General features: G+C 47.7%; 1 protein-coding gene across 2 annotated transcripts; it reads left to right on the forward strand.

The window, feature by feature from the left end:
* Window positions 1-14,857: 14,857 nt before the first annotated feature.
* On the forward strand, window positions 14,858-47,273 carry ARMC1 (armadillo repeat containing 1). 2 transcript variants are annotated; one of them, XM_068133961.2, is made up of 7 exons: window positions 14,858-14,944; window positions 24,964-25,157; window positions 25,326-25,417; window positions 38,704-38,866; window positions 40,916-41,032; window positions 42,316-42,390; window positions 45,150-47,273. In XM_068133961.2, the coding sequence occupies exons 2-7, from the start codon at window positions 24,990-24,992 to the stop codon at window positions 45,342-45,344; spliced, it is 810 nt and encodes a 269-aa protein (XP_067990062.1). In that variant the 5' UTR covers window positions 14,858-14,944; window positions 24,964-24,989; the 3' UTR covers window positions 45,345-47,273. The 2 variants fall into 2 exon arrangements, with proteins under 2 accessions (XP_067990062.1, XP_067990061.1); XM_068133960.2 differs by lacking the exon at window positions 14,858-14,944 and having other exon boundaries at window positions 23,498-25,157.
* Window positions 47,274-72,089: the final 24,816 nt, after the last annotated feature.

Raw genomic sequence — 72,089 nt, forward strand, 5'->3', positions numbered from 1 at the left:
CCATAACATTTTGAAATATCGTGCTGTATATAGTTTTTGTCCTCATCTCTCAATGGTGAAGAATCACTTTAAAATTTTCGTATCTCACCAAAATCGAAACATTTCATCTTTGTCACACAAACAACGTGTCATCCAATCAAGATGAAATTTATTGAGCATCATCTATAGATAAATTGGTGGAGGAAAAAAAAAAGATGACATCATCAGTCACGTGGTTCGGCTGCCATATTTGTTTTAACACAAAAGCCTTAAAAACCACTGAAAACACATCGTGGTGATCAAAGCATACAAAGAGATGTTTGCTTTGATTGCCTTTTTATGGGACTAATAAACGGTATTCTTGTGTTGTAGGATTGGTATGAGAAATAGTTCAATAAAGCCTCAATTATTGCCAGAAGTCTGAGTTTGATTCCACAACAATGATGTAAAGGTTAACTGATTTTTTTGGGATCAAGAGGTCAAAGTCCATAATAGGTCTATAACTTGAGAACAGCTGAAGTAATCTAATTCAAACTGGGTACAGGTATGTGTAATGATGTAAAGATTAACTGATTCGATTTTGGGGTCCAGAGGTCAAAGTATGTAATAGGTCTATAACTTGAAAACGGCTAAAGGGATGCAATTCAAACATGGTACAGAAAGAGTTGTGGCCAAAAATATTGGCACCCTTGTACTTTCGTTATGCAGGATTTAGGATTTATCCAGGATTGAAATTAGGATTTCATTAGTCAAGGCTTTCATTTGTTTGAAGTTCCCTGAAAGTCTCAGACAAAATCTGTTCTTACTGATTACTGTGTACAAGTTGATGAATGGAAACATTGGTGTCCCAGCTAGTCACTTGTCCCAACAAGCAATAAATCCTGATACAAGAGGTCATCAATCCAAACTGCAAAAGAGGAGTTCCAGATTAGAAGGAACAATTTTTTTTAGTCAGAATGTTGTCAATGACTGGAATAAACTCGCCCAAGAAGTAGTTGAGGCCGTAAACATCACTGCATTTAAAAACAAGTTGGATAATGTCTAGTCTCAATTTAGATCCCAGACCACTAGTCCTCAGCACATGCGCAGTTAAAAATTACACAGTCGTACAGACCGGGATATTAAAGCCAAGGCTCTACAACCTCTTTGGGAAAGCAAAATGGCTGGCTGCAACAAAGATATGCCAAACAATGACAATCAGTCACAGAAAATGACTAGAGGGACACAGACCACTCGTAGGCTAAGGCGTAAGCCTGTGCGGCCACACCGAGCAGCAGGAATGTGTTCTGAAAAGGATATTGACCACACCATCTTCAGGGAGGAAGGGGATCCCTGCCTCATGATAGGACAGAGCTCTACACCAAAGCTAGAAGCTAAAGAGGTGTCGCCTGCTCCACAACCAACAACTACTATGTTCCAGACAAATCGAAGAAGATTAAATGAACAGAGCTGGAGCTTAGAGGAGAAGGAAACCATCCTGCAGTGCAAAGCGTACTCTACGCATGAAGCATTAACGGTAAAGGAGAAAGATTCATGAACCAGTTGAAACTAACAAAGCTGATAGTCAAGGCCGAAATAGTTGGATTAGTGAAAAAAGCTTGAGGAAGGAAGCTATGAGAATGAAGTTTCACAATCTGGTTCAGAAATAATTATCCTTGACTGAAAAATGAAGTGGAGATTTTGAGTTCTGGGAGAACTTCCTCCCACCTTCCAAAAAAAACCCTGCAAATGGACATAACCAACGGGATATTACAGGATACCACCTACTTCCCCATAAACTGATATGTGATAATCTCGTTTTGGGTGCAGAGAAAGAGGTTTGATGACAAAATGGACACATTACACTTCACACACAATGAGAACAGATTCGGTATGCATGCTCAATGGAAACAAAATGTCTTCTAATTACCCTCACCAGAGGAGAGGATATTGCATTTGGTTTCGTTTGTTTGTCTGTCTGTTTGTTTGTCCGCACAAGACGTGAGTATGCTTTTCTCTGCAACCGTCGGCCCGATTGCCAAGACCATTGGAGCACCTTCTCCTGTATAATTATTTAATGATATTGTTGCGGTTTTGAGAACCCACACTTGTAAATAAATATAACATCATTAAAGGTTAAAGGTAGCACCCCATAGGTAGGCCACAAGCAACACGTAGGTCACCATAGGACGTCAGTTATTTCATAGTCTGTGTTAGATAAGGCCATTTTCCAATAGTAGCATCTGCGTTGCGTCAATCAAATAAGAGTAGGCCCTTCCGTCCATTTTGGCAGCCTCCCCTCCAAGCGACGCCATTAAGCGCTAGCCATCGTCCTCGCCCTTTAGGGACAACAGCGTTTGCAACCTCGCTGGGCTTCCGCCCAAACCAGCCCAGAAACCCACAAGGTAAGGCCCGAGAAGAGGGCAGAGCACCAGGGAGGAGGTGTGGCCACGTCACCCCACCGTCAGGGCGGGGCCGGTAAGCGATAACCAGCCAACCAGGGCTGGAGTGGGATCGCCTGACAGGCGTGGCTTTGGGCTCCGAGAGCGTTCGCTGGCTTGGCTTATAAAAGCGCGCACACAAATCCCTCGTAAGGACTGCTGCGATTTTAAGGGCTTGGAAGGACTGATGGGAAGAATTATGAAGCAGCGCTCATAAAAGAGGTCTGAGCGGGGAGAGAGAGGCGCTTGACCTGGGACGTGCGCTTTACGAAGGAACTGAAGCCAAGCATTGGTATTTCAAAGAGACGCGCTGTGGCAACCCGCTGTACTAAGGGCGAGCGCGCGGCACGCATTGCCACGAACTGCAGCGTGCAGGACGCTGGGGAGGGGGCGCTTGGGGCGAGTAGTGCGCAGATTACGTACGCCAGTATACCAGCCTTCCCCCGTCATTATAATTGTCCGCTCGCGTTACACCACGTGAAGAGCTGCCTGCCGGGTTTCGTCTGCTGGCCCGGAGCCGGAATGGAGCCTGGACCCCATCGCCGGACCTTCCACCCTACCATCTGCAATCCCCGTGTGAGTGTCTGTATGTGAGACGGGTCCGTTTGTCTGGGGAGTAGAATAAGACTGTCTAAGGCTGCCCTGTGTACTTTTCCTTCCTCTTTCTTTCTTGTACATCCTTTCTTTTCCTCTTCTCCTTTGTACATTTGTAATAAATTGCCCTGTTCTTTCTGGTTTCTCCTTAATCCGGTCATCCTAGTCTTTTCTCCATTGGGTAAACGTGGCATGATCGGAACCGCTATAATCGGGTCTAGTCACTTGTTAACAACTCGGATCGCGGATCGCTATCCGCTCGGCCTTTCCATCAATATCAGTGATTCGAGCGGGAGTTATTCCCTCGTTTCCGGTCAGCGTTAGTACTTAGGTAGTAGCGAATCCCTAGGCCTAACAAACCCGACCTAACACTGCCCGGGAAGGACGTTATAACCCCCAGGGTCGCGTTGGCCAGATAAAAACACAAGGGGATTAACCCCCCTCTTGACAAGGGGAGAGCCGACGTTTCTGAGATCCGTAACAATATTCATGACGTAATAGATCACGTGGTACGGGCGCCATCTTTGAAAAACCGAAAAATGTTGCAACTCTACATCTCCGAAACCGCTCCATGGAAAAACTTTAAGCATGGCTCATGGTCAAGTGCTCCGTATGGTGAACAGCATATATACATGATATTTTCGGTGCTTTCATTATGTCATAATTACACAAGTAGAATGCTTGATCTGATCAGTTTGAAATTTCTTGAGCGTGATTGACACAAAAATTGTATGGGAGAATTAAATTCATGACATCATCGGTCACGTGGTTCAGCAGCCATATTGGATTGAACACATATCTATGTCGTCAACAAATCACACAAACACAGCAGCGAATAAACACCACACAAAATACACCACATAAGCACGTCTTGGCGAGGGTCTGCAATCTCCGATTGCTCTTTCTTGTTGCAAGTTGTTGCGCCTCTCTCTATTTTATATATTACTAGCCAAAAGCACCCGGCATTGCCCTGGTTCTTTTTGAATGAATTTACTACTATAATTCAGCTTTTATTCGCGGCCGTAGAAGATCAACTACGATAATTCAGCTCAGCTTTTAATTGTGAAATGGGCCCAGCCCGGCCGAGGCGGCCTCGACCGGCCTCCCCACCTAGCCTATAACCTTCCCGGGGCCCGTCCCGACATTTTTAGTTCTTTTTGAATGGATTTACTGCTATAATTCAGCTTTTACTCACGGCCGTAGAAGATTGACTACTATAATTCAGCTCAGCTTTTAATTGCGAAATGGGCCCAGCCCGGCCGGGGCGGCCTCGACCGGCCCCGCCACCGAGCCTATAACCTTCCCAGGGCCCGTCCCGACATTTTTTGTGTTAGAGGTTTCCTCCTATCTTTCACCGTTCAGGAGATTAGCGCGTGCAGACAAACAAACACACAAAAACTTTCTTTTATATACAGGGTGATTCACATATGACGTACTATTTTGTTTTTGAATAACTCTGTGTTGCGTGAACCGATTTACTTGTAATTTGCAGCACTTATAGACAAATGTTCCCCATTTATTATGTGAAAAATTCATTTAAAAATAATTGATACAAATTTAGTTATTGGTCTCGATATGGCGGCCGTCAACTAACAACTAACAACTAACAACTAACAACTAACAACTCAAATTTTTGCACTGGAAGCTAAGCTAAAACATAGGGGCAATACCCCTGGCACTCACCTGGTAGAATAAACAGTATACTGCACTGACTAAAGGTATTTTAAACCAATTTTAGTGGTTGCTAAAAGACAGGGCAGCATGAAGAATCATACCAACATAATCACAAGACTTTAAACAAACAAACAAAAAAAATACCTATTTTGGGGGGCACCTCCCCCTCCCCACCCACCAACCCGTGTACCTCCTCAGCCCACAATATTTCCAATGCCTTGAAAAAACATTGGTACATCACGGATGATGAAGGTTGTGGTGAAGTGTCATCGAAATTGTGTGTGTAGGTTCTGAGAAAAAAGCAAATATCTATTCTGGGGGTCAACCCCCCCCCCCCACTCCATAGACCACCTTAGACCCAGATTTTTAAAATGCCAGGAACAAACTTTGGTACATCATGGTTGGTGAAGGTTATGGTGATTTTCTGGATTTGTGGTGAAATACCGATTTTGTGGGGCAACCCCACAGTAGACCCTCAAAGGGGCAGATTTATTTAATGCCGTGAACAAACTTTGGTACATCACGGGTGGGGAAGGTTTTGGTAAAGTTTCATCGAAATAGTGTGTGTAGTTTCAGAGGAAAAAGCGAATTCCTATTTCGGAGGGGGGGTGGGGGGGGGGTCAAACCTGGACCCACTTTGACCCCAGGTAAATGCCCTTAGACCCAGACTGTTTTTAATGCTGTGAACAAACTTTAGTCACAACACAACAAATATCATTTGTGCTAAATTTGGTCGCAATCCCATCAGCCGTTTCGGAGAAGAGGTTTCAAGTGTTTACGGACGGACGGACGGACTGACGGATGACGCCGGACAGCCGGACGGATGACGGATGACGCCGGACAGCCGGACGGATGACGGATGACGCCGGACAGCCGGACGGATGACGTGCCATCGCATAAGTTCCCCTGAACTTCGTTCCAGGTGAGCTTACAACAGCTGCAGTAAAGCAAAGAGTGGAACAGCCTAATGCATCAAATATTGTTCCCTCATTGGTCAATAAATAACACTGGTCAACAAAGTTTTAAAAGTTTTATGGTTCTCGTATATTTTGAGGTGATTCTAACCAACATGAACCTGTAGATTTCGATTATGATATCCAATTTTCACGAGCACATCCAGTTTTTGAGAACCAGTATACCATAGGAATACCACTTCATTTGAAATTCACAAACCTCTTGTTGACCCTGAGAAGGTATTCTTACCACCACTTCATTTGAAACTTGGTTTGATGAAGAACTTTGTGAAGGCCATGGATCAAGATGGTGCTGGCTTCCACTACTTGCTAATGAAGTTCCAAGGCATTGTATCTGAGGCCAAAGTAAAAGCGGGTGTTTTCAATGGTCCTCAAATTCGTCTTGTACTCACTAATCAGGACTTTGTAACGAGACTATCTGAGCTGGAAAGCGTTGCTTGGGATAGCTTTGTGGCTCTTGCTAACAATTACCTTTGAAATTTTCGAGCACCAAATTATGAAGAGCTTGTGGACAAGATGTTGAAGAGTTACCAGGTGCTCGGTGCTCGAATGTCACTCAAGATACAATTCTTCCATTCTCATCTGGACTTCTTTCCACAAAATCTTGGCGATGTCAGTGATGAACATGGACAAAGGTTTCACCAGGAAATTGCCATCATGGAGACTCGATATCAAGGCCGATTCAATCCAAACATGATGGGCGACTACTGTTGGATTTACAGCATGAAAGTGATTGCTCTGACAAACGCAAAAGTAAAGTTCAGAAGCACTTTTAATGTGATGTAAATAAAAACTTTAAGTTCATATTATTTTTGGAGATTTACATTTTTTAATGTGATGTAAATAAAAACTTTAAGTTCATATTATTTTTGGAGATTTACATTTTTTAATGTGATGTAAATAAAAACTTTAAGTTCATATTATTTTTTGTGATATTTTATAAGGTTCATATTATTTTTGGAGATTTACATTTTTTAATGTGATGTAAATAAAAACTTAAAGTTCATATTATTTTTTGTGACATTAAATAGACTTATTGAGACTTAATCAAGAAATTCGCATGCTCTGAAGATTTTTTCCACACTTATGATGTATTACGTCAAGGTTACGTGATGGCGAAATTTAAAGGTCAGATTCGGATTCGTGGGCACCAAATTAGTTAGAAACAGCTGAAAATAAGTCAGAACCAATTTGGCTGTTGACCGGTGTAATTCACGAATGTACAACGTGACATGACTGCGCTGTAACAACCACTAATCATCGTCCCTTCACTGAGCTAAATTACACGGAATGTTTTCTTCTCCAGACAAGAAATCGAAGTACTCCAAATCAAAAAATCTAAAATCGATCAGAATATCAATGTTCATACATCCTTAATAAAGGACACAATAATATTTAGTCATATCAAAATGCGAAAGCTATTACATGGGACACAGTTTTTGGTCAGTAATTGTTCGAGTTCTGATGCACTCGAGCCCGATAGTCGCTCAACATTGGCCGCAAATACTGTGTCGTCTTCTAATGGTATTCATTCAAGTTTTGTATATAAATAGAACGGTCTAATTTTATGTGCAAGTTTCGAAATTTTAATATTTGAATAATTTTCTGGATAAAATGAGCTCGCTTACTGATTCGCCGCCGATCTCCGCTTCTGGTCGCCATCTTGAACATTTTTGAAAACGGAGTCACGTGATAGTAGTGGAGTCACCAGGGTACTCCACGATCTAAAAAATAACGTCACCCGTTGATATGACGTCAGACGCACATCAGAAATGTAGTTTTACGGCGTAGCCCATAGGGCAAAACCGTCGAGAACAGTGTTTGTCCGTCTGTATGTATGTATGTCCCCTCCAACGCATAACAAATGGTATTATAATTATATGTTTTAAAAACCATAACAAATGGTATTATAATTCTAATAGCTTGAAAGGATTCCACGAAAAGTACGCAAAACTACATTCCTTAGTAAAACAAGCATTCTGATTATTGCGCTGCAATACATGTCCCCTACCATCAGTCTGTCGTCCGGAAAACTGTTGGGGAAATTACCAAAGTTCAAAGTGCCATAACTTTGTCAAAAATGATCGAAACGTCGTGAAGTTCGAACGTGATCTGGAACTTATCATGAGGAAACCATGTACCAAGTTTGAAATCATTAGCATTAAGAGTTTAGAAAAAAAGTTCAGAAACTGTTCTTTGCGTGACGGACTGACAGACTGACGGACTGACAGACGGACAGACGGCTTGCAAATCTATAGTCCCCTCTGGTGTACACCGGTAGGGGACTAACAAACATTCTGAGTATTGCGCTGCAATACATGTCCCCTACCGTCAGTCTGTCATCCGGAAAACTGTTGGGGAAATTACCAAAGTTCAAAGTGCCATAACTTTGTCAAAAATGATCGAAACGTCGTGTACCAAAAAGTTCGAACTTGATCTGTAACTTATCATGAGGAAACCATGTACCAAGTTTGAAATCATTAGCATTAAGAGTTTAGAAAGAAAAGTCCGGAAAACTGTTCTTTGCGTGACGGACTGACAGACGGACAGACTGACAGAAGGAGGGACGGAGTGCAAACCTATAGTCCCCTCCGGTGTACACTGGTAGGGGACTAATAATAGGACCGGGGTAGGCATGGCTATGACTGTCAATCAGCTTGATGGGGGTGGAGCCGCTAGACACATTTGCCTCAGTGTCGGCGTTATGCGTGATAATATTATGTGGGCTCAAATAATATCAGCAGAAATATCATGCCTTGGGAAATGCCTTGTTTTTCAGTGTTACATTTAGGAAAATAAAATAATAGCTACACACCGCACACAGGACACGTGATCACGAACCCTCCAGTCATGGGCCAAGGCAAAAGCGAACCACGTGATCTATAACCATCTTGAGTCACGGTTTCTCGTCGGCAGATTCGCCGGCGTCGGACCCACCCACTGATACAAAACGAAAGTTGGAGTATGTTTTCATACTCTCATCGTAGTTTATAGAGGACACTTACAGTTCGAGTGTATAATAAGTTTTATTGACACTTCAAGTAAGCAAAACAGTAAAAACCATGAATGTGTCTTTCACGTCCGGCCGTGCATAAATACATCTTGAGAGGCTCCACCCTTCCCCTCTGTCCCCACCCTATTGGTTAGAGGGAAACCACACCAGTTATTTTGGGCATTTCTAAGTGTAGGTCATTGTGCGGCCTAAGGCTGGATGAAGACATTACTCTTTGAGAAACGAGCAATAAGACAGAGCTGCAAGATACAGTCAGGGTTACGTAAGACAATATAGGAACACATGTGCAGTGTTTGACATTGCTGACTAAGATATCTTGGCACTTTTACTCCAAGATTGGGTATCCTCTGAGTACCATATACCATTGTGTTATTCCACATTGTAAATAATTACAGAAACAAGTGAATAAAAAAAAATTATGCTAAATCAAAAGGCAATGTAGGGATGATGACAAACTACAGTCTAAAAAAGTGTAAGGTATCTCGACAAACTACGATCAATTGTCATACACGTTTATTCACTCTGCCGATACAGGTCCGATTCACCTCAGCGCCATCTGAGCTGGGGCGTAGGGATACAATGCGGTCACGGTGTAGGGATACAACGGTGAATATTTGCACTTCATACATGACATCCTCCCCTATAAGTCCAAAATTACCAAGAGCAATACGTGCTAGATTTCAAGAATTGACATTTCAAAAGCAACATTTCCAAAACATGTGAAAATATGTGTGCAAACTATTATGAGAATAATGAAAATACGTGAAAATAGAACATGTGTCACCGTGAAAATAGAACATGTGTCACCGTGAAAAAAAAACATCTTCAAAGATTCAACCGGTCGGGTGCTTTTCTCTCACGTATTGAGCGTCGCGGTGTACCAGTGGATACAGAGTCCGAGGTGATTCCTTTGGGTCGCGGTGTACCAGTGGATACAGAGTCCGAGGTGATTCCTTTGGTCTCCACGAAGGGTGTAGCGTTCGCAGAGGTTTTCGGGGCATCCGAGCCGGCTGGAGCGGCCACGACGATCTCCGGCAGTGGTGGGTCAAACTGTTGTCCTGACTGTGACGATGCTGCAGGCTCTATCGACTCACAGTGACGGTAGGTTATATGGTCCTGATGTCGACGAATTTCGCGGCCGTCCTGCAGGCGAATCACGCAGGACAGTGGACCTGGCTTCTCGATGATGTCCCCCGGTAGCCACGTTGCACCTGCACCAAAATTTCGGGCAAACACTGGATCTCCAATGTTGATACATCGACTGTTGGACGTCTTATCGTGCACCAACTTTTGATTAAGCTGGCTCTGATAAACGTTTGATGATATGTCTGGATTGAGATTGTCAAGTGTCGATCTCAAGTGTCGTTTCATCAATAACTCAGACGGAGCTGCACCGGTTGTTGATTGTGGCGTGATGCGGTATTTGAACAGGAGACGAGACAGCTTTGTTTCCAGGGTTCCCTCCTGAAATTTCTGCAATCCGGATTTGATGATTCCCACGGATCGTTCGGCCAAGCCATTTGAAGCCTGGTGCTGTGGGCTGACAAACTTATGTTTGATGCCATTCCGACGTGTGAACTCGGCAAACTCGGAACTGGAAAAACACGAACCGTTATCACTCATGATCATCCTGGGCAGACCATGAGTGGCGAAACAGCATCTGAGTCTTTCGATGACAATGGCTGGCGTAGTACCACGCGTCACATAGGCATCAATCCATTTTGTGTGCACGTCCGTAATTATTAGAATCATGCTGCCGTTAATAGGCCCGGCATAATCGAGATGTAGGCGATGCCACGGTTCGCTGGGCCATTCCCAGGGATGCAGTGGCGCTTTCGCAGGTGTATTCCGGGTGCTCTGGCAGGGGTAACAATGTCGAACATGATGTTCGATATCAGCATCAAGATTCGGCCACCACACATAGTTTCTGGCGAGTGACTTCATCTTCACAATCCCGGGGTGAGTCATGGATTTCATCCATGACCCTGGAACGCAGATTTTTCGGGATCACGACACGACATCCCCAGAGTAGGCAATCATTTTCCACGCTGAGTTCGTTTTTATGTGCTTTAAAAGCCGCAAAATCTGGGTCACCCTCAGGTAGCAAATGCCATCCAAGCTGTACAGCCTGGACAATTCTGGACAGAATGGGGTCTCGTCGAGTATGAGTGCGGATCTGGCCGGAATCGACAGCACAATCTTCCAGATGATCCATCAGTGCGATAATGGATCCTGGTGTAGGCGAATCATCAATGGATTCTGGAAGCGGTAACCGACTCATGGCATCTGCATTTGTGATAGACGAACCAGGCTTATAACATATGGTGTAGTCATAAGCAGCGAGAAACAGGGACCAGCGGATGATCCTGGGCGGTAGTGTGTCAGATGTCGCCTTAGTTTGACCAAACAGACTGATCAGCGGCTTGTGATCAGTGTGAATCGTGAAATGATGTTCAAGAAGGTACTGGCGAAATTTGCTGACGCCGAAAACGATTCCCAATCCTTCCTTGTCAAGTTGGGAATAGTTCTTCTCTGCCGGGGACAACGTTCTGGATGCAAATGCAACCGGTCTTTCCGTACCATCAGGCATCACGTGTGATAATACACTCCCCACTCCATACCGACAGGCATCGCATGTCAGCACAAGATCCTTCTCTGGATCAAAATGAACGAGAACATTGGACGATTTGAGCAGATCCTTAGAGGTCTGGAATGCTGATTGTTCAGTAGACCCCCAGCTCCAGGAGACTCCTTTCCTCAAAAGCCGATAAAGGGGGCCCAAAACGTCGGTCACATTCGGAATGTAACGACCATAGAACTGAAGCAAACCGAGGTATGACTTCAATTCGGTCACATCTCGTGGAGCAGGAGCATCATTGATAGCTCGGACTTTCTCATCTGTCGGGTGTAGACCCTCGGCATCAATCGTATGACCCAGGTACGTGACTGATGGCACCATAAACTTGCACTTGTCTCGACGCAAACGTAGGCCGGAGTCCGAAATCTTCTTCAGAACTCTATCCAGGTTTTGTAGATGTTCCGCATCTGTACGACCAGTAACCAGAATATCATCCTGGTAACAAACGACGTTGCTTTCGGCGGCAAACAAACTGTACATGACACGCTGATAAATTCCAGGTGCAGATTTCACTCCAAAACTGAGTCGGTGGTACCTATACAACACACGATGCGTGTTGATGGTAAGATACTGTTTCAAATTCTCGTCCAAGCGGAGCTGTAGATAGGCGGATTTGAGATCGAGTTTCGTAAAAGTCTTGCCTCCCGTGAGACGAGCATAGAGGTCTTCGATCCTCGGGATTGGATATTTATCCAATGAAGAACACTTGTTCACGGTCATTTTATAATCTCCACATATGCGGATGGACTGGTCCGATTTTATGACCGGAACGATGGGCGCCGCCCATTCGGCATACTGGATTTGCTCGATGATCCCCAGATTTTCAAGATGATCCAATTCCTTGTCAATCCGCTCCCGCAGGGCGAAAGGGACTGGGCGAGCTCTGCAAAATATAGGATTGGCATCCCGGTCAACCCTGAGTTTAGCCGTATGTCCTTTCAAGGTTCCAAGCTCATCCTTGAAGACATCCGGGTACGTATCCAGCACATTTTTTAGTGTGTATGCTGCGGTAGGAGAAACGTTGGCTGCCCGGAGTTGATGAATGCTTTTCCACTTCAGTCGAATTATGCTCAACCAGTTCCTGCCGAGTAAGGAAGGGCCCTTTCCAGGAATGACGATCAGGGGTAGGTGAAACTCACGGTTATCGTAGCCCACCGTTACGTCACATGTACCGCAGGGAACAATCTTCTCACCTGTATAGGTGGAGAGACCATAGGTAGTAGGTTTCAGATGGGGTCGGTCAGCATCACTCCACAGGTTTGTGAAAACAGCATGGCTGATGAGCGAGGCAGCCGCACCAGTGTCGACCTCCATTTGCAATGGTCGATTGTTGACGACAACAGTGGCAAGAAGAGGGTCCCGCCTATGGTGAGAATCAATATGAAGCAGGTCATACGATTCTGAGTTGTCGGAAACAGAGCTCACCTGGTGAAGCTCAGGTTCCTCCGAACCGATAAACTGATGAATCTTGTCAGCAGCTTTTCCTTTTCCCGATTTGCAAGTGATGCAAGCTGGAGCAATATGGCCAGTTTTCGAACAGAAATGGCAGGTGGCATCTTTGAACCGACAAGTCTCCGGAGGGTGCTTTCCGTTGCACCGAAAACATTTGTTGTGGGTTTGAGACTGCACTGGCTTCTGACGAGGAGCCTTGTTCCAACGTTTTGGCTGAACATGATTCAACCGATTCACAGCAGGGCTGGTACCAGATGAGCGAGTGGCACCGATGCTTGTAGCATTGCGTTCAGCACTTTCCATGGAAATGGCGGTGTCTCTGGCATTTTGGAACGTCAGTCTTCTCTCAGCAAGCAGGTGTCTATGAGTGCGGTCATCGGACATGCCAACCACCAGCAAATCACGGAGCATGTCATCAATCGTGTCCCCAAACTCACACAGATGTGACAGTTTTTTGAGGTGTGCAATGAAGTCTGCGATCAACTGACCTTGCTGCTGTCTGCACATGTAAAAATTAAACCGACTCAGGATGACTGAAGGAGATGGATTACAATGTTCCTTCAAAGCGGCCTTGAGCTCTGCATACGTGAGCTCCTCGATTGTCCGAGGCCGAATCAGGTTTTTAACGAGTGTGAACGCCTCACCTCCGCAAACGGACAGGAAGACGGCCTTCATCCGGGCTTCGGTCGCGATGCCGTTCGCCTCGAAGTAAAAAGACAACCGCTCAGAATACGTGTCAAAATCCCCCTCATGAGGGTCGAATTCATCGATATGGCCGAAACAAGTCATGGTCTAGATGTTTATCCTCGTCGCCATGTAAGGTATCTCGACAAACTACGATCAATTGTCGTACACGTTTATTCACTCTGCCGATACAGGCCCGATTCACCTCAGCGCCATCCGAGCTGGGGCGTAGGGATACAACGGTGAATATTTGCACTTCATACATGCTTCATACATGCTTCATTCATACATTTGCACTTCACTTCATACACTTCATACACCAAGCCCTGGTGTTGGGCTAGCGGCTAGGGTGCCGGCTTAGGATCCTAGGATCCCGGGTTCGAATCTCGGTCGATCGCCGAATTAATGCCAGGGGGGTTGACTCAGCCTGTCATCCTTCCGAGGTCGGCTAATTGAGTACCAGTTCACTGGTAATTCCCTGCTTGTCGTTGAAGGCGGCAAAAAGGGTTGGCGTCAGGAAGGGCATCCGGCCGTAAAACATTGCTTCAAAAAGGGGACCAAAAAACAACAACTACCACGGTCCCTGAAAAGGCCAACCCCCGCTTTGCAGGGAAAAATGGCCTCTAAACGGTGGTTTTTATACATGACAAAAAGGTCCTACACAAGATAGGGATCATGTTGGTTTAGAGAGTAGTTAACAGTATTGCCATCACATAACAATCCCTACATCACTGCCTCCTTTAAACTTCATCAGTTATTGCTTCAAGCTTCTACAAACACTCCTCTGGTTACATCAGTACTTCATTACTCTTGTAGTGCAGCCACTGAGACTACGAATTAGCAGCCCAAGTACAATGTTATAATATCAGTACATGATCATCAACTTCTTACAAACTGCATGAACATCTCTAATAACAGCATTGTACAATTATCTGCATTTGTTATTGGTTACTCCAAGTTGATAAAAAAAAGAAAAGTAGGAAAGACAACTGAAGCTGCAAGAAGTCCCTGAAATTATATAGGAGCTTCTTATACTTATGCAGAAATGAAATATAGGAGCTTCTCATACTCCTAATACTACCCGAGAGCAACCTGGTATTCGTCCCACATGAGACATGACACCTACTTCCCAGTTCCCGCCTTCATCCGTAACCCCGCCTTCCGCACGTGCTCGCAAAACCCATTCGATTGGTCAACGGGCGGTCAAACCTCAACCAATCACTGCGCGGAAAAAGAAAACATCGAACAAACCATTTGATAAATTATATTTAATTACACGATGCATTAACATCAACATATTTATAACGACGTAACCCGATAAGAAAGTATTTAAATATTACTTTCAGTTAAGAAAACAGGTTGATTTGATCTTTAGACGTGAGGCGATTTTTTTTTTTTTGCGAGGAGCGGAAATGACGTTACTTTCCGGGGTTCATCCGAGTGGGAGCTGTGAGGTCGTGGCCGTGCCGTGGCATTGCCATCATGATTCTCCGAGTGGACCTTGGATCGCTCTGAGGTCGGATCTCAGTCTTGGATTAATGGATTAATCTTTGTTTAATGTGGAGGTTAAACTCGGTCGGAGCGCCATCAATGCTCAGGGTCACGCTATCCGAGGCTGAGGCCTGTTGTTCTTTACTTCTTACCGTTAATATTAATAAACCGCATATAATTATATTGGCTTACAGGCCGGGGTTAAGTACAATACTGTACTGTACTGTACCATATTTTACACAGCTTGCTTCTTGTGCAAAGTGAATGAATGTGAAATGTCTCTATAGAGGGCATAAACACCACAGGTTAGAGTGAACTGTCATGTGTCAAGTGGTGGTGACGTGACGCTGGAGGTTGTTGTGAGCTGATAACATTAACAGGGCTTCACATGTTGAGAACGAGTTTGGTGTGATGTCTGTGTCCTTTCTTATACGTCAAGGTATTCAAAATGCATATTTACCTGCGCCGCCGAAGGTGGATGGAGGTTATGTTTTCACCCCTGTCTTTCTGTTTGTTTGTTTGTTTGTGAACACGATATCTCAAAAAGTTCTGGACAGATTTGGACGAAATTTGGTGGAAAGGTTGAGTGTGTGACGAGGACGAAATGATTAGATTTTGGTGAATATTCGGATTCAGATACTAGAATGTTAAAAGTGATTATTCACCATTGAGTGATAGGGCCAAAAATACATGAAGCACGATATCTTGAAAAGTTCTGGACGGATTTGGACGAAATTTGGTGGAAAGGTTGAGTATGTGACGAGGACGAAATGATGAGATTTTGGTGAATATTCGGATTCAGATACTAGAATGTTAAGTGATTCTTCACCATTGAGTGATAGGGCCAAAAATACATGAAGCACGATATCTCAAAAAGTTCTGGACGGATTTGGACGAAATTTGGTGGAAAGGTTGAGTGTGTGACGAGGACGAAATGTTTAGATTTTGGTGAATATTCGGATTCAGATACTAGAATGTTAAAAGTGATTATTCACCATTGAGTGATAGGGCCAAAAATACATGAAGCACGATATCTTAAAAAGTTCTGGACAGATTTGGACGAAATTTGGTGGAGATGTTGAGTGTGTGACGAGGGAAAATTGATTCAATTTTGGTGAATATTCCAATACGGATTTGGATACGATGGTTTTTAAAAAGTGATTCTTCACCATTGATCGGGCCAAAAGGATATATCGCAGGATATCTCAAAAAGTTGTGGATGACTTATGACAAGACTTGGTGAATGAGTTGGTTAGAGGTGAGAAGAACAAGCCGATTCCATTTTGGTTTCAGGCTGAATCCAGATCTGACCTATCGGTGGGAAACAAAAGGTAAACTGTTCAGCCTGGCGGAGGTATGCGCTCTACCGAGTACCATTCTAGTCAGCTTGTGCTTTGCCTTATTGGGCTGGCAGGATGGCCTCGCGGTACACGCACTCACCTTTAAGCTATCTAGCCTGGGTTCGGACACCGACCCAGCTATAAACTGTTTCACAGGCAGGGTGGATTCATCAATGTGTGTGTCTGTCCCTCGGATGGACGTTGAGCCGGGCGTCCCATCTGCCAGCATTAGTTGGTGGACGTTAAAGATTCCACTGTGTTTTTCGTGAAGAATAGGTGAGTAATCACCAGTAATCTGAACAAGTTCCAAATTCCTGCCCTAACCTCGCATTACCCTTGTCCCAAGGGAACGAAGTGCAAGAGGGTCAACCACCAAGTGGGTCGCTATGCCCCTCAGTTGGGTATGCGAATTGGTAGTAGTACTAGTGGTAGATTGCCTTATTAAAAAAAAAAAAACTGATGAAAGAATTCAAACTTCAAAGTTCAGAATGGGGAGAAAAAAAATAATCAGATGATGAGCTTTTGAGGTTATTGTTATATTCAAAATCGAGGCTCATGGAAAAGCGAGGTGAAAGAGGGTGACAACTAACAAGACTGGAGTTCCACATTTGGATACAAGCAAGGGATATAATGAACAGGAAAAGAGGAGCGAGATAGATGGGAGGAAATGCATGAACCTGCAAGAGGGTTGTGTAAGGAGGATTAATGGGGTGACAAAATACAACGGATAAGGGTGGTGGATGACATGAGATGGTGGTGTACCACCGGCTTGAAATTCTGGAGGGAGGAGTTGGGATTGCACCGTATCAGGAAGTTTATCCTACAAACTGGAGAAAATAGGAATAAAGGGTGTGTGTGGAAAGCTTGGATTTTGGGAGTTGAACCTGGAAGGGGTTACTGGAAGAATGCACGTGTCGAGGAGGATCTGAGGACAGAGAGAGAGCCAAACTGGAGGAGAGGGGGTCTCATGTCTATTCCGCTCACAAGGTTCAGACATACATGGCGGCGGCCATCTTGGATTTTGACGTGGCGACCCAATTTTCAATAGCGTTCTTCCTTGTGCCCAGATACACCCAAACACCAGATTAGAAGTTGGTACTTTGCTTATTTTTCAAGATATTCATCTCACAAGGTTCAGACATACATGGCGGCGGCCATCTTGGAATTTGACGTGGCGACCCAATTTCAAACAGCCTTCTTGCTTGTGCCTAGATGCACCCACACACCAGATTAGAAGTTGGTACTTCGCTTATTTTTCAAGATATTCATCTCACAAGGTTCAGACATACATGGCATCAGACATACATGGCGGCGGCCATCTTGGATTTTGACATGGGTTGCACCCACACACCAAATTCGAATGCGGTCCTTCGCTTACGCCCGCACGCACGCACGGACGGACGGACGGACACACGGACGGAGGGGAAAACCATAGTCCCCCTTTCGCTCCGCGGTGCGACGGGGGACAAAAAAAAAACAGGGATGTTTTAATCTGCTCTATCTGTCTGTTTCTCACGCTATCTCCTCCTAAACGCTTGGGCAGAAATTCACCAAACTTTGTAGTTATGATCACCACTTGGCAAGAAGGTGCGAGAGCAGTATCATTTTTGGCCCCGCCTGCCCTTTGGGTGGGGTCAAAAGGTCAAATACAAAAAAAAATGCAATTACGGGTACATTGTAAACATTTTTTTAAATTAAACTTTGTATGGGCAATCCACAATAGGGGACGCATGAAATATGTAATGATTTTTTTGGGGATTTGACCCCTGATTGGACCCCTTGTGGTAGGGTTTTGGGGTCACAGGTCAAAACAGAATTTGTTTTCACCTCAAAATTTGATATTTGGTCATTCCTGGTGGATCTTTATGCCATCTTTCAACTTTGCTTTAGGTGGGAAGCGTGCCATTGACATCACTTAGTTATTGTTTGTGAATAATGTGTTCACATTTCAGAAAAGCTGGACGACCTGGTTAAGCTTGAACTATAAGGGTAAAGACGCAAACGGAGATGATTGGGGGTGGGGGACTAAGGTTTACTACATGGTACTCTGTTCACTGTATTTATTGTAGTCTGTCGCATGTTTCCTTCCTTTGTCATCATCCTATGATGTAAATAGCTATCAGTATAAATATATCAATCTGGTGAAAGAGTTAATGGTTTGGGAGGATGGAGCCTCTTGGTGTAAAAGTGATATGTGAGGTTGAACTGTGAATTGATTAAATTGATGACTGGTGTGTGGAATGAGATTTGACATTGCCCTGCAGCTGTTCCTGTAACTGTAAAGGGTATAGTAGTACAGGTTGTTGATATCTTTGTGCCAAAGCTCTGGGAATTGAGTAGTTTCGTTCTGTAGTGTAGGTGCTTGATGGCCAATATGTGACTTTCGAAATGACGTAGGAAAGCTATACGAGGCCTTTTGCGCTTGTGCTGTGTGTGTGTTTACAATGACTCAGATTGCTCCGGCTCACTTTTAACTTGCCGTTGCTAGCACAAAATCTGTAATTCAAATCATCTTTCAAACATAATTGTCAGCATTTAGACAAAAGAGTTGAAATTTATTGATGGTTAAACATAATTGTTTTGTTGCTGAATGCAAATCGGACTCATAAATATCGAAAAAATGAGAAATATCCCTGGATGAGAGGTGTCGGGCGTGTACCATTTCCTGTCAGTACATTTTTGCATCGGCAGTGGGTATAACACACACACACTCACACACACACTCACACACTGGGTGGCAGCGTTGGCGATCGCCGTGGAGTGTGTGCCCGTGAGGGATCGCAGAGCAAACATGGGTTTGTGGCCTATGCATTGCGGCCTATAAAATCAGCCTTGGCTTGCGGCTTATGAGCAATGTTGCAAGGCGGACCATGTTATCGGCATGACTGCTGGGACCTCAGGCGGTTTTGGAGCCTATGCCTCAGCAGAAAACATCGAGGGAAAAGCAGACATCGAGAGAAACACTAATGTGGTCCGTTGCCGATTGATTTGATGCTGCGAGGCGGGCTGAACTGCCTGCACGTTAGCCGAGACCATGTGCGATTCTGAAACCTCTTCCCTGAAGGCAGGCATCTAAAGGAGAAGGACAAATGAGGTACACTGCCATGTGGATCATGACGGACTGGACTCGTGTGTGGGCTACATGGCAGACCCCAGAGGGAAGGGGTCTTCGGTAGAGCGGGGGAGGGTGTTGGTGTTGAGGATGGGAGGACAGCAACTAGAATGCCCGTGAAGCGCTGCTAACACCGGACCCGATAGATCGACATGGTGCTTTGTGAACAAACTTGGCTCTGATGAACCGCATGAAACTCTGGACGCCAGAAGTGAAGGTTTGAAGTGGGGCGGGAGGTGCTGTGAATGAAGATGGAAACGTGAATGCCTGCGAAGCGCTGCTAACACCGGGTGTGATAGATTTAGATGGCACTTTGTGAAGAGACGTGGCTCCGATGAACCAATTGAAACTCAGCATGCCAGAAGCAAAGGTTTGAAGGGGGGTGGGAGTGGTGTGGCTGTGGTTAAGGCCCCCACTGGGAATGTGGAGACTGGGAATGACACGTAATTTGCACGCCTCTGTGGTGGGCCGGTCGAGGTGGTGCTGTGAGTTTGACTTTGGTGAAACGTTGATTGAGGGGCTGAGAAAATCCACGGTATCGATCCTGACGGCAGACATCAGTCCTGGCAATGAAGGTTGGGAGTAAAGCGAGTGGAGGGCGATTTTGTGCGACTCATGCATGGTCCAGACCTTTGTGCGAGCTGCACGGTGGATCCCAGGGTGAAGGGGCCTTCATTAGAATGGGAGGAGCTGGTGAAGACTGGTCTCAGGGAAACGACGGAACATCTTGTGTTGATAAAAAGAAAATTATTGCAACAAAAGAGTCACAGGCCTTCTATAAGGGAAACCCTATGTCTCTGCGGTCACTCCGAACAACAGGAAAGTGCACTGTAAAACATGATGACTGCACCTTCTCAAGTGAGGAAAATCATCACCTTGCGAAGAGACATGATTCTGCACCAAAGCAATAAGTTGTAAAGGTACTAACTGTCTCTCCACCATCAAAAACAATACTTCAGAGAAGAAAACTACAAACAGAAAACTGGAGTGCTGAGGAGGAGATAATCCTCCAATGCAAAATGTATTCCATACATGAGGCATGGGAGAGGAAAGGTAGGGGTGAACAGTTCAGGGACCAACTGAAAAAAACTAAATTGGCCACTGGGGCATAGAGAGTCCCCGTGGATAAATTTGAGAAGGTAAGGTCTTCTCAACAATTAAAAGGTACAGCTAGGGCAAGGCAACAAGTGGCAAGAGAGATCAGAGTGAGGGGAGCTTAGTGCTCGCTTGAAGGTGAAGACAAGGATGGCAGGGATTTGGCCGAGATGGGACGAGAGGAGGTTTTAGCTGTGCAACGAGATGGGGGATATGGATACCCCGACATAGACCTGGTCCAAAGGCGGTGAGGAAAGGGTGTGACAAAAGGAAAGGAAAGAATGACTGTGTCCCCCTGAAAGAGGGGCAAGACCAGTTGAGAGACAAGGACCAGATGACTCGGACACAGACTTAGGGGAAAAGAGTGGAAAAGGTGGACAGTGATGTGCAGAAAGACAAGGGGGAGCAGCAGAATGAGGGTGAAGATTATGAAGAGCAGCATAGACTGGAAGAAGACTTGGCCAACAAAATAGAAGAGATCAAATTGCTAAAACTCAAAGACCAACACTTTATCGCATAGAAAACGATAAACGGACAAAGGCCTTAGTGAGACGAACGAACCATTCAATTAGAAAAATCATTTCAAAGTTATGCACTTTGAAGGAAATCAATGCAGTGTGTTTTGCAGCGGCACTATTCATTCAAGAAAAAGTAACGGGCAAACAACACCAGAAGAAAAAAATATACAGTCACTACAGATAGTAACCAAATTCCACCATCGGAGACAAAGATTAGAGATGCAAACAGAACAACTGCTGAAGGAAGTAGGACAAATACAACAGTTCAGGAAAGGAAACAGACACCCAAAACCAAAAAAGAGAATACAAAGAATAAAAAACATCCAAAATCTAAGACAAAGATTGTGTTTGTTTGGTTTGTAAAGACTCAAGTGTTTGGGTGCTAAAAACAAACTCAAAATAGAAATGATAGCAAGGACGATAAAAAAAAAACAATGAAGAAGGAAACAACAGGAGAAAACAAAACCACATGTTTGAGAATAACACGAAGAGATTCCACTGTGAATTGGGGGAAAGAAAAGCAGAATGTGTCTGGTTCTCCCACTCTGAATCATCTCACTGAAAAAGAGAAGCCAGAAAAATTCTGGAAAGGAATTTTTGAAGATTGAAAAGAACATAACAAGGAAGCAGAATTGATCCCAAACTTGGAAAAGAAGAAGCAACATCTCGAGGATATGCCCCTATTGATTAATTATATTGATGAAGAGAAAATTAGAAAACAAGTTTTTAAAATGCCAAACTTCAAAAGCCCAGGCCCAGATGTAATTCAAAATTTCTGGCTAAAACAACTTGATGCTCTCCCCAATCACTATGGCAGGACATTTAGCAACCTGATCCAAGAGGAAAAGACAGCGGATGAGTGGCTCATAGAAGGGAACACCTTTCTCATCCCAAAATCAGAGGAAACCCAATATCCCCACAATTACCGGCCGATAACATATCTACCAACAACATACAAACTGCTGCCAGGAATAATTCCAGAAATGATGTACCATCACCTAATAGAGCAAGGAGTTTTAGAGGCAGAACAAAAGGAATGTAAGAGAGGGTGTTATGGAACAATTCACCACCTACTACTGAACAAGGCCATACTTGAAAATTGCAAAATGCGAATAACTAAATTGTCCACCACCTAGATAGACTATAAGAAAGTTTTCGATATTGTCCCACATTCGTGGATGATAAAGTGCATGCAAATACTGTATACAAAATCAATCCCCAAATAATCAAACTAATTGAGAAAGCAAGGGAGCTCTGGATTACCACATTGATATTTACTGCACACAGAAGGAAAAATTGAAATACCAGATGTGAAGATACGGTGTGGAATCTTCCAGGGAGACAGTCTTTTCTCCTTTTGTTTTGTCTGGCTCTCGACCCACTAAGTAACCTCATCAATGAACATGGGCATGGATACACCTTAACAACCAATAGAAGAAGATCCAAAGAAATAGGAAAGGTGACATCTACTATACAACAACAACAACATGCATTTTAAGGCCGTTAGCCCTGCGGTCCCCATGACAATCTTCTCCATTTTGCCCTATTTTTATGACATCTACTATACATGGGCGATTTAAAGCTCTTCTCGCCAAATGACAAAAAATTGACAACTAAAACTAGTAAAACGGTTTTCTGAGGTCATTCAAATGGAATTTGGACTAGTTAATTGTGCCAGGTGCACATTTGTACAGGGTAAACCAACAAAAACAGACAACATAAAAATCGACCTAGATACCACAATCCAGGAGCTAGACAACGAAGCATCATACAAATACCTCAGAGTAGAAGAGGGCCACCAAGTATGTCACAAACAAATGCGCAAAACATTCGCCAAAGAATACCTACGTGGAACGAAGCTGATCCTGAAAACATACCTCTCCCCAAGAAACAAAATCAAAGCCATAAACCAGCTCGCAGTACCAGTGTTCTAATATAGCTGCGGAATAATAAATGGCCCCCAATCAGAAATCATCAAGTTAGACATCAAAACAACAAAAACTCCTTACCATCCATTAAAATGTTTTACAAAAACCAGTGCATCTCGAGAATATACCTGCCAAGACGAGAGGGAAGGAGTGGCCTGATGGAACTCAACCAGGTGCACGGAGTGACGAATGTAGGACTAGCTGAGTATGTGAAATGCCCAACAGACTATCTGATGCAATTTGAAAACAAATATGAACTCAACAACCTGAAAAAGTATCCCCAACTCACCCAGCAAATAATTTACAAAAACAGGTGTGAATAGAAGATGCCACACAGGAAAATGAAACGGCAACAAATACAGCCCCAGCATTTGCAAAAAATAAACAAAATATATGTATAAAACAAATATCAAGAAATATACACCAACAACTGGGAGAATGACAAAACAACAGGGAAATACAAAAAAGAATTGGACAGAGTGGGGATAGACAAAGAAGGCTCATTGGAATGGCTAAGAAGAGGTCAGCTCAACAGGGACGGCAAGCAAATCATAATAAATGCCCAAAATCAAGGACACTACACCAATTGATTAAAAAAGATGGCGGGACTGAGCCAGACAGATGAGTGTAGATTTTGCAAGACAGAAACAGAAAGTACGTCACTTTCTCTTGGGATGCAAAAAAACTATTATCAGAACAACTTTACACACAACGGCACAACAAAGTATGTAAAGTGATTCATTGGCATATCTGCAAAAAATTCAACATCCCACTTCCAGAAAACCCATGGAAACAAGAACCAAGGGCAATCATTGAAAATGAGGATGTCATGCTCACGTACGACCTGATGATTCCATCGAGCGTGAACATCGAAAACAAAGCATTGCTTCTGGACATTGTACTCAGGAACAAAAAGGAAAAGACAGCATTGATGATTGAGATATCAATACCCAGCGATTTTGGCCTAAACAACGCAGAAATCAAGAAAATAAACAAATACCAAGACCTCATAAATGAGGTCAAGAGATCATGGAAGCTGAAGGTCAAAATTGTACCAGTGTTAATTGGAGCAACAGGAATGATAAAGAAGAACCTCACTGAGATTTTAAAAACCATCCCCAGGAATATTACCCCAAATTAACTACAATTGGAGGCAATCCGGGGTTCGATGACAATCCTGAAAAGAGCTTTCGAAAGAAAACTCTGAAAAAGTTGAACAGCGTCCATGAACTGTGATCTCTTACCAGAGCGTAGGTGGATACTTTGAGTCCTGGGAGGACTCTGTTCCACCTCCTGAAGCTTGCAAATGGGGATAACAACCAACGATGTACGCATGTACGTACACGTACATACACAAGCACATGCTTCAGCTTTTGAAAATAGATGCAAATATGTGGTATTATTTACTTTGTAGCCCCGGAACCAAACTAATAATATGTTTATAACAGCCGTTACAGCTCCCTTCACTCCTCCACCTCCACCTCCCCTCCCTCCCCCCATCCCAACATGGTAGTAAATACCTTTGTAAACCTACCCTGTCAATGGCACAAGCCCCAGATATGTCTTTCCCATCGGTGTTCAGAAGCACCTAATCTAGATGCACAGTCCAATTACTGGAAGCGATCAGTCGGGGGTTTGTGTAGCACACGCCCATCCACTTGGAAGTTTGCAGTATGAGCTGCTGCCTGCTTGACGAGCTGAGAAATTTATCCAAGTATTTCATTGTGCAGCCGCACAGCCGTTTCTCTCAGGAATTTTTCCAAATTTTTCGGCTTTTTTTTGAAGCTTTTAGCCATTTCAGCTAACAATCCTAATCCCGCACACATTAAAATCCTTAATTTTGCCTCAAATTCTGCAGTTTCCTGGAGTTTGCGCACGCGCAACAAGCATTTTGCGGCAGATTACATCATTTCGAAAGTCGCCTATTGCTCTTCTTAATAAATCTTTTTAAAGAAGTGTTGGCCTTTAACCAAGTCAACAGACAGCTTCCCTGCAACACATCCAAAGCCCTCTGACCCTCGATTATCCTCCTATGGAATTTTGGATGCAAGGTGGCAGGGTGCTTATTTGGCCAGTCATGGCACTGGCAGAGACCCCTGATGCGCTCTCTGTGGTGAACCAATTGCGTGACCTGGCCTCTGAACCGCAAAACCGTGACGTCATTGTCCGAGATCATGGCTGCCTGCCTGGCCTTGTGCTCTTTCTAGACCATGTGGACAATGCTGTGGTTTTCTCTGCCTTGCAGGTACATTTAATCGTTTTGGTCACTTCCTTAACCTCCCCACCCACCGTGTTTTCTTCGTCAACGGTTCTCTATTTCTACCTTGCACTTGATGTATTTATGACTGCGTCTGCAAATTCTGGGCCGGGTGTAGCTCCAGCTGGACGTGTGCATGTCATGCGTTTGTTTCAGGCGCTTCGTTACTTGGCAGAGAGCAGTGCCAATCGGCAGAGGATGAAGAGCGAACTCGGAATGATGGACAGTCTGAAAGGTATCGTGATGAGGTGAGGCTATTTCATTATTTTTGTTGAATAATTCCCCCAACTCCTTCAGGACAAAGTCATTGATTTTTAGAATACTTACTCATTAATTCTGTCATATAGCATTGAATATGATCTTGGTTAAAGGGGCACCAACACATTACCTATAGGAATTTAACCCTTCTCACCTCTCCCTTTGATGCATTCCTCTCCCCTTTATCCCCCCCCCCCCCTCCTCAGCCCCTGTCCTCTGCCCCTCTTCTCTCCATATTCTCCATTCCCACTTTCCTTCCATTTTATTTTTCCTCTTTTTTATGTACCCCCAAGTCAAGGCTCGTAGAAGAGCTAGCACACTGAACGGATCAGGACGCAACAGAACAAACGCAATAGGGGACACCAACAGCAAGGTTGAAGGACAAAATAGAGGGAGATGGACAAATAAGGGATGTGGGGTGGAATGGTGGGTATGGGATGATGCACAGGCAGACAAGATGTTTACAGAAGCAAAGTCTCAGTAAGGAAAACCTAGAAATTTGGAAGGAGGTCTGTACGGGGTGGGAGTTAACAGGGGTAGAAAAGATCAGGTTTGGATGGGGTGGGGGTGGAGGGGGTGATCTGAGATGGTGGAGAACAGCTCTCTCAAAGACTTGGAGTGAAGAATGAGATTGAAGAGAACATGGAAGTTGGTCTGGTTAATTAGTCAGTGTTATTACTTGGCCTTTGTTAAGCAAATGAACATGTGGAGGATTCAAAGCCCTCATTTTACCCATGGCATTCACACTTGAGATGAGGGTTGTGGGGGGCCGCATAAAGGCCTTTTTGTAAATGATCAGGGTATTTGCTGGATTTATATGAAAACCTAATTGGGTAGATATCCCACGGTGCAGCATCTCGTGGAAGAGAATATGTTGGTCGTTTTGACGTGGCGTGCTTTTGCCGATGTCGAAATTTTGTCCATCTCCTGCTGTCGTGGGTTCCACCAGGTAAAAAGCCACTCGAGCTTTGTTCAAAACAATTGTTGGCGAAATGGTTTTAAATTGCCGGGTCACAGTTTAGTGTAAACAACAATCTACGGGATCAATTTTTAATGTTGCTCACTGTTGGGTTTGTTTCCAAATGGGCTGTAGACGCGGTGATCGCGCAAACACCACGAGTGACCCAGAATGTCTTGCTTAAGTGCCTTGTCAATTAGCTTGGTCAATGTGCTCCTCGCGCGGTATATTTTTGAAATAATGACAGTAATAACTGTTGCAATTTCGTCATGCGTGTGAAGTGCAAAAACTTTTTTGTTTTCAGTAACGTAATTACAAATTGTTTCGGGGAAAATACAAACAAGAATGGTCTACGCGCACGTTCCCGATCTTCCTCGTACTCCGATCTAATTGCGTGATGGCTTGAGCCATAAGAGTACTTTATGGTTTTGTGAGTCTTTCTGGAACTTGTGGATCCCACATTTTCATGCAGCTCTGCCCACATTGCCAATCAAGTGCAAAGTCCGACAATGGCACTCGCGGACAGTTCGAAGATGGATTCTTTGTCTGGAGCATCAAATAAAAGTTCAATAAGCTTGTTGTTACAAAGTGAGAAACCGTCGATTGCAATTTTGGGAAGAGGGTTTGAATGATTACACCCAAGCATTTTGCCATGATGGACATTGAAAGGATGGAAACGTATTGATGCGAGTGGGAAGTTTGAGTATTGGATTTGCACATTACCGTCATGGGATGAGCCGTCCCAAGCGTAGCATTTACGCTCTGCTCGATAAGTTGCACTTTATTTATTGCTTATTGTTTGTGCTTACGCTTTCTGCGAAAGTTAGTCGTGTTATGAAAACCTCTCGCGCAGGATACTTGTCATCCATCCTGCGATTATAAACCACGAGAGCAGCGTTGCGCCATTATCGACGCCTATCTTCGGTTTGGTGGCCGATGAGGTATCCGTGTCCCGTTCTCTTGGAAGCACGTAGCGTACTGCGCTTCATCGATTTGTACTCTACCAGCACGTCGGATCCATGATGAGATTACTGCATCACGCTGAAGGTTAACCCAAGGACGCAATCAAAAAGCAGATGAGATTACCATGTGCCCAATGAACGGGTTCTCCCACTAGCCTCACGCTTTTTGAAAAATAAACGGGTGGTGGTATTGTATTGTAATAATCTCCATCCTTCATCTGTCTGTCTGTCCGTCACGCTATCTCGTCCTAAACGTTTGTGCAGAAATTCTCCAAACTTGGTAGTTGTGCTCACCATATGGCAAGAAGATGCGAGAGCAGCATCATTTTTGGCCCCGCCGCAAAAGTTTGAATAGCAAAAATTGGGGCCATTAGGCCCCAAATTGGGGCCATTAGGCACATTTTGAAACATTTATTTATTGAAACTTTGTATATATGCAATCAACATTGGGGGACACATGAAATACGTAACAATTTTTTGGATTTGACCTCTGGTTCATTGACCTCTGGTTACAGATTAATTGACCATACACAGGTCATTTGTTCATACACATGTTCATTGAGCTCTAGTTTTGGATTTGAGCTATGGTCACAGGGGTCAAAATGGGATTTTTTTAAACTCTAAATTTGATATTTGGTCAATCCTAGTGGAACCTTATGCCATCTTTACCTACGCCGCCAAAGGTGGATGGTGGTTATGTTTTCACCCCTGAAAGTCTGTCTTTCCGTTTTTGAACAAGATATCTCAAAAAGTTGTGGACGGATTAGGACGAAATTTGGCAGTGATGTAGCGTATGTGACAAAGACGAAATGATCAGATTTTGGTGAAGATCCGGATTCGGATCCGGCTACTAGAATTTTTAAAGTGATTATTCACCATTGGGAGATAGGGCCAAAAACGATACATACCAGGATATCTCAAAAAGTTGTGGACGGATTTGGACGAAACTTGGTGGACAGGTTGGGTGTCTGACAAGGACAATTCAATTCGATTTTGGTGAAGATCTGAGTATGGATTCGGATACGAGAATTATTTAATTTCATTAAGTGATCCTTCACCATTGGGAGATCGGGCCAAAAACGATACATAGCAGGATATCTCAAAAAGTTATGGATGGTGTTACGTGGTCCCCTCGGTGAATACCTGGTCTCGGTGACCCCCGGACCGTGAGAGGAACTCCGCCAGCAAGCTGTATTATATATGCGCTTTCGCCACGCAATCCATATGAATTTCACCCAGGAGACAACTGATGTTCAAGGATATATTTCCAATGGTAATGACACCATACAATTTCAAGGACACAACCACGGAGATTTTCCCCGAGCAATCAACAATACACAATCATCACCAATTCCCAATTCACAATCAATTCCCTATGATTAAGATGGCCATCTTATACATGTGTGTCCCGGTGAGTACTCACGACACCCTTTTGGTCTCGGTCCCGCACAATGTCTCTGGGCCCCTCCTGACCAAGATGATGGTCGCCGTCACCGCACTCGGGCGGTTGAACGAACCCCGGGTGGACGTGTTTCCACCGGGCAGGTATCGTACCAGGCACCGTGGCTGCAGCCCCTCGTGGCCACGCGAAGCGGATACGGTAGAGCAAGCCAAACCCCACGCCGCTTGCAAGGCGCGTTAGGCCCCAACGTGCGACCCGCACGCGTCTGTTTGGACGGTGCCGCGAACGATGCCAGACGCGGGGTCGATGCACGGCCCCACGTCAACTTGACGTCTCCACCGGGCAGGTACACGTCCCGGTAATTCCTCTCGCCAGACAGGCTTCGGAACGCCGCTTTTCCACGCAGCGCAAGGTCGATCCCACCTTTTGTCGGAGCGGGGCGAGGAAGAATAATACTCGTCCTTTTTTCCTCGTGTCTTTTCCTCTTCCGTTTCCGGTCACTTCCGTTTCCGGCCACTTGTTCAGAAGGGCTCCTGACCCTCCAATCACAACAACCCTTAATATACTACACACGGATAAGCAAAGACCTGAATGGTAATCCACATACATTCACATAAATATGTAACACTCCCCCCCTTCAAGAAAGAAAGTTTGAACCCAGCGAAAACTTTCTTTGCCGGCCAATTTGGAGAAACAAACCAGATAACTCAACCCCCCCACATTATCAGTTGCCCCCGGGCACAGTTATCACTTAATAATAAAGCCACCAAAATTTCACCACAACCCCTCCAGATTACTCACTCTGGACTAAGCACCAGCAACGACATTGTCCCTGCCAAATCAGACTCCATCTCATGACCCTCTGACTTTGACCGCCAGTTTCTTGTGAACGAAGGTTAAGGGGTTGATCAAAGATCCAAAGTTAAGCCACTCGATAGCACTTTTTCCGGGAGGCCAAGCCGAGTATTCACTACATGGATGCCTTTAGGAACGTGGAGTTCACGGTTAGTCCGTGCAGGAAAGTTCTCTACATGGGCGCCTTGAGGAACGTGGAGTTCACGGTTAGTCCGTGCATGAAAGTTCACTACATGGACGCCTTTAGGAACGGCGTTCACGGTTAATCCGTGTAGGAATCTTGGCTCGGCGGCTCCGCCGCATTCAGTGCTTCAACTTCTCAGAACTTCCCTAATAATTAGGGTGGGACCACTTGTCCCTGTAGTCCCATGAATAGCGGTCTCCTTCTCGGCCACTACTTTGCCAATCCTTCCTTCGGGAGCGGCCGTAACTCCGGGAGCCTACATAATAATATTGATTGCGGCCACCACCAAAACTACCGCCCAGTTGTTCTCTCCTGTAGACCTCTCGACGCCTACGAAATGCCTTCCCTACTGTTATGGTCCGACCCTCCAAATCCTTGCCATTCCAATTCTTCTCTGCCTCTCTGGCGTCTTTTGTGCTGGCAAACGTGACAAAGCCGAACCCTCTTGACTGTTGCGTTTCCCAGTCTCTTACCAACCGCACTTCCACCAGCGGCCCATATCTGTTGAAGACAGAGGTCAGAACTTCTTCCTCTGTTTTGAAGTTCAGTCCCCCTACAAATAACTTGGCACTTTTGTCGCCATCCCGAGCTGGTGTGGCGTTATTTTCCCTGCTGGGCTCTTTACCAACCCTCAGGTTACCATAAACTTGACCCCCGGCCAAATCATTCCCGATAACCACAGATACACCCTCTACAGGAAGCGTGGCTTGTAAACCGACGGTGACCGGTCCTGACACCAAATCGGACTCCAAATGGATGACATGAAGGGGAGCACTAACACCGCCCCCGATCCCCTGTAAACGAACACTATCCCCCGTTGCCGTCTCCTCGGACCATGGCAAAATGCCTTCAAGCATTAAAGATTGATGTGCCCCTGTGTCCCTCAATATCCTAACCGGTTTCCGGTTAGTCGAGGCTCCATCCCGTGACACAAACCCCTCTGAAATAAATGGTTGGTAACCCTTTTGATGGCGATTTCTCACAATGGCCATTGCGTTTGGAGTCGTAGTAGTCGGACTCCGCTTTGGGTCTTCGCTTTTCATGCGGTAACAACTGGACATCAAGTGTCCAGGTTTCTTGCAAAAAGCGCAAGTAGGCCCGGAGGAAAAACTCGTGGTCTGCCTCGGGCCCCCCGAACTATAAGTTTGTCTTGGGCCCGCATCCCTCTGATTTCGAACAGGTGGGGTATCATAGTTGTCCCCATAATCATCTCGAGGCCGCCGCCATGTATGGTCGTTCTCCGCACCTGCTGTTCCCCACCTCCCCTGCGGAGATCTAGGCGAGGAGTTAGGTTCGTGGACCCCTATTCGGTGGGTTAAGGCATAATCATCTGCCATGGTGGCTGCGTCCCACAACTTTGGTACTTTCTTTTCCTGCAGGTACACTTTGATGTCCTCGTGGACACACTGCTGGAATTCCTCCACCAGGATCAAGTCCCGCAATGTTTCGAAGTCTTTCCCGACTCCTTTTGACTCACACCACCGATCAAACATGTTTTCTTTCACTCTGGCAAACTCCACATGGGTCTCACTCTCCCTCTTCCTGGCATTCCTGAATTTTTGCCTGTAAGCTTCCGGAACCAACTCATAGGCCTTGAGGATGTGCTTCTTCAGTACCTCATAATCTGCACATTGGTCCATTGGTAGCGCCGAATAAATTTCCTGAGCTTTCCCCACCAGCACACTTTGCACGAGTATGGTCCAGGCCTCCTCCGGCCAGTTTAATTGTCGAGCCACTTTCTCAAAGTGTGGGAAAAATTTCGCGACTTCCTTTTCACTGAACGGTGGAACCAGCCTCACATGTCTGCCCACATCCCAGGTTTTCTGGTTAGGTGTCGACCCCGTCAGCAAGGGTGGTGCCTCTCCCCGTTCTCTCATTAACTCCAGCTCCTTGAATTTGATTTCTTGCTGAAGCTCCATGTCACGTTCCTTTAATTCCCTTTCCGCTTTTCTCTCCTCTGCTTCGAGGTCCCTTGCAGCTCTCCTTTCCTCTGCTTGTTCCTTTTCTCTTCTTTCCTGGAGTTCTCTTTCCACTCTCCTTTCCTCGGTTCTTTCTTGTGCTGTTTTCTCTTCCAACCTTTCCTGGAGTTCTCGTTCCACTCTCCTTTCCTCTGCTTTTTTGTCTTCTAACCTTTCCTGGAGTTCTCGTTCCACTCTCCTTTCCTCTGCTTGTTTCTCTTCTCTCCTCGCTTCTGCTTTCCTTTCTTCTTCTTTTAACCTTTCCTGGAGTTCTCGTTCCACTCTCCTTTCCTCCGCTTGTTTCTCTTCCCTCCTCTCTTCTGCTTTCCTTTCTTCTTCTGCTCTTTCCTTTTCTGCTTTCCTTTCTTCTTCTGCTCTTTCCTTTTCTGCTTTCCTTTCTTCTTCTTTAATCCGTTCCTGGCTCCGTAATTGCAACTCCAGTTTCCGGAGCTCAACGTCTTCTGGTTCTTCGGGTAGCCACTCCCAGGCTAACTCGTCCCATGTTCCTAATCCCACCATAGATTGTATCACCGTGGCCTGCAACTCTGCCTTCCTCAAATTAGTTCGGACCTCCAAGTTAAAATGTTTGGCCAATTTCAAGAGGTCCGACTTTAGCAACGCTCGGAACTGTGCCTCACTCGGGGTTACCCCAAAGTTCTGTGCCACAAACGCCATGGTGCCTATCGTTAACACCTGTTAACCTTCACCCAAGACTTTACCCCAATTTCTCAAAAAATTTTACCAATTAATAATTAATTAATAAATTTTAATTAATAAAAAATTTATTATTTTATTATTTTATACAATTTTAGATCCCGGACGTAGACCCAATTGCGAAACCGCAAATCGTAATTTGGACGAGCCCCCAATTCTGTTACGTGGTCCCCTCGGTGAATACCTGGTCTCGGTGACCCCCGGACCGTGAGAGGAACTCCGCCAGCAAGCTGTATTATATATGTGCTTTCGCCACGCAATCCATATGAATTTCACCCAGGAGACAACTGATGTTCAAGGATATATTTCCAATGGTAATGACACCATACAATTTCAAGGACACAACCACGGAGATTTTCCCCGAGCAATCAACAATACACAATCATCACCAATTCCCAATTCACAATCAATTCCCTATGATTAAGATGGCCATCTTATACATGTGTGTCCCGGTGAGTACTCACGACACCCTTTTGGTCTCGGTCCCGCACAATGTCTCTGGGCCCCTCCTGACCAAGATGATGGTCGCCGTCACCGCACTCGGGCGGTTGAACGAACCCCGGGTGGACGTGTTTCCACCGGGCAGGTATCGTACCAGGCACCGTGGCTGCAGCCCCTCGTGGCCACGCGAAGCGGATACGGTAGAGCAAGCCAAACCCCACGCCGCTTGCAAGGCGCGTTAGGCCCCAACGTGCGACCCGCACGCGTCTGTTTGGACGGTGCCGCGAACGATGCCAGACGCGGGGTCGATGCACGGCCCCACGTCAACTTGACGTCTCCACCGGGCAGGTACACGTCCCGGTAATTCCTCTCGCCCGACAGGCTTCGGAACGCCGCTTTTCCACGCAGCGCAAGGTCGATCCCACCTTTTGTCGGAGCGGGGCGAGGAAGAATAATACTCGTCCTTTTTTCCTCGTGTCTTTTCCTCTTCCGTTTCCGGTCACTTCCGTTTCCGGCCACTTGTTCAGAAGGGCTCCTGACCCTCCAATCACAACAACCCTTAATATACTACACACGGATAAGCAAAGACCTGAATGGTAATCCACATACATTCACATAAATATGTAACAATGGATTGGACGAAACTTGGAGATTTTGGGTGTGTGACATGGAAGAATCGATTCAATTTTGTTGAAGTTCCGGATCCAGCTCGTATAATTTTTTAAAATGATTCTTCACCATTGAGTGATATGGCCAAAAACGAGGAGTAGATCGGGGTATGAAAGACTGGACCTATGGTGATTCCTGTGATTGATTTTGATTAAATGTGATTCTGTATTGTGATTTTCTGGTCTACTCTGAGATACAAAACGTAAACTGTTCACCAGGCAGAGGTGTGCTCTCGACTGAGTGTCGTTCTAGTTCAACTTTGTTTTAGGTGGGAAGCGTGGGGATTTGCAACGGCATGCCATCGACTTCACTGTAGTTTAACTTGTTGAGAGAATCTGGTTACAGACTGCCATTCCTCAGCTAGAGCAACTGTAGCCAATTTTACTCGCAGTGAAAGTATTTGGAGGCAAACAATGAGACTGTTTCTGCAAAGAAACTTTCATTTAAGCCTGAGAAATGCTTTTGTGAAAACCTTTGGCATTTTTCGACTTATTACTTGATTATCTCCGACGGGGTCGGAGATACCAAAAAAGAGAACCATGACAATTACAACTACATATTGGCAGGGTGCAGCCCGAAGTGGAGATCGGTTTCTGAGGTTTGGGACATGGAATGTAGGGACAATGACAGGGAGATCAGGAGAAGTGGTGGAAGTATTGGTCAGAAGAAGAGTGGACATATGTTGTGTGCAAGAGACGAGATGGAAGGGAAGTGGTGTGAGAATGGTGAAGGGTAGGCAGGGACAGAAATACAAGTTTGTGTGGCAAGGGTGCCCGGAGGGCGTGAATGGTGTTGGTGTCCTGTTTTCTGAGGAGTTTGTAGACAGTGTGGTGAGTGTGACTAGAGTGAGTGATAGGTTGATGATGGTGAAAATGATGATTGGAAAGCTCTTGGTGAACGTCATCTCGGGATATGCTCCGCAGGTTGGTCGAAGCAATGAAGAGAAGGACAAGTTCTGGTGTGCGATAGAGAAGCTGATGGAAAACGTGAAAGATGAAGAGGTTGTTGTGGTGGGAGGAGACCTGAATGGACATGTGGGAAGGAGTATGGATGGTTTTGAGGGAGTTCATGGGGGTTACGGATATGGTGTGAGAAATGGAGAAGGGGAAAGGATTTTGGAGTTTGCTGATGGAGCTGATTTGTTGATTTGTAATACTCAGTTCCAGAAAGAGGATAATAAGCTTCTTACATACACGTCAGGTGGGTCGACGACAACCGTTGACTACCTGATGGTGCGGAGGCGAGATAGGGGGCACCTCCGGGACACAAAGGTGATCCCGGGGGAGGAGGCTGTTTCACAGCACCACTTGGTTGTCTGCGACATAAAAATGAAAGGTGCGAGGAGAGCTCGGTGGGTGAAGTACCAACCAAGAATGAAGGTGTGGAGGTTGAAAGAGGTGACAGTAAGGGAGGCATTAAAAGAGAGGCTGAGTAGGGTAGAGGATGATGTGGTTGAGCTTGAAAGTGGTTGGATGTCAATGAAAGCTAGTCTGTTGGGAGCCGTTGGTGAGGTATGTGGATCGACAAAAGGACCACCGAGGCACTCGGAAACATGGTGGTGGGATGATGAAGTTGGAAAGAGGATTGACGAGAAGAGGAAGAAGTTCAAGGAGTGGCAGAAGGCGAAGGGTACGGGAGCAGAAACAGCAGAGCATGAAAGTTATAAGGCAGCCAGGAAGGCTGCAAAGAAAGAGGTAGCAAAGGCGCAGGAGGCATGTAGGAAAATGTTCGGAGAACGCTTGGATTCAGAAGAGGGTCAGAAAGCAGTATTCAGGATTGCAAAGCACATAGCGAAAGAGAGGTGTGACGTGATGGGGGTGAGTTGCTTGAAGGATGAAGTGGGACAAATCGTTGTCGACCCAGATGGAATTAAAGGAAGATGGAAAAGATATATGGAAATGCTGTTGAATACAGAGAATGAATGGGATGGCAACATAGAGAGTAACCCAGTTTTAGGACCGGCAGAGAAGATAACTGAGAAGGAAGTTGAGGAAGCGATAACAGCAATGAAGAGTGGAAAAGCGGGAGGGCCGACGGGAGTTGTGGGAGATATGTTGAAGGCAGCAGGAAGTTGGGGTGTGAAGAGAATGACAGAGATCTGTAATCTGGTGGTGAAAGAAGGCCGCATTCCAGTGGATTGGGAACTGAGTACCCTCGTCCCTCTATACAAGGGGAAAGGTGACCCTCTGGAGTGTGGCTCGTACCGAGCGATAAAGTTATTGGAGCATGGAATGAAGGTATTGGAAAGGGTGTTGGAGAGGAGGATAAGGAAGAAAGTGAAGATCGACGAAATGCAGTTTGGATTTATGCCAGGAAGAGGAACGACAGATGCGCTTTTCATTGAGAGGCAGTTGCAGGAGAAGTACATGGAGAAGAGGAAGAAGTTGTTTTTTGGATTTGTTGATCTGGAGAAAGCATTCGATAGGGTTCCACGCAAAGTATTGACATGGGCATTGAGGAAGTTAGGAGTGGAGGAATGGTTGATCAGAGTAGTGATGGCAATGTACAAAAGAGCGCGCACAGCTGTAAGGACGAAGACGGGAACAGTGGTGAGTTTGAGGTGAAGGTGGGAGTGCATCAGGGGTCGGTACTAAGTCCACTACTATTTGTAGCTGTGATGGAGGTGCTGGCTCAGAACGTAAAGGAGGGTTTACCGTGGGAGTTGTTGTATGCTGATGATCTGGTGTTGATTGCGGAAAGTATGGATGGACTGAAGGAAAAGATGAACAAGTGGAAGGAATGTATGGAGACAAAAGGTCTGAAGGTGAATATCGGAAAGACGAAGGTGATGGCAAGTGGTAAAGCATGTGGTGAGGTGGAAAGAACTGGGAAGTGGCCGTGTGCTGTGTGCAGGAAGGGTGTCGGAGTGAACTCCATTCAATGTACAATGTGCGCTGAGTGGGTTCATCAAAAATGTAGTGGTCTGAGAGGGTCATTTACCAGTGTGGCAGCTACATTCAAATGTAAGGTGTGCACAGAGGGAGCTGCAGATGGAGGAAATGTTGAGTTGGATCTTGGAGACGGCGTGAAGCTGGAAGGTGTGAAAACATTTTGCTACCTCGGAGACATGCTGAATGGAGAAGGTGGATCAGACTCGGCAACGGTTGCTCGAGTGAGATGTGCATGGAAGAAGTTTCGGGAACTGAGTGGCGTGCTGATGAGGAGGAGAGTGTCGCTGAAGCTGAAGGGAAAGGTGTATGCTGCATGTGTGAGAAGTGTTATGATTTATGGGAGCGAGACATGGGTAATGAACGTAGAGCAGCAACGAAGGCTGGAAAGGGTGGAAATGCGAATGGTTCGATGGATGTGCGGAGTATCGTTGAGAGAGAGGAAGACAAATGATGAATTGCGAAAGATGATGGTAATATTGCCTGTGATTGATGCTGTGAAGAGGAACAGGCTGAGATGGTTTGGTCATGTGTTGAGGAAGGATGAAAGTGACTGGTTGAGAAGAGTGATGGAAATTGATGTAGAAGGAAGTAGAGGACGGGGAAGACCGAGAAAGACTTGGCTAAAGATGGTGGAAGAAGAAATGCGGGCAAGGGGGTTAACAAGGAGAGATGCAGAAAATAGGGCAAAATGGAGAAGATTGTCATGGGGACCGCAAGGCTAACCCCCGCTCTAGCAGGGAAAATGGCCTTAAAATGCATGTTGTGTTGTTGTTGTATCTCCGACGGGAGGCTCAGATCATAAATCTGCACACTGAGAAAGAGGCAAACTGTGTGTATGACAACCACACGATCTCCAGCCAGAATATGATGGCTGCCAGATCCCTGGCAGAACATTCAAACAAGCCGCAGACCGGCTTTTTATTTATTTTGTTTTTTTTCTGGCCACGCACGGCTTGCAATATCAATCACACCGATTGTCTTCCCAGATATTTGTCACAAATTGGTTCTGGTTTCGTTAAACATCGCCTACGTAACGGCCAATCACACGGCGCCGAGCGTCTCGGTCTGTAAGTACGGGTCTTGTATGTTGACCTTGCGAAACCCGACTTCTTATTTATTTATTTTTGGCCTAGGAAGATCTCTGTATTTGAGGTCTAATGTCATCCTGGCTAATGGACCCCAGACCAACCGCTAACACAAGAGAAAAGCAATGTTTTGCTCTTCTTGGTACAATGTCCTCTGAGTATCACCATGTTTCTACTTTGTGTTGTTTACAAAATAAATGTGCATTTACATTCCCTTCTTCTCTCCCGTACTGTAAACCAGCCTTTTAAAACTGCTTAAGAAAATCGATATCGAAAGTGCTTTGGTGTTTTTTTTGTTTTTTTTACTTAAAAGAAAAATGTGATTCCTTCAGTTGCGTCTAATTGCCGCAATGACGGCCGTGTCATTTATCACACACGAAGCCAAACAATCGGGCAAAATATTCCATTAATTGGACGTGCGCAAAAGGTTGTTCATTTTATTCCACGTAATAAGATGTGGAATGAAGTCTCTTTGGCTGAGAGCTTTTTGGCAAATGAATCATTTCACACTCGTGTGGCTGTTAATTGGGAAATAGGAAAAGGCGAGAGGGGGGTGAGAGAAATAATTAGAAGTTTTGTGAATTTGAATCTGCAAAGGTGGTTTTTAAATGTGGTCGTTTCGGTTGTGCCTGATGTTCATGCTGCCGTGTTGGTGCATTCTGATGGTTTTGTTGTCCACGGCTTAAGAGTCATGGAGACAATTGTAGAATGTAATACGTGTGTGTGCGTGCGTGCATGCGCGAGTGAGAGAGATATCGTAGAATCCCAGGTTCAAAACCCATATACTGTCTTGATTTGTCCATTGTCTATCAAAGTCCTTGTGATTTGTGTTCAAGGACACTGTCTCATAATGCCTTTGTTCTGCACGTGATACATGTACAAGCTTCGACATGGGTTTGCGATTGATGTAAAAATGAAACGTTTGAGCACAATGCCTAAAATGACGTTTGCTGTCATTTGAATCCGAGGTCGGCGTGTGACTTCGACTAATGCTCGGTCTGTGGTGACCAGCTTTTGCTTCATTGTGGGTGCTTTAAAAACATTATCTGAGGGGTTTTGCACCTCAAAAGGCCTTTTGCCATTCCCGGCGTGCATGGGATTAGCAGCACGGTAAACCTCGCCCACATCCCTGAGGGTGCCTCTTATCTGGCCAACAGCGAGACGTCCACAGAAGAGGACCGAAGCCTGGCGAGCGAGATCTTCGAGCTGTTGTCGCGTCCCAGCCAAGCTGCACGTGGGCGCAGACCGCAGTTCTTTTTGGGCCAGACAAACAAGCGTGCCAAGATGGTTGTTCTGCAGGTAGAGGGCCTCACGGACGTGGTGAGTACAAAACGTTTAACACACACTACTCACAATAAGTTAGGGATAGTGGCAGGTTCTTTGGTGTGGTTGATTTTGTGTATTAATTATGTTGAAAAAGGTTGTTGGTCCTAATTCTATGGTTATTAATGAGTGTAAAAAAAACACAGCATTCTTGATTTCAATACCCTAACCCTAACCCCTATAAATAAATAAAAAACTCACTCCCACAATATCCCTAACTTATTGTGAGTAGTGTAAGTATCGCCCCAGACATGTGCTGTACAACAAGACCAGAACAATTTGAGGCCAACTAATATGAGGGTACGGTTTTGAGGCAGGTTTTGTGTTACTATTTAACACGTGAAAATGCTCTGCGAAAGTCTCTGCATTTGATTGAATACATGGAAAAAGCATTGCTTTCGTGACCCACTGTTCCAGGATTGTGTTAAGTGCTTACTGGATCAGGCCTTTGAGGAAATGGTTTGCGTCCTGCTTTGAACATGCTTTCCATTTAATTTGAGTTTTTGAGCTTCACTTGATGAGCTGAAGCACAGGGAAAACACGAACAGATATGCTCGATCTCTTTCCTCCCCATCTCCCTCTAAAATAATTACATACAAACATAAAGGCCTCTTCCTCTTCTCGTTTCACATTTACACCAGCCATCAACTTTATTAATGCGCTTAAGAGAAGAGTAAACTATTTCTGTCCAAGATGGTAAAGAAGCGATGAAGCATGGACTGGATTGGTAGCTGTGGTTGTGGCCTGCTTCTGAGATGTTTGCTAAGACTGATACGATAGCCAGGGCAGGTTTGTGAGGTCCACATCGCACTTCTAAAACCAGATGAGCTTGATTAATGGTGGCATTATCGTCCCAAAACGCTCTTTTGTAATTTGGATAAAACATGAAGCTGGTTTGTTTCAATCCCACTCAAACGGACCATCATCGTAATCCGATGTTGCCGCGGAGTGGAGATCCCTAAACCTCCGGCTGTGCATCTCCATGAACCAACTTGAGTTTCATGGTGGACCATGAAATATGCTTCCATTCTTCTGGTCTCCATCTTCTAGGTTCTCTCAGCATCACTGTGGGTGGCCTATTCTGTTCTAAACTGATATTGCTCGTTAGCTGAGTGGCACCTCATCATAGTCCGACGTCATACAATGCCTGGTGCATTATGGTTACCTCGTCCAGGACACCAAACTCCACTGGTAACCATTTCTCTCGTTTACCTGTTTGTTGTACATCTTTGGATTCCCAGAATGCCTCCAATAGGATAATGATTTGTGCTCGGAGCTTTTCATGCCGAGTGATGTTTTTCAGAGCTGCCATTGCAGGATTTGACCTCAAAGGCCATCCTGATAGATCCCTTGGGTAGATTAGGCACTTCCTTGAGGAATAGTCGGCGGGTTGAATGGGCTATCACGATTAACGCCGTCTCTTTCTACATACACATGCGATGCCGCAAGATCTAGTAACTGGCAAACTTGGTAGTCTTCTTCTTCGTCCATATGCATCATTTGCTGAGGGTGTGGCTGTGATGCTGATGCAATGCCCTCTACTAGTTTGGTAGGAATTTGGAATTTGTTCTTGGTGCCAGCGATAGCTCTCCTTCTCTTTGCGAAGGACACTGGGATCTTTAACGTTCACCAACGAATGTTACCAGACGGGACGCCCATTTAACATCCATCCAAGGGACGGCACACACATTGATGAATCACCCTGCCTGTGAAACACTAGGATGACAGTTTATCGCTTGTTCGGGTTCATACCCAGGTTAGACGGCTTTTGAGGTGAGTGTGCGTACTGTCAGCACAACTCATCAGTAGGGTTAGTACTTGACAAGGAAGCAAAAAGGTTTGTAAACAAAAACATTTCCTTATGTCCGAATTGTTTATTCACATTTGGCGATTTGCTCTGATTAACCCATGAAACGACGTGCAGGTGGGGTCATAAGCACTGGGAATCGGAAGGGATAATAACATCTACCTCCGAAGAAATGCCAGGTAGATCCATGCTTTATTATTGACCAGGCACCTCCATGACATATTGTTTCACCACACCAGGTAAGAAGATCCTTGTGTGAAGAGGTGCTGCTCAAGGTGCGGGGAGTGATCAGCTTCACGTTCCAAATGGCATCTCAGCGCTGTATCATTCGTATGCGTTCGGATCTCAAAGCAGAGGTGAGAGGTGAAAGAGACTGAGGCTGATTGACCTCCAAAGATTTAGCAAGGATGCATTGTTCAGGCCAGCAATTTTAGTTTCGGTCTTGGACATGTGTTTTTGCCTTCATGGCTTTGGCAAGATAAAAATATGTTTTAAAATGCTAGACTTTTGGCTAGGCCTCTGTTTTTCATGATCTATATTTAGGCCCCACACAGCACGAACGGTACTTTTACCAGATGCTGAGAAATGTATCATCATCTTCTTCTTCTTTTTTAATAACTCGGCACTTTCGAAAATTTCCCGTCGATCGTCTTACATCAATATGTCCCACATTTCTGAATTGTCAAAGTTTTGTTCTTATCAAATACTAAGAGGGCATGTTGAAAAGTAATGCATCCTATTCTTTTTCTCCAAAACAGATAGTAAAGATATTCAAATGAACCCAAGATAGATACAAACATGTTGTCATGATGTTGTCATGATAGAACTGTGCGTCCTGCAGACTTAACCAGCGCATGGCAGCGGCCTTGACATCATGGACGGAATAAAAATGTTCTGCACGAAGGTGTTCCTCAAGTCTGAGGAAGAAATGAATATCTGACAGCCAAGTTTGGGCTGCTGATCTTTTGTGGCAGTACTCTGTTGACCGTCTCGTATTCTGAGGATCTTCGTGGTTCACCCACCTCTCATCTGCAGTCAGTCATCCCATCTTTCATCACCAGCACTTCGCGGTACTGACGATGTCGCACTGCCCTCTGCCATCTTTACTAACGTAGCACCGAGACATCTTCTTTTCCAGTATCTGAGGCCCGTAGTAGAGCTGCCATACACACAGACGAATACGCGAGACACAATACAGGACTGTTAGACGAGAAAAACACAGCCACTGGGTTTGGGGGAAGTGCCGTCACTTCCCGGGAGAATTTCGTCCAACCTTGTTATGGATATGGGGATTATCGGTGTTCTATCCTTTTAAATGCTGAACGTCAAGCAAGGAAGCAGCACGTACCATTTTTAAAGCCTTTGGTATGATTCGGCCATGGTTTGAACTCTGAACCGTCGCCCTTCCAGACTCAGACCGGGCGCTCTAATTATTACACCACCGAGTCTGGGAAGTATCAGAATCACGAAACGTCACACCCAGTGGCGGGAATAACTAATGCGCGAACTGCGCTTTGTTTCATTCGAATATTTTTACCTGTTTTGGAGAAAAAAATTTTGGAGGTGTTACTTTTCGACGACCTAGGAGCACATCCAGTGCAAGTGATCTTGACTGTTGTCGTTTACTTCCATTTTGCAGTCTTTGGCTACTGCCATTGCAGCTACAAAGGTGATGTCTGCTCAGCAGGTGGTGAGAACTGACAGTGGTGAGGAGGTGAGTTACGTACGTTTCCCACTGTTTTTATTTATCGAGGTCTTTAAGGAGCTTAAGATATAAATTACATGAACAAAAGGACTTGGAGCGCTGGTGACCTTCCTTTCCATTTTTACTTGATAAAGAGTTGATGCTTTTGGAAGAAGTAGAACCCAATGTAACACAGGGAATTATAATAAACATTTGGGCAGAGGGACATAAGGACATAACAAATGAACACGAGGAGGAAGAATGAGAATAAGGAGAGGGGGATTTGAGGGACACAGGAGGTGATCCCTAAACCGTGGAGTGGAGATCCCTAAGCCTGAGCCTAAGGAGGCGAACAAGATGGATACAATTTAAAAACACAGCAAGAAGGCAATGAAAGAACTGCAAGGGTAAACCGGGTATGAAATGACAATGAAACAGAAAAAGGAAAGTAGGATGGAGGATGAAGGGAGAGAGGAGAAAATGTAATAACCTGGAAAGGAAGGGTGCGTGCTTGGGTAGGGTTAATGAGGGTATGAATGCGGGGTGACCTGAGGAGATGAACAGCCATCTTGAAGCCATGAAGGGAGAATGAGCTTGAACAGACCGAGAAAGTTGGTTCCATAGTTGGAAAAAAGAGGTACGAATGACTGCAGGTGAGCAGTGAGCCTGTATTTTTCATAAGGGGTTGCTGTCAGACCACGTGCGCCCTGAAGAAACCTCATTGGAGGGGATGTGGGGGCGAGTACACATGGAGAGGGCAGAGGGTTGAAGACCAGAAAGGAGGCGTTAGAAGACAAAGTTTGTCACTATGATGGTTATAGTTTGTGAAAGGACAACTGCAAGTGGCCAAAATAATTGACACGTGCAAATTTTGCCACAATTGTTGGTGAATCGAATAGCATGGTAATTGTCACCATTTGAGGTAAAGGTAATCGAGCAAGGTGATGGATAATCCTGTAAGCATCACCAAAGGTGAGATTGATCAGATGCCAAGAGGGTGTGAATTGCCGATTTCATTGCCACTCCCAGAGACCTCAGCCTGGCTAGGGGAGGGGTCTTTTGGTGACATCACAATTTTTGAAGGAGCAGGAAGACATGGCCAATCTAGATGCAGATGTAAGGTGTGCTCATGAGAGCTACGCACAGTTCATTAGGGGATGTCAGGACGACTTTGCTCAACACTCTGGTCATGCCATCAGACGAGTCAGTCAGACTGAATGCAGGACCACACGGCTGTGTGAGACATAACGTTTATTCCCGTAATTTCTGAAATGATTCGTGCAAACCATTCCAGGTCTCCTATTCTTATTCTGTTCTCAGTTAATTGGTCGAACTCCCATCAATATGAGCCTTACAACCTTTGCCTGGAGATGTCATTTGTTTGGCAAATGAATCGTCATTCCGTTTTGTTGTCCAGACTATAGCGAGAACCTGTTCTTGAAACGAGCAAAATGGTTTATAAATTCAGTGAAACAAGCATTCTGAGTATTGCGCTGCAATTCATGCCCTCTACTGGCAGTCTGTCATCCAGAAAACTCTTGGGGAAATTACCAAGGGTTATTTATCCACAGGTTCCGAATCGTTCCCAATCACTAATTACCTCAGGACGGGCTCACCTGTGATTCGCACTTGGGACTTCGATTTATACACCTTGCAGACAGGTCAGCAGAAGCACGAGAAAACAAATTTTTGATAAAGAACCTTTTGAGTCGCTAAATATCAGTAATTTATTATATTTTCCGGTTCACGATCAATGATCGATGTGCATATATATGTTGTTCGGCTTGGCTCCGCCCCTCCCAAAAGCGCGCGCTGTGTCGCGCTGTTGACGTTTGCGAGACGAGGCTGAGGGCGCGTGGTGCGGCTTGAGGAGAACTCTAGAATAAACAAGAGATATCCATTTTTTTTATATTTTCGTTTAATTAACGATATCTGCCAAACCACGTGCCCTATCGCAAATTCCAAAAGGACATTTTAGTAGACTGACATGCTCAACAGATCTGTGAAGTTTCCCCTCGCTTGGATCTAAAATGAGGGAGGAGCTCGGTTTTAAAGGTTCATGCTTAAAAACGTCATAACTCTGAAACCATGTGACGCATGACGTCATGCTCGCTGACCTTTTTGTTCATGGGTATGCGATTCTGCCTGCGAAGTTTGGCCTCGATCTGTTCAGCCGTTGCAGAGAAAAAGTGGTTTTTGTGTTTTCACGAAAAACAAAATGGCGCCCGAACCACGTGACATGTGACGTCATAATTACCATTAAAATATTCTACAGACCGAGTCCCTCCTACGGTGAAAATTTGATCTCAATCGGTCCTATTATTGCAGAGAAAATCTTTTTTAAAGGAAATTAAAACTTAAAATGGCACTGAGTTAAGGATCATCAGAATTCCCAAAGTTCAAAGTGCCATAACTTTGTCAAAAATGATCGAAACGTCATGAAGTTCGAACTTGACCTGTAACTTATCATGAGGAAACCATGTGCCAAGTTTGAAATCTTTAGCGTTAAGCGTTTAGAAAAAAAAAGTCTGGAAAACTGTTCTTTGCGTGACGGACTGACGGACGGAGGGACGGAGTGCAAACCTATAGTCCCCTCCGGTGTACACCGGTAGGGGACTAACAATGAGACTTCCTCAAAGAACATGGTACCAAACAGAGTAATTGCTTTGTCCCTGCTCTATTGCCAAAATTATAATTGATATACTGCATCATGGGTATATTTGCTCTGTTGACTGCCAAGAGTAACCGTGTGATGCTTTTTTTTCTCGGCCTGGCACACAAACAAACAGATGCTGGTGGAGCTGGGCCGGTGCTCCGACAGTGTGGGTGAAAACACAGAGCTGCCGGAATACTTGCCGGAAGACGAGAGTCCCACAAAAGTGCGCGGCCACGCCGTGTCCCGTGTCGGTGCAAAACCCGAGGGTGGTGCATCCAGTTGGCTCAGCACTGCAGTGGGATTCCTCACAAATTCTTTCTACTGGTGATTGCAGCGATCGTGTCTCTGTCCTTTTGGGACCCCATAGCTACTGTGCGCCACGAGACGCCACTGCACCAGGAGGAGGTTTGCGAAGTGCTTGTCCATTAAAGAGACCTCCGACGGTTTGCGGTTGAAGATGCAGTAGAGAGCGTAGACGTCGGAGGGATTGAGGGACTTTTCGTGCTGGTGTTTGTGGGATTATTAGTGTACGAGCAGTTTGCATTGTTCCTCCAGCAAGATGTGCACAACCACTTATTGTGAGTCAGTGTGCAGCAACGGAGCAGAGTGACATATGACACGACTTCTGTAGGTGGTGGAACAGCAGGGTTTTTGGTCAACATCGTCTGCCAAAGAAATGACTTTCACATCCTGCAAAAGCTGTCACATTTTCACATGACATATGGTTTAATACATTTTAATTGCATCGTTCCTCAGCGGTAAACGACTTTGATGTTTGCTGTGGTGTCACTTGACTCGGTAATTGTTTTTTTTTGTATTATACAGAGTCGAGGCTCATGGAAGAGCTAGAAAACTGAAGGGATCAGTAAGCAACAGGATAAAACGAACAGGAGAGAGAGGGTCGGGAAACACTAATAGCTGAGTTGAAAGACAACAAAGAGGGAGATTTGGGTATGAGGTATGAGTGTGGAGAGGAATGAGCTCGGTGTGGGTATGATGCATTGGTTGAACAAGGTGGATGCAGAGGGAAACTCTCAGGAAGGAAAAACTGGAAATTTGGAAGGAGGGCTTGGCGATTGGGGTGGGGTCAGAGGGTAGAAGAGACCATGGTTTTGGAGTGGGAACGATCTGAGGTGGAGGTGGTGAACAGCTGTCTTGAAGACCTGGAGAGAAGAATGGGATTGAAGATAATATGGAAGTTGGTTCCATAAGTGGGGAAACAAAGGAACGAATGAGTGGAGGTTCGTAGTGATCCTGAATGTTGGTAGTTTCACCAGACGGGGATTGTTGATGGATCATGTGCGTCCTGTAGGAACCTGGTGGATGAGGGTGGGGTTGGAGGGGAGGGGGAAAAGAACAGAAAGGAAGCGGTATAAGATAGAAAGACTATCGCCCTGTCTGTGATGGGAAAGTGATAGGCCCATCGACTCAGCTTCATCATGGGGGGTTCCAAAATTATTGAAGGCTTTGGTTGTTGTGAGCCCAACACCTTCAATAACCGGTGGACCTTCAGGCACAGATTGCAGGTTCGCTCACCTGTCGTGGGGTGTCCTCTTAACAAGACACTCCGAGGCCTTTTCATTGTCTTTTCTCAATGGCCTTCATTTGAGTTCGAAGAGTTTTTATTCAAAATCCTTCACCGGGAACAGTTTTGATTATTTCATCGTGTGACGGATTGCAGCTTTGCTAGGGGAGGAGTTTCACAAATCCCCCACCATCCTCCTGCACCCCCTCAAAGTCCTCCTGCTCTGCCTCCTCCCTCCCCTCTTGCTCTTCCACACCTCCTCTCCTCCTGTCCCTCCCCCCCCTCCTCGCCTCCCTCTCCCCCTTTTCCTCCTCCCTCTCCCCCTTCCCCTCCCCCCAACCCCTCCCTCCTTTTCCTCCTCCCTCTCCCCCTTCCCCTCCCTCTCCCCCTTCCCCTCCCTCTCCCCCTTCCCCTCCCCCATTCCCCTCCGTCTCCCCTAACCCCTCCCCCTTCCCCTATCCATACTCCCTTCAGCGAAGCCACTCTGTTTTGCAATGCCGGGTACCTTTGCTAGTACACAATAATAGCCGACATGTTAGTTGGTAAACCTAAACTTGAAACTGCTTGAATATTCGGAGCATGAGTTCCGCAACTGATATCGATTTAGTAAGGCAAGTTTTACCTTCATTCTTCATTAGGGTGTTGTAAAATGTTGAGCTTTATATGATCTTCTGCCCCCAACACAGAATATCCCATTTGGTTGGAATAAACGTTGCCTTCCTCTTTCTCATATGACTGACTTCACCCACCATGACTGTTTTGCAAGTGGAGAGAGTGCGATGCATTGTGGGCTACCATATGCCAATCAAAACTTTAACCACTCCTCATCCGGCGGATAGTTATCCTGTCCTTATACAGCCTTTCAACAACCATGGATTACACTGGATCACAAAGATTATGCTACTGAGGTAGAAACATATTGTCGCGTCTACCCTGTAGTGAAGACCTCAGGATGACAGATGACCAAACGAGCTTTAACTCCGAGGTGTATAGCCAAACTATGGCTGTTCCTTTGGCACGTGTAGGGGAGCGGCAGACAAGATGGAGAGAGACAGGGAAATAATATGGATTAATTAATTAGTTAGGGTGTTGGCTTAGCGTTAGTGTTCGGGTGTTTAACCCTGGTGTTGGCTTAGTGGTTAGGGTGCCGGCTTGGGATCCAAGGGTCCTGGGTTCGAATCCTGGTCGATCGCTGAATTAACGCCAGGGGGGTTGACTCAGCCTGTCATCCTTCCGAGGTCGGCAAATTGAGTATCAGCTTGCTGGGATGAATGATCCCGGTGTGTACCCCGGTTTAGAATAGGTACACCATATCGCTGCACATTGTAAGAGGCGACCATGGGTTGGCGTCAGGAAGGGCATCCGGCCATAAAAACATTGCCTCAAACAGGGAACCATGATTGTCATGGGGCCCACAAGGCTAACCCCTGCTCTAGTGGGGAAAATGGCCTTAAAACGATCATTCAATTAATTAGTTTGGGATTAAGGGTAATTAATCCCCTGTATGTAATTGCCTCTGTAATCTTCTCCTGTGTTCCTTATGACACTGAAGCACACACACCATAATTAATAACACTAAATAAAACAACCGGAAGCAGGGCATTGAAAACTACCGCGGGTTCTGCCAGCCAAGCCATCACAAAGGCCGGCAGGTGGCAATGCCCCGAATAATTATTGGTCCGGTGTGGTCGAGTGAAAGGGATGTGGTGGCGGCCGTTGATTGGACCGCGCGCAGACATCGTCGGGTGATGTAATAGCTCCGTGAACAAAAGATTGTGTCCCCGACATTTTTTCTCTCTCTCCGGGCTGGCCTCCATAGCGAACGGTCGATCATTGCTCTCTCTCTCTGCTTCGGGGTTCATTAAAAAAAGGTCACATATACGGTATCTCTTGCGCGGGGATTTCATCACGAGCAGTGGCACTCATAATCACTTGCGCGACGGACGTTGAAAGGGAGCAGTCACATATACCTCTTGGCTTTGGAGTATTTTTTTTTCTTTTTTCTTTTACTTTTTTCTTCATCAAAAAAAAAAAAATTAAACTTTTTCACCTCTTCCTCACGTGCTGGGAAAGGAATTGGCCGTCCTATGTAAACCATCTCCACAAATCACAAGTTACCATTTCATAAAGTTTTCCAACAACACTTTGCTGATGTGTTTGAGCTTTGGTTGCTTTTTGAGTTGATTTGCAAACAATTTTATTTGTTTGCTTTTTTTTTTTCAACTTTAACGACGACGCAAATAGGACGGCGAACGAATTACGGCACAAATGGAAGATCAAATGGTTTTATTTTCATCACTGGTTATGCAGGTTACATGTTACCACTGGAACAGGACAGGATATAACTTTTCAATACTCAGACTCCCTTCATTTGTTGCATCACTACATTTTTCTCAAATATTGATTTTAGATTTGCAATCTTCCTAGTGTCCGCTCACTCTCCTCTCCTAATTGAGTTGGCTACACCAGCTTACACTACATCAACCTCTGTGTGCTTCTTTCCTACTGCCCCGATACGAGCTACCTGGGCTCGGGTACTCTCACACTTCCTAACTTCTTGCATACGAACTGCAATGCGTTTAACCGATCATATTACTCCACCGAAGCTTCATTTGTTGCTCATTAGAGATTGGATGCCGTGCGTTTCCTGCCCACTCCTTGGTAAATGTCGATGCAAATTTATCTTTTTAAAACATCTGCCACCTCACCGTCCTCCCTCTGCGATCTTCCGGTACCATTGCTAATTGGTCGTACACTTTTGTTGACCCTGTTTTTCCACACAGATATATTTAAAGAAACCCTTGTTATTCTGCCTTATCCATGACCGACTTCTGCTGCTTTACTCTGTAGGTTATCCCCACTTGCCTCCAATCAAGTCTCCCTATATACAATTTGAATGCTCGGTTCTCATCTCTAATGGCCTTTCTTATTCATCCATGTTGAGTTCTTTCTTGTCTCGTGAAGTGGCTTTCTTATGATATCCATAAGCGTCTCCCATTGATCTGTAGTTCTTTGACCTGACACTGCACGATCTCAATCGATTTTATGGCATTCCTGCCTCATCCCATCAATCTTCTTGAAATTTAACATCTTTATTGAACCAAGTTTTAGAACTATTTTCAGCACGAACGTCATCCTGACTGTGTGTACTTGGATCACAGATAAATATCAAACATAGTCCTGCATAACCATATGTCGGCTGCTCAACAAACGAATTACATAACAACACTGCATTATATCTACTAGCAGAGTACCCCACCCTGAGGCCGAACATATTCCAAGTAGGCAACACATTCTTCTGACACATCCCTTTATTGGGCAGTGTATAGGCAACAGACGATTGCCTCGATCGCTCCAAAAAATAAATAAATAACCCAGGTCATGTACATGAAGCAAAACATATTGTTACGTTTCTGGGGGTAAACGATGAAATACCTCAGGAAAGTCAGGAATGTGTAGGTTTTAGTATGGACTGTATGACGAAGAAGGAGAAGCCCATCTTGATGTACATAAGCAGGGTAAATGTTCAGGTTAAGAGTGTTTGCATGTCGCCATAAGGAGGGTGGTTTTGTGCTAATTAATTATAGGGTTGCTGGTTAATAATCCCCTATACGTGCTTGCCTCCGTGATTTTTCCTTAATGTTCTTATAAAACTCAGCCGGCCAGGCGATGGGTTCCACTAGCCAACCACGTCGACAGGTCCGATAGAAACAGCATTTGCCGATCGGCAAGTAAACCCCGATGTCATCGGAACATTCCCGAACAGCGACTAGACTCCGCCCCCCCCCCCCCGACGACACGTGATTGGGAGACCACGCCCGAGCTTTGCGATTGGTCGGAGTGATGGATGATGGAATAGCGCTCTGTGATTGGATAGAGTGTGACGTCAGCGTCAAAATTTCCAGAGCTGAAGGAAAAAGAAGCCGTCTCGCCATCTCTCTCTCTTCTGGTCCTGGCTGTGTGGTGGACGGTCGCTCCTCTCGTGTGCCCTCATGCAGAGAACCTTCGGAGCATTGTGGAGTTTTTGCAACATTGGAGGAGGAGGGAGGTGTCGTTGGACTGTGGTGTCTTTCGGGGGAGCTGGGGCCGCGTTACGCTCGTCGGTGGAAACACGGTAGGGCTGGTTGAGTGCCTGCTCGCGCCTGGGCGTTTTCTGATGCATGGGTTCAGCGCCATTATCGGGGAGCATCCCGCACAAGTGGCTACACTGGCAACAACGACCAACGCGCCCTCGATGCACTTTGGGGCCAGAGCTGAGGATCAGCCCTACAGTAAGGGAAGTTATTTTTACTTTTATTTTCCCCTTGTTTGTATACGAGTCTGAGAAGAGACGTCTCAAATTAGGAAATAGTGTTTACCTCGCATTCATTTTAATTGCTTGCATTTTTTTCATTAAATCATTATTGCTCGACTTTCAATTTCTTGTCTTGTTTCGTTTCTTTGTTTTGTGGGTTCGGATTAACCCCGTCTGTTCCCGATTAAATAAGGCTTCGGGCCTTTCCCACACATGCCAAAGACAATCCCGCCAAGGTTCGAAATACGCCTCGGAGTTAAACCTCATTATTTCGGCTATTCGTCTGAGGCCGGTCTTCATCGCCCACGGACAGGACAATATGTACTGCTTGTGTGCATATGCAATGCATCGTGGTTATATAGCTCAGATAATTACGTTTACTACCCCATACCCCTCCAAAGGAAGGAAATGTCAAAATGTCCCCGTGCCACCCCTACATATGGAGTACCAGCGTACTTCATGATACTCTTCCCAAAAACCATAGCCTCCCAAATCTCCATATTGTTACTGAAACCTGTTGGTTTTGTAGAAAACATTTTGACCACCTCACTTTCTTTCTCCCTTCTTTGTATTTGTCACTAACTCTCTCCCTTGCCTCGGTAACCCGCTTTCTCCTGTTTGTGTCCTCTACTCCCTCAAATAAATTAGTAACCTTCATTTTTTTTTTCACACTGCTGACAATAATCTATCATCCCCTAAATTCAGCTTCCCCCTCACCTTGAAAATTAAAATGCTCAGCCGATCTCCTCAGTACGTCCCACGTATCTATTCCCACAAATCCAGTCTCCCTCTGCTTGCAAACTTTGACGTCAATCATCCTCCCAACGTCGCGTGACCATAAATAAAGTAGGACAAGTCCTCTCCAGGAGCAAAAAGTTATTCCGATGGTGATTATAACCAGGAAATCGTAATTATTTCTCTTCAATGTGGCTTTGTTTGTGTCGTGCAATTAGGATACAAATGCAACAATGTTGGTGATCCCCCTTCCAAGTACTTTTCCCAGAGATGGATGAGGCTGCAAACCTCGCACGTGTATCATGTGACTGACTCTTCATTCTTTCATTTCATCTTTCGGGCTATTTCTGTTTGATATACTGTGAGTCCTGAAGGAATTGTTGTAAACTACCTCGGAGGAATTGCAGTACACCGTGATTGTGATGGAGCCGTCCTCTTCATAAACGAGGTGGTTCATAGACGGTGTAAGTGCAGCTGCACATTTACTGCACTATTATTGGTTTGCACAGTGACTTTTAAACTCTCATTTCATGTGCAGCCTATGGTTGCTGGTTGCATCATTTTTGGGAGCATGGTTGAGCCGCTGATGCAGTGCCTTCTGTAGGTTCGAGTGTCAATTTGAGTGACGCGCACGTTGATGCCATCGTCCTGCCTGTGAGGTGCCATCGTCCTGCCTGTGAGGTGCCATCGTCCTGCCTGTGAGGTGCCATCGTCCTGCCTGTGAGGTGCCATCGTCCTGCCTGTGAGGTGCCATCGTCCTGCCTGTGAGGTGCCATCGTCCTGCCTGTGAGGTGCCATCGTCCTGCCTGTGAGGTGCCATCGTCCTGCCTGTGAGGTGCCATCGTCCTGCCTGTGAGGTGCCATCGTCCTGCCTGTGAGGTGCCATCGTCCTGCCTGTGAGGTGCCATCGTCCTGCCTGTGAGGTGCCATCGTCCTGCCTGTGAGGTGCCATCGTCCTGCCTGTGAGGTGCCATCGTCCTGCCTGTGAGGTGCCATCGTCCTGCCTGTGAGGTGCCATCGCCCTGCCTGTGAGGTGCCATCGCCCTGCCTGTGAGGTGCCATCGCCCTGCCTGAGGTGCCATCGCCCTGCCTGTGAGGTGCCATCGCCCTGCCTGTGAGGTGCCATCGCCCTGCCTGTGAGGTGCCATCGCCCTGCCTGTGAGGTGCCATCGTCCTGCCTGTGAGGTGCCATCGTCCTGCCTGTGAGGTGCCATCGTCCTGCCTGTGAGGTGCCATCGTCCTGCCTGTGAGGTGCCATCGTCCTGCCTGTGAGGTGCCATCGTCCTGCCTGTGAGGTGCCATCGTCCTGCCTGTGAGGTGCCATCGTCCTGCCTGTGAGGTGCCATCGTCCTGCCTGTGAGGTGCCATCGTCCTGCCTGTGAGGTGCCATCGTCCTATCTGTGATGTGCCATCGTCCTATCTGTGAGGTGCCATCGTCCTGCCTGTGAGGTGCCATCGTCCTGCCTGTGAGGTGCCATCGTCCTGCCTGTGAGGTGCCATCGTCCTGCCTGTGAGGTGCCATCGTCCTGCCTGTGAGGTGCCATCGTCCTGCCTGTGAGGTGCCATCGTCCTGCCTGTGAGGTGCCATCGTCCTGCCTGTGAGGTGCCATCGTCCTGCCTGTGAGGTGCCATCGTCCTGCCTGTGAGGTGCCATCGTCCTGCCTGTGAGGTGCCATCGTCCTGCCTGTGAGGTGCCATCGTCCTGCCTGTGAGGTGCCATCGTCCTGCCTGTGAGGTGCCATCGTCCTGCCTGTGAGGTGCCATCGTCCTGCCTGTGAGGTGCCATCGTCCTGCCTGTGAGGTGCCATCGTCCTGCCTGTGAGGTGCCATCGTCCTGCCTGTGAGGTGCCATCGTCCTGCCTGTGAGGTGCCATCGTCCTGCCTGAGGTGCCATCGTCCTGCCTGAGGTGCCATCGTCCTGCCTGAGGTGCCATCGTCCTGCCTGCGAGGTGCCATCGTCCTGCCTGCGAGGTGCCATCGTCCTGCCTGCGAGGTGCCATCGTCCTGCCTGCGAGGTGCCATCGTCCTGCCTGCGAGGTGCCATCGTCCTGCCTGCGAGGTGCCATCGTCCTGCCTGCGAGGTGCCATCGTCCTGCCTGCGAGGTGCCATCGTCCTGCCTGCGAGGTGCCATCGTCCTGCCTGCGAGGTGCCATCGTCCTGCCTGCGAGGTGCCATCGTCCTGCCTGCGAGGTGCCATCGTCCTGCCTGCGAGGTGCCATCGTCCTGCCTGCGAGGTGCCATCGTCCTGCCTGCGAGGTGCCATCGTCCTGCCTGCGAGGTGCCATCGTCCTGCCTGCGAGGTGCCATCGTCCTGCCTGCGAGGTGCCATCGTCCTGCCTGCGAGGTGCCATCGTCCTGCCTGCGAGGTGCCATCGTCCTGCCTGCGAGGTGCCATCGTCCTGCCTGCGAGGTGCCATCGTCCTGCCTGCGAGGTGCCATCGTCCTGCCTGCGAGGTGCCATCGTCCTGCCTGCGAGGTGCCATCGTCCTGCCTGCGAGGTGCCATCGTCCTGCCTGCGAGGTGCCATCGTCCTGCCTGTGAGGTGCCATCGTCCTGCCTGTGAGGTGCCATCGTCCTGCCTGTGAGGTGCCATCGTCCTGCCTGTGAGGTGCCATCGCCCTGCCTGTGAGGTGCCATCGTCCTGCCTGTGAGGTGCCATCGCCCTGCCTGTGAGGTGCCATCGTCCTGCCTGTGAGGTGCCATCGCCCTGCCTGTGAGGTGCCATCGTCCTGCCTGTGAGGTGCCATCGCCCTGCCTGTGAGGTGCCATCGTCCTGCCTGTGAGGTGCCATGTCAACCAGGTGCCATATTAAATGTCAACTGTCTACCTTGTTATTCCCATAAATTTGTTCACCATCCATACTAACCCCCCCCCCCCCCCCCCCACTCACTCGTCCCTCCCTTCTTCTACCTTCCCTCCTACCCCCAAACTCGTCCCTCTCAAAATTGCGGTCGCTACATCTCATTTATATACCTTTAATTAACTGTACACAGGTTCCTCGATTCAGTGCTCTTCCTCCCCCATCCTTCTCCTCTACCCCTTCCCTCTTTCCCCCTCCCCTCCTCTTTCCCCCTCCCCTCCTCTTTCCCCCTCCCCTCCTCTTTCCCCCTCCCCTCCTCTCTTCTTTCCTCCTCCTATCTATCCCACCCTCATCCCTTCCCTTCCTCTTCCCCTCCCTCCCTATCCTCTCCTCCGCCATCCCGTCCTCTCTTTAATCTTCTCCTCTCCTCTTCTCTCCTCTCCTTCCCCCTTTTCCTCGCATCTGTCCCCTCCATCCCTCTCCTCCCCCTACCCCTTTCTCATCTCTCCCACCCTCATCCCTTCCCCTCCTCTCTTTTCTCTTCTTTTTTTCTTCTCTCCTCCCCTCCTCCTCTCATCTGTCACCCCCCCCCCCCCCACCATCCCTCTCTGCCCCCTACCCCTCCTCCCCCATAAACTGATCAATGGTTGCTCATGGTTTAAACAGTAGAGACCCTTGGCCATCTCTAAACCCTCTGCCTGAATAGACATTGATTAGTTAGTGCAGTGTATGATTGGAGTCCATTCCCCATTAGTTGTTTTTTTTGTTTGTTTTTTGTATACAAGATCGAGGCTCGTGAAAGAGCGAACATTAATCACACAAAAAGTCAAACCGACACATAAAACACAAAATAAGGGGAGACAAGATGGGGAGAGAGGGGGAAGGACAACATTTGAGAGCAGGGACATCGAGAGAACTGTGGGAGGGAGAGGGCTTTGGGGGGAGGTGGGAGAGGTATAAAACATATGAACACTGCAATACAAGGACTTCCAGGAAAAAAGTTGGAATTTCAAAAAGGTGTATCTGGGGTGAATTAGCGGGGTAGAAAAGATCAATGTTTTGGATGGGGGAAGATAAGAGATGGTGGTGAACAGCTGTTTTAAAGACCTGGAGGGAGGAGTGGGATTGAAGAGAGTGGGGGAGTTTGTTCCAGAGGCGGGAGAAAAGGGGAATGAAGGTGAGCAGAGAGTCTAGATTTTGGCAGTTTAACCATCAGAGGGCTGCTCGCAGATCTTGTGCGTCCTGCAGGGATATTAGGGGGACAGAGCCCAGAGAGAGCTGGGGGAGCAAGGCCGGAGAGGAGTCGGTGGAAGACAGACCTAATGTGCCTGAGTTCCTAACGTTCCTGAGTTTACGACTGCCTTGCTACCTGTAAACCTCCTCCTGTATGACGTCGACCCGACCCAACCATTCTCCCTAGTCTACACTCAATTCTCCTTCGTTTTCTCCATAAACACAGTACCGACTTGGTAACCAAAGCAACCTGGAGAGCGGAGGGGAGGTGGGTGGAGCATCGGACATCGAAATGTTGAAGTCCAACATCCTCCCAACAGAGACGATCTAATCTCCAGAACCTCCTCTAAGCACCGCCCGACACACAACCCCAGCACATCACAAAACTACCAACAGCCTAACTCCGCTCTGAGAGATCACGATCTCCAACAACCACAAACCACAAGATAAAGCACAACAAGCAAAGTCCATGTTTGTTCCCTAATGAAGCAACTGCTCGGAACTTAAGTGAATTAGGCGATGGGGAGTGTAAGGAAAATCAACTTACCTTTCCTCGGCGTCTTGAAACTGCAGATGAAAGGTTGCTCTCGCAGAAACCAGTATGTGACATCACATGGCACCGATGATCTCACTGCACTCATTTACATCCTGGGAAAGGAAGACAGCCAACAGCAGCCATCTTTAGACTCCTATAAACCTCGTCCAGAAAAATCTCAATGCATTCTCCATTTCTCCTCTTAATCTTTCCCTTCTCTCAGCCTCCTTTAACTAACACTCTTCCTAAACTCTCTGATCCTATTCATCGTCTCTTCTAGAATCCCCCCCGACCCCCCCCCCCCCATTTTTCTGTTCTCCATTTGCACATTTATACACTGACCCTTTGAGGAGGAAAAATGTAAGTCATCTCAGGCCACATCAAAGGCAGCCGAAGTACAAACCTCGATGAAGATTTGGAATGTCCTCCATGTTTCCAGCGAAAGCCATGTCCGACGGTGCAGTCCTGGACGATGGAAGTTCGTGTCTGCCCTTCCACTGCTCACCTCTCCGTCGTCGATCGGATTGAGATGCAGTCCGCATGCTGGGAGCTGTGCCTGTTGAGGAAGATAAAGATTTTTTCTTCACGGAGTATCAAGCTGATTACAAAATGTGATTTAAAAGTTTGAAAGGTGCGCTTTCTTTCATCCTGCATGATAACCTTTCAATAAGGGTCTTACGTTAACCGTACGGTAGCCTTTTGCTCAGAACGCCGCTCTGCAGTCGGTAAATTCACCTGGGAGTCATGTCTGCAGTGTGTCCTCAAAATTGGTCATTGTTGGGTCAGGTTTGGACGTGCCCAAGGGTTGTTGCAAGAACTTCGATTTGCCTCGCACTGGCACTGATGCACAGATCTTTCTGTGATAACTGTGATTGTCCTGTACATCAGACCTCCTCTCGATCGACACGGACGCTGCGAAACGGGTTCTCTCCTCGGCAAAGATTCAAAGGAGGACATTGATGTAGATCGAGGCGGTTGGGTTAATCGAGGCGATCAGGAAACAGATGGACCTCCTCGCCAAGAGACGCTGGTAATAGAGACCACATGCAGTCTGACTGGGTGTCAGGACTGACGAGTTGCTCACTTGTCCCGCTCATTGTAAAGGAGTGGTGGTTGTGCGAATTGGTCACCTGAGAAACGAGGACAAGGGTCCATGAGCGGCAAATTTGATTGGTCGTGATGATGGAAAATGCCGTAACATTTTGTCCAAGTACTGCTAAACGGAAGTGGTTTGAAAGTTTTGAAAAGGTGATTCGTGTTCTACGGTGTTCGAGTATATAATTCAATCGAAATAAAATAAAGGTTTTGCAAATAAAAAAAATTCGGAAGTTTACCGCCGTTGATGCAGCGTCTTTTACACCACCCTATCTAACACATTACATTACTTATTGGTGTCTGTTCTTTTTGTCTTTGATAACGTCTTTAAAAACAGTGAATTTTATGTTTGGAATGATTTTTTTTTTTGTTTGACTGACAGAGAAATAAAATTATCTCACTCCTCTCTGCACATGTGAGATCGGGATGAATTGAGAGCCGAAGTAATGCTAAGGTGTCAGCTTGATAACTTGGAAACTAAGACCTTCAAGATCATTGAAATCTCCCATGCAGAAGCTCAGTCTATGGGTCTATCACTTAGCCACCACAGACAGATTTGTGGTTTGTCTTCCACCGCCTCCTTTCTAGTCTTGCACCCTCTGCTCTTTCCATACATTGTTCCCCCCACGCCCCCATGTTTCTGCAGGGCTCACGGTCCACCATCAACCCCATTTTGGTAAAACTACTTAAATCCAGGATCACTGCTCAACTCCACTCATGTGTTCCTCTTTTCCCCACCTGGGGAATCAACTTTTACATCCTCTTCAATCTCATTATTCCCTTCAGGTCTTCAGGACAGCTGATCACCACCATCTCAGATCGTCACCAATTGAAAAACCATGATCTTTTCTACCCTCGTTAACCCCCACCCAAACCTCACCTCCTTTCAATTATCCCTCCTTGGAGTCTCCTTCTGTATCCATATTGTCCATCCCATGCATCCTCTGTATCAATCTTGTCCACCCCATGCATCCTCTGTATCCATCTTGTCCACCCCATCCCCATGCATCCTCTTTGTCCATCTTGTCCACCCCATGTATCCTCTGTAACCATCTTGTCCACCCCATGCATCCTCTGTGTCCATCTTGTCCACCACATGCATCCTCTGTATCCATCTTGTCCACCCCATGCATTCTCTGTGCCCATCTTGTCCACCCCATGCATCCTCTGTGCCCATCTTGTCCACCCCATGCATCCTCTGTGTGCATCTTGTCCGCCACATGCATCCTCTGTGTCCATCTTGTTCACCCCATGCATCCTCTGTGTCCATCTTGTCCACCCCATGCATCCTCTGTGTGCATCTTGTCCGCCACATGCATCCTCTGTGTCCATCTTGTCCACCCCATGCATCCTCTGTGTCCATCTTGTCCACCCCATGCATCCTCTGTGTCCATCTTGTCCATCCCATGCATCCTCTGTGTCCATCTTGTCCACCACATGCATCCTCTGTGTCCATCTTGTCCACCCCATGCATCCTCTGTGTGCATCTTGTCCGCCACATGCATCCTCTGTGTCCATCTTGTCCACCCCATGCATCCTCTGTGTCCATCTTGTCCACCCCATGCATCCTCTGTGTCCATCTTGTCCACCACATGCATCCTCTGTGTGCATTGCGGATGCTCCAACCATTACATGAGACAGAGTCGGTTAAATTCCTCCATTTATTCTTCAACGCTCAACTCAGATCGAAATGACGGAATCGATTTGTTTCGAAAACAAGACGGAGAGACCTAGGTTTGTCTCGTCGCAATTGTTATTATTAATGCAGGTAAAGGGGGCACTGCAGTACCCAGGCCATTCAGGGAAGTGCGGGTAAAGGGGGCACTGCAGTACCCAGGCCATTCAGGGAAGTGCGGGTAAAGGGGGCACTGCAGTACCCAGGCCATTCAGGGAAGTGCGGGTAAAGGGGGCACTGCAGTACCCAGGCCATTCAGGGAAGTGCGGGTAAAGGGGGCACTGCAGTACCCAGGCCATTCAGGGAAGTGTGGGTAAAGGGGGCACTGCAGTACCCAGGCCATTCAGGGAAGTGCGGGTAAAGGGGCACTGCAGTACCCAGGCCATTCAGGGAAGTGCGGGTAAAGGGGGCACTGCAGTACCCAGGCCATTCAGAGAAGTTGGTGATGCAACGACCACAGGTCTGAGGTGGACGCATGGATGGATTATCAGCACACCTCCGTACAGCCTTACAGGTATTAGGTAGCTGCATCTCTCCTGATACTCCTCCCAACCACCAGAGGGCGCTGCAGCCCGGAAAGAACAACACCTCCAAGATGGTCGAGCACGACCTTGGCGATCGGTCGCCGCAACGTGTCACGACTCATGAGCAATGGATGGTTCGTCGGGGGGGAATAAACGTTACAATTAATGGCGGGAAAACGCATTCCAGGATTCTCACCACGTGCACAGGTTGACGTTGACCACGCCAATAAAACGTTCATTTCTCGCTTTTACAGTGAATACCTTCAGAAGGTACAACCGTGAGTGACGACGCCGACAAGTCTCCTGTCATTTCTCTTGAGACATCATCGTCTGCAAATACCTGTGTGCAGCAGGTGAGACGTACCTGGAAGGATTATTGGGTCTGTCGTTCGCATCAGAACGCCCCTTCGTGTGCGTGTTACCTGGAGCCTGCATCGACGTGCGGTATGGACGACCTTCTACTACCAGGTGCACGTGGAGACGTACTTTGCGCGCCTGAAGCGCACAGTCACGTGATTCCCCACCACCACCCGTTGCTTTGCCCTGCGTCACGTGGTGTTGTCGTGAGTCAACCAAACGTGCTCGCTGCCGGAGCCCATGGTTATGTCGACCGACGGTGACCCCACCCACCCGAAACACGATGAGGTCACCATTTTACCAAAACTACAAAAAGAAAACTTGGCTTCCGGTTCCGGGGGCGTTCTGCATGTGGTGAACATATGACCTAATTTCCACGTCATAAAAGCTGAGTTTGTCGAACAGGGTTTATCATGTTTTATGTTATTGTGTCTTGTCGAGGTGTTGCTGTATCACGTGATAAATCTCTAGAAAATCCTGAATCTCTGGAAAATCCCTATATATACTCAAAGGTGGGCGGTCCACTTCGAAAGTCCGCTTATCCGCTTTATCCGCTGCAGCGGACTAACGTTTTCGAAGCGGATAAGCGAATCGGAACAACCCCCGGAAACCGAAGCGGATAAGCGTAAGCGGACTACCGAAAAATTAAAGCGCATCGCGATTCGCCAAATCAGCTGTTAGCCTGAGCCGTTACTCTAGAACTGTGAATATTTATTTAAGTGAATAATAAGTGAAAACTGAATATTTTATTGGACGCTAGAGCGGCAATAACGTCAAGATGGAGAGATTTCTGACTCTCCAGCTCAGCGGCAGTGCCAGGGACAGGCACACGAGCGACGCAAACCAGCAGTCCCAGCACAGCGACATCCACAACCCGGCGGTCAACATGATGGGGGACGTGATGGACAGTCAGGAGATCTGCGCCCTGACCCCTCAGCTCGCGCGCAGCGAGAGCAGGATGTCGCTGGACTCAATCGAGTCGGCTGAGATCAACGTGACAATGGACACAGACAATTCCAGCCTCAGCCAGAAGTGGAGGCACATCGCCCCCTTCTTCAAGGTCGTGGACAGCAAGGCCACGTGCACCAAGTGCTCAAAGACACTCAAAGCCCAGCCCGGATCAAGTTCAAACTTGAAGGTGCACTACCAGAGGTACCACGATGCCCAGCACAACGACCTCAAGGCGGCCCTCGACGGCGGCAGCAGACGCGGCCGCCACAAGTCCTTCCAGGACATGGCCGGCGCCAGGAGGCAGGCCAGCATCGAGGAGACCTTCAAGGAGAAGTTCAGCCAGAAGAAGTGTCTCGACTTTTACTATAGGTAGGTAATTTTATATTTTAATTAAACTCATTTTCATTTGTCAACTTAAAGTAAGAATATATTAATAACTTCGGAATAAATCGGCCCACGAGGCCCACGAGGTGGAGGAGGAAGACGAGGACTAGTCAACAGACTGCTAGTCTGTTGACTAGTAGACTCTCTTGTCAAAGAAAGGACGGGCAAATTGATTTTTCTTTAATGTAACTTGCATATATTAAAATTATATTTAAATTAACTGTAGAGTAGAGTAGAGTCGAGTGGAAAACTTTATTTCAATAAATTTTGAATAAATTTTATTTAAATAAAAATGTATATTTTTGATCTTAAAAGCTTTGTTTGTCTTTGTAGTAGTTAGAAATGGCTATTTAGGCTTAAAAAGCATTAAATTCCCTTTAGAAACGTCAAAAATCGCTTTAAAAACGTCGAAGCGCTTTTAAAAAATCGAATCGAAGCGGATAAGCGGATAAGCGGTAAGCGGACTAAGATTTTCGGCCGCTGAAGCGGATAAGCGAATCGGACTACACGGGCTGGCGGAGCGGATAAGCGGTAAGCGGCCTTAAAATTTTCCGAATCGCGCCCACCTTTATATATACTCCAACCCCTCACTCCTCTCCAATTTGGTGATGACTCCACCCTCTGCTGTGACGTCCCTCATCCTTAAGACCAGGTGGTTGCAACCTCTTCCCTCTCTTCAGACCTTGATAGAATCACAAGATGGTCAAACACTTGGAATATACCATACAGCCTATAGAAAGTCTACACCCCCTTTCAAAATTTTCACCTTTTATTGCCTTACTAGTGGGGTCACCCGTGGGAATCCCACGGCCATGGATGGGTGTGACATTCCGACATATTGAGTTAGATGCTGCACCTGCACATTCAGTTTCACAAAATGGTTACTGCCAATTTATCAGATCCACAAATGATGTAATCTACACAATGTATTTACTTCTGATAACATGTGAATGCATGTGTGTGCACATGTGAAAGACAGTTTGAAATGTGTCATTACATTGTTACGTGGTTCTCCCGGTGACTACCTGGTCTCGGTGACCCCCGGACCGTGAGAGGAACTCCACCAGAAAGATCTATTATTTATGCTCTTTCGTAACGCATAAATCTGAATTCCAACCAATAAGAAACCCCACACCAAGGATCCGGAATAATCAATGATATATTCCCCGAGCAATCAACAACCATCCACAATCAGCAATCAATAGTACAAAGATGTAAACTCACCTATAATAACTCTAAGATGGCCATCTTATACATTCCTCACATGAGCCCCACTCCCGACTCCCTCCATGGTCAATGTCTCTCTCAATGTCTCCGTACTCCGGTAGTTCAATCTCCGCACGTGGGCGGTTGAACGGACCCTTCCTGACGTGCTTTCACCGGGCACGTCCCGTACCGGGAACAACGGCTGCAGCGCGCACCTCCTGGCCAAGCAAAGCGGGTACAGCAAAGCAGGCAAAGCAACACGCGGCTTGCCCAGCGCGCGCGGCCCAAGGTGCGACCCGTACGCGGCCTTGTAGACGGTGAGGCGAACTGTGCCAGCTGCTTGGTTCCGTGCACGAACTCACGGCGACTTGACGTGTCAAAGGGTAGTTACACGTCCCGGTAACTCCTCTCGCCAGACGGGCTTTTAAACGCCGATTCTGTTACGTTGCTCAATCGATACCGCTCGCGTCCGAGCTCGGCGAGGAAGAAGAAGAATCCTCGCTTCTCCAGGACCTCGTGTCTTTTCTTCTTCCGTTTCCGGTCTCCTTTTTCCCAGAAGGGCTCCTGACCCTTTAATCACAACAACCTTTAATCGAGTCCACATTGATAAGCAAAGACCTGAATAGTAATTCACATACATTCACATAAATATGTAACATCTCATGTAAAATGTGACTTCAAGATCTCAAATCCTCTCCCTCCCACATCACGCACACAGGGGAGAGTGGGTCACACACGGGGGAGAGTGGGTCACACACATACACACACTGCACTGGGGAGTGGGTCACCCACGGGGGGAGTGGACCACCCACAGGGGTGTGGGGGGGGGGGGGGTGTGGATCACCCTTGGGGGGTGGGGGGGGTAACACACATGGGGGGAGGGGTAACGCACACGGGAGGTGGTGGGTTACACACGGGGGGGGTGGGGGAGCGTGGGGGGGGGGGGTTGGGGGTTGGGTCACACACGGGGTGGGGTGGGTCACTCACTCATGGAGGGGGGGGGGGGGATCACACACAGGGGAGTGGGAGAGGATCACGATGTTCATTGGTGTCTTGTTCCGTTCCCTCATTCTTTTATTCATTTTGAAAATGGCAGTTACAAATATCCCTCATGCAACTCATTGAGACAGCGCTGACATAAAGAAGCAGGAATGACCACCCACATGCCCCGCATTACGTAACCTTGAGCTAAAGACAGCTCAGATGCCAACTCGCACCAACAACCTGACAAAAAAAACGCGATATGCCACCTCCGCAGCGATTATAATCCTAATTACCAGACCAGATCATTTGCCGTCTGTGTTTATTTATATATTTTACATAATTATGTGAATTACATGTCCATGCACATGTGAAATGGAGTTTCTTTATTAATCCTGGATGTGTCCACGATGGATTCAGCCTTGAAAACTCGTGCAAAAACCTTTTAAAAAAATATATTAAAGATTTCACGATTTTATTTCCTCAAGAAAAAAAATCTTCTTTGGGCGGTGTATAATCGCTCCAAACGAAACAGGCATTGCCTGGTGAGTGTGTTGTTGTAATCAAAATGTTGTAATTGTTGTTGTAATTAATATATCTCGGAAATTTCCCGTGTGTGCGTGAATTTTCTCAATTATTGCTGAAACCGAGACTAAAACCATCGATAAAAATGAAATCAGATCGTGAATTACATTCGAGATAAAGGCTTATGTTATAGGCCTTTGAAAATGCATTTCGTTCTATAAACGGAAACTTTCATCGGATTTTCTTCCCTTTTTTTTTTCAACCGAGTCTACTACCATGTCAGCGACTGTGAAAAATGAAATGAGATATCGAATTAGAGTTGTAATAAAACTGTGAGAGAGAGCAAGACACCATGGGCCTAACTAAACAGGCCTCGCAGCTATGCAAGTAAATAAAATGGTGGATATTTGTTTTTGAAGCCTCTTCCAGAATGGGTGGAGCTACTCTCTCAACGGAGGAAGTCACACCCCCAGACAGACGTCCGACAGGCAGAATCACCGACGGAGAATATAATATAGATAGCCTAGAAGTAAATTCCATTAAATCTGACTGTTTCCACCTTTATTTACACATCGTAACCCACAACTTCCAAGTGAACAACAAATTATACAAATTTCAGAAAATTATTTAAAATACAAAACTAGAATATCTTGGTTGGATGAGTATCCACCCACCTGAGTTAATACTTGGTGGAGGCACCTTTTACAGCAATTACAGTTGTGAGTCTGTTGGGATAGGTCTCTACCAACTTTGCACACCTTGATTAGGCAATATTTGCCCGTTCTTCGAACAAAACTGTTCAAGCTCAGTCAAGTTGTGTGGGGAATGTTGATGGACAACAATCTTCAATTCATGCCACAGATTTTCGATTGGATTTAGGTCGGCGCTCTAACTGGGCCACTCAAGGATATTTACCTTTTTGTTCCTTAACCACTCTAGTGTAGCTTTCGCTGTGTGCTTCAGGTCGTAGTCATGCTGAAAGGTGAACTTCCGTCCCAATTTCAGCTTTCTTGCAGAGAGCAGCAGGTTTTCCTCTGTGATGTTTCTGTATTCTGCTCCATCCATTTTCCCTTCTATCCTTTAGGCCAAAAAGTTCCATCTTGGTTTCGTCAGAACACAAAACTTTTTGCCAAATGGCTTCAGAATCTCCGGATTGTTTTTTTGCATACCTCAAACGGGGCTCAAGGTGAGATTTTTTTGAGTAATGGCTTTCTTCTTGCCACCCTACCATTCGGCCCATACTCGTGGAGTGATTGGGATATTGTTGTCACATGTGTCTGGTGCTCATGGTTTTAATGGCTTAAGCCTTTTTATTAACAAAAAAGGTAAAAAAAACCCCATCAAATTAGAAATCAAAGACAATCAAAACAACAATACAAATAACCAAAATCTTCAAGTTCATCTTTTTCCTCCCTGGTTGGACCCTCCCCCCTGCCCCCCATCCCCTGCAGGGGGCCCAGGACTGGGGCCTGTGCGGCATCCTCGTGGAGTGGGACTGGGAGTGGATAGGGGAGAAGGCGGGAGAAGGCTCAAGCAGCCATTTCTCAATTTCCGCCTCCAAAGTCACTCGAGGGTTCGGGCGGCCCTTCCTCACCTCCTTGAGGTCCGACTCCCTAACCCTCAGGCATCCAGCCTTGTAAATGGGCTAGGGCCTTCGTTCACTGGGGCCTTCCCCTTCTTGCGACCCTTCTTCCCTCGTTTCTTCATCTCCCAGCCACCTGCGTCTATGTCCTCATCGTCTGAGGAGGAGACGGTATCCTTCTTTCCTCCCCTCGAGGGCTCAACCTCCACTGGTTGTGTGGCAAAATTCCACGCCACAGCACCTTTTTCCCTCCTCCCTCGGCTCTTCCAGAACACTGGAGAGGGAGAACAACCCCAAACCTCCTGCCATCACCACCTGATCACGGTCTGGCTGGGCCACGGGGACCACAGCGGCCACCACTTTTTCTCCCTCCTTCCTCATCCTATCCTCCTTCCCTGCGGGGGGAGAGGGAACACCAGCCACCGTCCTTCCACTTGTCCCAGGTCAACACAACCATCCCCACCCGCAGACGCCCTCATAACTCCATGAGCAGAGGAGCGGAAGGTGTTCCCCTTCGAACCACACAGGTTGCACTGCACCTGGTCAGTGCAGCACTCCCTTAAATGTCCCAACTGGCCACACTGGGTACAAAACTGTTCTTTGCAACCAGATACATAATAAACTTCCCCATGATCCATCCCAATAACAATCCCATTAAGGATGCGGGTGACCGAACCATCATCCTTGACCCGGAACTTAACACGATATTGCTGAGTCCCGGTCCATAGGCGCCCGCGGAACTACGTAACTTCCGGTTAGTGCACCCTTCGTGACAACAGTCATGTGATTGGATCATTGGATACGTTGAAAACAAACCACAAAAGGGCACGTGTTACAGCTTACTTCCGGTAGTCTCGCCCTCACCTATATTCCCAAACCATTCCAGATAAACCGTGGTGGGGATTTAACATCAACAAACGGAGACAACCAAAACTTATCATAATCCGATAACACTCATTGTAGAGGCGGACGTCACGACCCTCTCATGGTCAGAGAGGGCCTCGACTGCCCAGTAAGCCAGAGACCCAGCTGACCGAGCAGCAGTCCACCACACCTAGAACTCGGCAAGTCCCCAATCTGTCTAGAAAGACATCAAAACCCCAGGCCAAGGAGATGAGGCAAAACATATCCTCAGCCTTGAACTTCAGCAAGTCGAACAACACCTTCCGTACCGACCAAATACCTCACTGGATGGGACAGCACCATCCTTCGCCAGCACGAACCGAACACAGTTATGGCACCTGCTCGCCATGCCGAGGTCCTGAGGGAGGACAACACTAGGAATGAGGAAGAGAGGGGGAAGCGAGGTAGTGGAAGAGAGATGCGAGGCTACCTACCTGCCTGGTGGGCGAGCAGGGAGGGAAAAGACGAATGAAAACGCAGGACAAACAAAGACAAAAAGTATAAGATAAACACATACACGAGATGGGGGAAATAAAAGCGCGCAGGACAAACACACCAAGCTGCTCAAGATGGACACCGAAGCACCCCTCCTCTAACAGCCTGCTCGCCAAAACGCTGGATTTGCTGTGAAACGCACGATCCAGCAGAGGAAACCTTCAGGAAAAGACGATTTTATGCTGAAATAATCAGAATCACGACAATTTAACACAGGTGGAGGACAATTAACTTGGTGTGTGATTTTGAAGGTGATTGGTTCCACCTGAGCTAATGTACAATTGCTATTATAAGGGGGATGGACACTTATCTAACCAAGATATTCTAGTTTTTCCCTCCCGAGAGTTTCCTTCTGTATCCATCTTGTCCACCCCATGCATCCTTTCCGTCCCCCAATTCCTCCCCACACCCATTGTTTGTCCAAGTCTCTCTCCATCTTGGCCTTCAACTCTGCTGTTGGTTCCCCCCCCCCCCCCCCCTCTCTCTGCTGTTCATTTTGTCCTGTTGCTTCCTGATCCGTTCAGTGTACTCCTACTAGCTCTTCCACGAGCCTCAACTATTAGTCAGGTTCACCATGATTTTTCGTTCAAATTTTTTGGAGATTAGCAAAACTATACATTTTTGGAATATTCAGAGCATGAGGAATCCAAAAATTAATGTTTGCATTTGCGTAGACGCCTTTGCGAAATGACACTCAGGACAGTGATGAAGATCTGTAAAAGCATATTCCTGAACGGTATGGACCCAGTACATCCTGTGTATAGGACTTATAGTTCAATCTGATACTAACAAGGCTGCTTTCTTGCTTTATAAACCCAAACCTATAACTTCAAAGGACTTGCAATATCATGTATTATGTTGTAGCGACCCATGGGTCCCCCAAAGCTCGAGACCAGCAACAGAATCTCCTGGCCCAAGCCGGTGACGTAACCGGCGGCCAAACCGCGGCGCCGAGGTTATAATCCTTTGCACCTGTCGGTCACATGACCACCAAAGCGTGCCTCGCCTGAGAGGCGTGGCTTTGGTTCTCATATATGCTTTTTGGTTTGGATATATATATGCGAACCCGATAAACGGGCTTTCAGAGTTCCCGAGATGATTATACAATAAACATCTTCTCGGACGAGTTTGTGTCTTGTCCGTCACTTCGTCCGTCTCAAGCAGGAGCGCTGCTCCTTCACTGGTGACCCCGAGTTTACGACACACGATGGACACGGCAGTGTCCCTCAAACTGCCCACTTTCTGGGAAGCACATGCCGCCGTCTGGTTCGCTCAGGCGGACTCCCAGTTCGCCCTGCGTGGCATTACGGAGGACACCACGAAATACCATTACGTGGTCGCCGCACTCGGCTCCGTGACCGCCGCCCGCTGCAAGTACGACGCCATCAAGGCACTTCTTCTGGGCGCTTTCGCCCTCTCCCCGACTGAACGCGCACGACGCCTGCTCGACCTTCCTGAGCTCGGCGATACGTGCCCATCCGAACGTATGGATTACATGTTCGCGTTGCTCGGCGAGCATCCCTCGGATTTCCTTTTCCAAGAGCTTTTTCTCCACCAGCTCCCGGCCCAGGTCCGGGTCGCCCTGGCAAGCACGACCATCACGAACCCCCGCGACCTCGCCAGGGAGGTCGACAAGATCGATTCGGCAAGCCAGCTCGTCGGAGCGGCGAGCCAGCTCGTCGGGGTGGCTGCCGGGAGCCCACCCGCCGCCTAGTCGGCGCCCGCGGCGCAGTTTCCCGCCCATCCGCCCAACGCCCGCGACGCAGCTTCCTTCCCAGAGGCCGCCGGGCCGGCGCGACTGGCAGCGGCGACGCCACGTCGCCCGGTCCCGACGCGTCGACCGAAGCCCCCGCCAGACCCGGCCTGGTGTTATTTCCATGCCAGGTTCGGGCGGCAGGCCCGATCATGTCGACCCCCGTGCACGTTCGGCAAGTCGGGAAACGGTCGGGCCGGCGCTCACTACCAACCATGAGCGCCGGCCGTTCCGGAAACCTGCTATTCATCGCGGACCAAGCGTCGGGGCGGCGTTTTCTCTGTGACACCGGCATCCAGCTGAGCGTCATTCCCGCTTCGGCGGAGGACAGGCGGGCCGCCGTTTGCGGCCCCTCCTTAACCGCGGCCAACGGCTCCGCCATCCGCACCTTCGGCCCACGCACTGTCGCCCTCCGCTTTGGCATCCAGCTCTTTCGCTGGGAGTTCGTGACGGCGGACGTCCCCATGGCTTTGCTCGGGGCCGATTTCCTTTGCGCCCATGGGCTGCTGGTCGAAGTTAAACGTCGGCATCTCGTCAACGCCGAAACTTTCAGCTCGCTGGCGTGCACCTTGAGCCGTTCCGCACCCACCGAGCTTTCCTGCGTCCTCCCGTTGGCAGACGACTTCGCGTCTCCTCGCGGAGTTCCCGGCCCTCACGCGACCGACGTTTTCGGCCGCCGCGGTGCGTCACGGCATCGAGCATCACATTCCCACTACGGGCCAGCCGGTGTACATCCGAGCTCGCCATCTCGACCCAGCCAAACTCGCCGTCGCCAAGGCCGAGTTCGCCGTGCTGGAGCGCCTCGGCATCGTGTGGTGCTCCGACAGCGCCTGGGCCTCGCCGCTGCACATCGTCCCGAAGCCGGGGGGCGGATGGCGGCCATGCAGCGACTACCGCCGCCTCAACGTCGCCACTACCCCCGACAGGTACCCCGTCCCGCACATCCAGGATTTTTCCGCCCGGTTGGCGGGGCGGACCATTTTTTCAAAAGTGGACCTGATTCGGGGGTACCACCAGGTGCCCGTCCGCCCGGCCGACATCCCGAAGACGGCCGTTATTACACCTTTCGGCCTCTTCGAATTCCTCCGGATGCCCTTCGGCCTCAAAAACGCGGCACAGGCGTTCCAGCGCCTGAGGGACGGCGTGCTGCGCGACTTGCCGTTCCTCTTTACCTACCTGGACGACATCCTCGTCGCCAGCACGTCCAGATCCGAGCACCTCCTCCACCTCCGGACGCTGTTCGGCCGCCTCAGCGAGCACGGCTTGATCGTCAATCCGGCCAAATGTCACTTTGGTGTGGCGACGATCGACTTTTTGGGCCACCACATCACCCGGAACGGCGCCGTACCGCTACCGGCCAAAGTCGAGGCCATCGCCGCTTTCCCGCGCCCCCGCTCCGTCAAGGCGCTGCAGGAGTTCCTCGGGATGGTGAACTTTTACCACCGCTTCGTGCCCCGAGCTGCGCAACTCATGCGGCCCTTGTACACCGCCCTCCGCGGCCAGCCGGCGAAGCGCGACGTCGTCTGGTCCACGGACATGGATGCTGCTTTCACCGGCGCGAAATGGGCCCTCGCCAACGCCACGCTGCTGGCCCACCCGGTACCCCATGCTCCCATTGCCCTCACCACGGACGCCTCCGACTACGCCGTGGGCGCGGTTCATGAGCAATGGGTAAACGGGGCCTGGCAGCCGCTCGCGTTCTTCAGCCGGCAACTCCTGCCCAACGAGTTGAAGTACAGCACTTTCGACCGCGAGCTCCTCGGGCTGTACCTGGCCGTCCGCCATTTTCGCCACCTCCTGGAGGGCCGCCCGTTCACGGCCTTTGTCGACCACAAGCCATTGATTTTCGCCATGGCCAAGGTCACGGAGCCGTGGTCGGCCAGCCAGCAGCGCCACCTCTCCGCCGTGTCGAAATACACCACGGACATCCGGCACGTCGCCGGAAAGCACAACGCCGTGGCCGACTGCCTTTCTCGAGCCGGCACCAACGCCATCCACCTCGGCATCGATTTCGCCCTGATGGCGACGGACCAGGCCACCGATGGCACGGTGCAGGCGCTCCGGGTGGCGGACACGGGCCTCCGCTTGGCTGACGTCCCCTTCGCGGACACGGTCCTGCTTTGTGACGTCTCCCAAGGCCGTCCTCGCCCCGTTGTGCCGGTCACCTGGCGGCGTCGCATTTTTGCTTCGCTCCACGGCCTCTCACACCTGGGCCGGAAGGCGTCCCAGAAGCTGGTGTCGGCACGTTTCGTCTGGCACGGGTTGCGACGAGACGTCCGCGACTGGGCCAACGCCTGCACACCCTGCCAGCGGGCCAAGGTCCACCGTCACACCCAGGCTCCACTGGCTCCTTTCACCGTGCCCGAGCGACGTTTCGACCACGTCCACGTGGACCTGGTGGGTCCCCTGCCCCCATCGCAGGGGTTCACCCACCTGCTTACCATGGTGGACAGGACCACCAGGTGGCCGGAGGCCATGCCCCTCGCCTCCACCACCACCGCCGACATGGTCCAGGCGTTCATCGCCACCTGGGTCGCGCGTTTCGGCGCACCGGCGGACATCTCGTCGGACCGCGGCCCACCGTTCACGTCCGAACTGTGGGGCGCGGTCGCCCACACATTGGGCGTTACCCTGCACCGCACCACGGCCTACCACCCCCAGGCCAACGGGTTGTGCGAGCGGTTCCACCGCTCCATGAAGGCCGCACTCATGGCCGGCCTCCAGGACGACGGCTGGGCCGACCGGCTCCCGTGGGTCCTTTTGGGCCTCCGCACGGCTCCAAAGGAGGACCTCCAGGCGTCCACCGCCGAGCTGGTGTACGGCCAGGCCCTCCGCGTCCAGGGCGAGTTCGTGCCCGACGCCACCAGCCCCTGGTCCGCCGCGCGCCAGCGCATGGACTTCCAGGAGGCCGCCCAACGTTTCGCCCCGGTGCCCACGTCCTGCCACGGCGACCCACAATCCTACGTCCCCCCAGCACTCCGCATGGCGGAGTACATCTTTGTGCACCACGACGCGCACCGGGGGCCGCTCCGGCCACCATACGACGGACCCTTCCGGGTCCTACGACGGGACAACAAGTCCTTCGTCGTCAGCATCGGCGGCCGGGCGGACCGGATTTCGGTGGACCGCCTCAAGCCGGCCCACATGGACGTCGGGCAGCCACCACGGCTGGCTCTCCCACCGCAGTGCGGCCGCCACCCGTCCACTGCACCCCCCGTCCGGCCACCCGCCACCACACCGGACCCCCCCCCCCCCCCGCAAACAGCCAGGGGTCGTTTCGGTCGGGTCATCCGGACCCCCCTCAGGTTGACCTTCCTGGACCAAGTAGATTCTGGGGGGGCGTGTGTAGCGACCCATGGGTCCCCCAAAGCTCGAGACCAGCAACAGAATCTCCTGGCCCAAGCCGGTGACGTAACCGGCGGCCAAACCGCGGCCCCGAGGTTATAATCCTTTGCACCTGTCGGTCACATGACCACCAAAGCGTGCCTCGCCTGAGAGGTGTGGCTTTGGTTCTGATGT

This window comes from Myxine glutinosa, chromosome 13 (assembly GCF_964187855.1).
Source record: "Myxine glutinosa chromosome 13, kmMyxGlut1.1, whole genome shotgun sequence".
NCBI lineage: Eukaryota > Metazoa > Chordata > Myxini > Myxiniformes > Myxinidae > Myxine > Myxine glutinosa.

Excerpts from the sequence above, each read along its gene's own strand:
- ARMC1 (XM_068133960.2), top strand. The coding sequence starts at position 24,945 with ATGGAATTTTGGATGCAAGGTGGCAGGGTGCTTATTTGGCCAGTCATG. Across the intron at positions 41,033-42,315 it reads GTTCGGATCTCAAAGCAGAG|TCTTTGGCTACTGCCATTGC; the intron begins GTGAGAGGTGAA and ends TCCATTTTGCAG. Across the intron at positions 42,391-45,149 it reads GAACTGACAGTGGTGAGGAG|ATGCTGGTGGAGCTGGGCCG; the intron begins GTGAGTTACGTA and ends ACAAACAAACAG.